The following is a 72,089-nucleotide window of genomic DNA, read 5'->3' on the forward strand; positions in this document are numbered from 1 at the left end:
TGGCGATGGTAGATGGCGTTTTAATGAACGATGGGGAACCTAATGCGAGCGCGCCTGCCCATGCTATTGCCCGCTTCTTCTTCGGCCGTAACAATATTTTTGTTGTTTACACCCATTCGGTCCGCAGATCTACATTAATGAAATGGGACGAGGGTTTGCCTTCCTGAATACCCACTTATTGACTCCTGAGTCATCGGGCGAATAGTGCTCAAAACCGATGAAGCTAAATAGTTGATGCAGGAGGCATTAAAGGCTCACTGGTTAACAATAAAACCACTGCCCTGTATAAAAATATAAGTTTGTTCCTTTGTATTTCAATTGAAATGAAAATTTTCAGCCCGCAGCCCCCAACAGCAGAGAAATAATTGATCAAGTAAGCGGTCAAGCATACCAAGAGCGACCATTGGGTTGTGCGCGGAATAAATAAGGATATTTCTAGGGAATCGCACTCTGGCAACGTTTAACGCTAGAACCCTAGCTAGTGAAGCTAGTTTAGCAGTGCTGTTGGAGGAACTAGAGGGTATGAAATGGGATATCATAGGGCTTAGTGAGGCTAGGAGGCCGAATGAGGTATATACTGTACTGAAGGATAGGCATGTACAGTGTTGTCGAGGTTTACCATAGAGGCGACAACTAGGAGAAGGGTTCTTTGTCAATAAGTATATAGCGGGCAATATAGATTAATTCTATAGTATTAATGAGAGGGTGGTAGGCATCGTAATTAGGCTTAATAAGCGATATAAACTGAAGGTTGTACAGGCCTATGCACCTACATGTAGTTATGATGACCAGGCAGTTGAAAGCTTCTACAAAGATGTAGAATCAGCAATGCGAAAAGTAAAGACGCAGTATACTTTACTAATGGGCGACTTCAATGCCAAGGTAGGGAAAAAGCAGGCAGGAGGCCAGGCAGTAGGTAACTATGGCATTGGTTCTAGGAATAGCAGGGGGGAGTTACTTGTTGAGTTTGCAGAGCGCAATAACTGACGAATCCTGAATACCTTCTTCAGCAAACGCAAGAACCGGAAATGGACATGGAAAAGTCCTAACAGAGAGAGAAATCGACTTCATAATGTGTTCAACCCCCGCCATTATGCAAGAAGTGGAGGTAATCGGGAAAATGCGATGCAGTGACCACAGGATAGTGAGGTCCCGATTAGCCTAGATCTGAAGAAGGAACGCAACAGATTAGTAAGAAAGAAACCCATCAACGAATTAGCGGTGTGGGGGAGGGCAGAGGAATTCAGGATCTCGCTACAGAGTAGATATTCGGCTCTAAACGAGGATAGCGGCATTACCCTGGAAGCAATGAACAATCATTTGAGAGATATCATTACGGAGTGTGCGGTAGAAGTAGGCGGTAGGATAGTTAGAGAGGATACCGGTAAGCTGTCTAAGGACACGAAAGATTTGATTAAGAAACGCCAGAATATGCAAGCTTCCAATCCAAGAGACCAGATCGCATTGGCCGAGATATCAAAGCTAATCAATAAGCGCAAGGTGGCTGATATAAGGAAGTATAACATGGAGAAAATCGAGCATGCTGTAAAGAACGGGGGTAGCCTTAAAGCGGTAAAGAAGAAATTGGGCATAGGCAAAAACTAAATGTATGCGATAAGGGCAAGGCGGGCAACGTCATCTCCAATATCGACAAGATAGTCAAAGTATCCGAGGAGTTCTATACTGATCTCTACAGCAGCCAAAGTAGTCAGGACCGTAATGAGATTGGCGGTAGGGAAACACAGACGTTCCACCAGTGACGAATTACGAGGTCAAGCAAGCACGACATATGAAAAGGGGGAAATCAGCTGGAGAGGATCAAATACCTACAGATTTGCTGAACTACGGGGGGATATCGTGTTAAAAAGCTGGCCACCCTTTATACGCAGTGCCTGGTGTCATCGACAGTAACGGAACCATGGAAGAATGCAAACATTATCCTCATTCATAAGAAAGGGGACTCTAAGAACCTTAAAAATTACAGACCAATCAGTTTACTGTCTGTTACGTATAAGGTATTTACTAAGGTAATCACTAATAGAATCAGGACAACCATAGACTGCCACCAAGCAAAGGATCAAGCAGGTTTTCGGAAACGGTACTCTACTATCGATCATATCCATACCATCAATCAGGTGATATAAAAAATGCTCGCAATATAACCAGCCCTTATACATAGCATTCATTGATTACGAAAAAGCATTTGACTCAGTTGAAAAATCGGCGGTGATGCAGGCATTAAGAAATCATGGGGTAGATGAGCCGTACGTGAATTAGTGCTGGAACATATATATAGTGGCTGCACCGCAACCATAGTTCTGCATAAAAAAATAACAAAATTCCCATAAGGAAAGGTGTCAGGCAAGGAGACACAATCTCCCCCATACTATTCACAGCTTGCTTTGAGGAAGTATTCAGAGACTTGGAATGGGAGCAGTTAGGGATAAGGGTAGTTGGAGAATACCTCAGTAATCTGCGATTTGCTGATGACATTGCCTTGCTAAGCAACTCTGGAGATGAACTGCAAATAATGATTGATGACCTAGACAGGAAAAGTAGAAAGATAGGCTTGAAAATCAATATGCAGAAGACTAAGGTAATGTTTAACAGCCTCGGGAAGGAACAGCAGTTTACATTAGGTAGCGAAGCACTGGAAGTAGTAGGCGATTATGTCTACTTAGGACAGGTAGTAACCGCAGATCCGGACCATGAAAAGGAAATAACAAGAAGAATAAGATTGGGGTGGAGCGCATTTGGCAAGCACTCGCAGATTATGACTAGCAGCTTACCGGTACCCCTCAAGAGGAAAGTATACAACAGTTGCTTGTTACCTGTACTCACCTATGGGGCTGAAACGTGGAGGCTAACCAAGAAAGTTCTACTTATGTTGAGGACAACCCAGAGGGCTGTGGAACGCAAAATGGTAGGGGTAACATTAAGAGATAGGAAGTGTGCAGAGTGGTTCAGAGAAATAACTCAAGTTACCGACATTCTAGTGGAAATCAAGGAGAAGAAATTGGCATGGGCGGGACATGTAGTGCGAAGAGAGGATAACCGATGGTCGCTTAGGGTAACAATCTGGATTACAAGAGAAGGAAAACGTAGCAGGGGGCGGCAGAAAGTTAGGTGGGCGGATGAGGTTAAGAAGTTCGCGGGGGTCAAGTGGATACAGCTAGCACAGAACCGGGTTTAGTGGAGAAATATGGGAGAGGCTTTCCCTGCAGTGGGTATAGTCAGGCTGATGATGATGATGATGATGATGATGATGATGATTTCTAGGCATGGTGTGGTAGCTGATAGCGATGGACAGCATTAGTAATCGTACTTAAGCAAGGCGAAGGGCAAGACACTACGCAAAAACGAGAGACTGCGGAAGGACTCTATCTTGTTTTTCGTGCTAGCTTGCTAGTTTTCGTTTCTTGTTAGGGGTCAAAGGCCCATTAATTTTGTTGGTTTCAGTGTACCTGAAGGTGGTCAAATAAGAGTGCCCCAAATAATTATAATCACTCGGCTCTGTAACATGCTCTGACCGCGCATAATTAAAGGAGGTCTTGCAATTTCTCATGCGGAAACGCCCCGTTCACAACTTGAACTAAACCAGCGCCTACCGGCTCAGTAACTGTGCGACCTAGGCACTGAGCAACAGTAGGGAATTTAAACGAGGCGAGCATGGGTGTTCATTGCAGTTGAGCAATACATTTGGCTATTGCCTATAGTAAACTATTCTCAATGGGAAACAATGTTCACTGATAAATGCTATATAGGGAGTACCATTTCTCTCGGCCAATGGACCTCTCCCGGCCTACGTCACAAATGACGTTTCGGAGGAGGGGCGAAGGAGGCTACCGCCCCTTGGTGGGCAAAACATTCCGTTGCTCGTGGCATGATGCGGAGGATTTAGTCTCGTATGGTGACAACTTGCGGTGTTTTTCGCAACGCCGTCAAGATCCCGCATGGTGTGCTGCGATATTCGATCGCAGATGACCAACTACATATTTCTTCCGTTCTATACGCGGTCCAAATAAGTTTTTCAGCTGTACAAAGAGCCAAGCGACAAACGTCGTGCGCCGGCAGGTCTCGACATTGTTCTCGACCGTAAGGACATTTTTCTGGTATATAAGTGCGTTCGCGTAATTTTGGGAAAAAGAACAAGCCCTTATTAGTTTGCTTTATTGCCCTTCCAAACGAATCGGGCTGAATGCTGGCCAATCACACTCTAAAAGGCCCGGGTGGCATGCGATCAATTGCAGCGCTTTTAGAGATTCTTGCTCGGCATTGAATTTATTCAAGTTCAGCAGGCCATGTTGAAGGAGCTAGCTCTCTCACCAAACGGTCCCCAAGGTCATGCCAGCGGCATGATCGCAGAAGTACAACAGCAGCCCTTGACGGAATCGTTATATAGCTCGTTCAAAAGCTATCGCATAGCTCGTTCAAAAGCTATCGCGTCCCAAGCGAAAAGTGTTTTTACTGAAATCATTCAAGCGCCCTTATGAATATTTGTGCGACTTGCATGAATAGTAATTTGTGGTACAAATCGCGCTTTGTTACTTTCCGTACCACAGGGCTCATTCGCGTGTTATTTCTAGGTTCCTTGTAACACAGTTTTGCTGACAGTACTACACGACTAGGCGGAAATAAATTTTTTTCTTTGTCTGGCCGAACATAACAAAAACTAAAAATGTCTGTACGTGGGATGGAAATCACCAGCCAAGCACGAAGCTCGTGCGTGCGCTGTTGTTTTCACTCATAACTGCCTACGCTTCGTGGGGCTCACAGTCGATTATGTAAAGATTAAAAAAAAAAAAGAATAGAAAATGATGCTTGTAATATGCCTGTATTGACGCGTTTTTCAGCATGCTCACGCCCTGTGAGTTTCAAGCGTTTGGTAGGACGTCAGGTCGTCCGCAAGCGGCCGTGCCAGTTCATTGAACAAAAATAATTGCACGCATGCTTGCCGAGACTGTCATCTTTTTCAAGGCGAAAATTGCTAATAGGTGCGGGTACTAAGAAGTGCCGCATATTATGCCGGCTGCGAATATGGCTATCGCAAGATTTGAGGCAAAAATTGCACCGCAGCGGGCAGCTTCCCGCCGCTCCTTGCAGCGGGGATACTCGGCTGAAAGGAGCGCTTTTGCCCACCAAGCCGGGTGGTCACGTGCCTCCCTGACGTCACATTGTTTGCAAACAAGGAGAGGTCTATTGGAGCGCATATTTTAAGCCAACGATGCTTGTTAAAGGGTAGCATTTAAGATTCAGTGTTTCTTTCAGATTCAGTAACTACCTACGGATTATATGAAGCCCACATAAGCCATGACTATGTTCTTTGAAATGTCCCTTTATTGAGTCATGAAGATCTGATTTCGGAACCAGGTGCATACTCAGTAGCATCTGCCTCAAAGCCACTACATGATCAAAAAAGTAAATTCTATAGTAACTTCTTGGAACGCTGAGGTCTTCAATTGAGAACCTTACGAGAGCGTTAATGCTTAGCTTGTTGGCGTGCTAATTCGGAGCCTCGCTCTCGTACGTGAACTTTGCTCTAAGCATAATCATGAATTGCCTCGATTGTGTTTCAGTTATCATAAATATACTTCTCATCATATACTCATAAGCTATCAGAGTATATGCGATATCCGCGGACATACATACAAAGATCCATTTTAACCACGCCTAATAAACCTGCACTGCATTACGTAGGTGTAGCGTTGAAGTTTTAGGATCCAGCTTATTTTAAAGCGTCACTCAATCCGGCGCCCAATCAGTCTTGTCGCCTGCCTATACCACATGCGTTCTGCACTCCCGTGATTGTTTGCTCACAAAACCAGAAATGAAAGTGCCAACGCCGACACATAATTTTTGCAGCACAAGGCACTTAACACTGTCGCCTTTATATTGTATTTTAATTTGAGCGGCACTTACGTTAACCGGCTGAAAGAATGACAATTTCAATCTAAATGCCTTTATCTCACCTATCTGCAAAGAACTACGGCATCAAGGGGTACTTTCACTACTAAAGAAACGTTTATACTGTCATTTTTTTTACGTCACTGAAATGTAACTGTCCATATGGCAGCAGTGATGACGTAACATGCCCAACATATCTACCGAAACTCGTCACCTGCATGAGGCTGCGAGATTTCCGCGCCGGTCATGTATCTCCTCTTCCACCGTGGCTGTCAGCTGCTTGAAAACGCAGGGGAACTAAATGCGGATGGACCGTTTACTACAGCTGGTGTTATATCGGGTTCCTTGTAATCATTATCTCCTTCAGGTTTCTGACAGTCGGGGCGAGCTCACATACTCCGCCTGCATGACTCCGTCAGTTTGTATCTCTTAAAAATAGCGACGTCAATGTCGTAGAGAGCAGTGGTTTGGAGGTTTTGCGTCAACGAACTCTTGTTTTAATTACCTGCGGGTAGCAAGTACAATGAAGCTTAGCACAGAGTAGCATCTCTCGTTTCTGAGTGCGACAAAGCAGGGCAAAGCATATACGATACGAACGTGTCTACTACCCATAACAGCGACTTGTTCAGGCGACGATACGCCACACGGCGTACAGGGCCAGCTAGGCCGGCATGTTTTGTCTCCTCAAATTGCTTCCATTGGTTAAGCACTGATTGTTTTCCTAGAACAAAGAACTCTTGCCAAGAGTTTTCAAAAATGCATTTCTTTGATATTGGTGCACTTAGTCTACACTTGACGTTTTTAGCACCAAGATACACAGCGACATTAGCTGCATTTTAAAAACCTGAAGGCGTGCTCTGGGTTCTACTGTAACAGCGGATTCAAATACCAAATTTGTTGGCCTCTGGAGACACCAGCATTTTTCTGAAAGTGGGTGGGGGAGTCTCCGTGGGAATCCTTACAGCAACGCGTGTATTTCGAGTCCGCTGATCCGCTTTCTACCCTTCTGCTTTCTCTCTAAATGGCTAGTGCGGCCGCAACTGTTCGTTGTGTCTTAGACGCAGCACCAATTTCTTAGTACATATTATGAAAGAAGTGTCGCCCTAGTTCGTAATGATCGGAATTTCATTATACGTGTGTCTTTCTTTCATAACTGGGCTGCATGCCACCCCTTTCTGCGCTAAATTTCATGGTTTCTTAGCTCGCTCGCGTGCACTTCGTATAGTCGCGGACAGAAGAATATGGACCACGCTCTTGCAGTGAGACTTTGAAGCGTTGTATAATACGCTTGTAATTTCTACTTTTGTGTTTACGCTTGAATGCAGGCAGCAAAGTTATTTTCATTACACTAGGGAGCTGAAATATTTGAATGCGGAAGTTTTGTTCATTTACCTTTGCCCCCGGCTGTACGTGAGTGTACGCGCAAGCATGGGTTACCTGTCTGCGGTAGCGAGCCTCCATACTCACGCCTAGAGCGCATCCAATCGGGATGCGCTCTAGGCGTGAGTATGGAGTATGGACTTCAGGTGAAAAATACAGAGCTACCTTTTATTTCTTAGGTAACTGTGGTATATTGTAACATACAGTTATGCATATGTTGTTGAGAATTGTCCAAGTTTACTGTGCATTCGAAATGCTTGGTTTGAACCTTTTGGCGCCCTTACGCTCAGTTGTTGACGCCGTTAACAAAAGCCAATAAGGCTCAATTTTTAAAGTATTTGTGAGGAAACTGGAATATGCTGAGAAATTTTGTAGCCATAATAATGTAAATGGTTTGGTTTTGTTTACTTTATGTGATTGAACTACCCAAATGTGAATCCCGCTATAAGAGACGCTTTGTGAGGATTCCGGGAATTTCGACTGTCTGGGGTGTTTTAACGGGCACTGATATCGCACAACACACAGGTGACTTGCTTTTAGCGTCTTTCTAAAAACGGCCAGCACAGCAGGCATTCGAACCTGCGTCCTTGGCTGCAATAGCGATCGCCATAACCACTTAGTCACTGCAGCAAGCCTAGTGTAAAAAGCATGGCTTCTGATTGGAACGAAATTTTTTTGTAACTTTGGTCAGTGCATACAGCACGTGATTGATGCTGTCATTAAACACTAATAGAGTTTGCTTTTCTCGTATTCCATTTTATTGCGTTGGTTTCCAGCCATGTTTCTCTCATTAGCTAAAAATACCATCTGTCTCTATAAAACGTTTACTTAAGGCACCACTCTTTATTTCGTGAATATTGCAGGCAGTCAAGGAGATATATCACTATCACCGTGAGCGCTAAAGAAAAAGTCGCCTATGTACAGAAGGAAAACAAAATAGATATACTAGGATTTTCCCAGCATTAGAAATATTCTACGTGCAAACTATAGTTTCCTCCTGCGTTTCCCCTGTTATCAATGGATACTTATTATTCTTGCTGAAGCGAGAGAATCCAATTCCGTCACTCGATTGTTTTCCGCGGTGAAAGACGCAACTGTACACTCACTCACCTCAGCTGTAAAGGATTCGGTACGAGGAAATGGAACACTATATTGTGTGCTAGCTGTCCAGTGTGTCACGTGGAAAAAAAAAATTTTCGCTTTCCTTAGGAAGGCACGAGCCACCCAAAGTGCAGACGAGAACATTGAAAACCTGCGCGGAAACGTGCAATTCTGAACTGGGGTTTCTTTTAAAGCTCCTCGTTGACTCAAACTGGACTCCGAGTGGTGACACTAGGACTTTACTAGTGGTCATTATGGGTGATTGTCTAGAAATGTAGGTCAGAAAGATGTCTTGTGTACACGTTATTTATTCACCTTATTCAACTTGTAAGTGCTGCTATGATGGAGCCATTTCGTGCACAATCCGCAAGTCCAATCTCTCTTGTATCGTGAAAATGCCCCCACATCAACCTCTGCAGCAGTCAGGAAGACAGTGCGCTGCGGACAACTGCAGAAGTGCGCTATGCTTTCGTAGCCTTGCCTAAAGCGACAGACTGCTGCATCCCAATTGAGCAAAGCGAGCGGTGATAAGGAAAAAGCTGGCGTGCTTGAAATGAAGGCCAAAAAGAGAGAAGAGAAAGAGCTGTTTCGAGTCCTCTTGAAAACTGCCAAACTAAAAAAGAAAAAAAACAGAGAGGCGCTTCATTATTAATAAAACACCGAAACTGCAAAGACACTTTGAATGACTGCGCCAAGATTAGGACAGCGGGAAGTTGTTAAATTTATGCGGTTAAAGAGAAAACAACTGCAGCGTTTCATGCAACGACATCCAATTACACAGCGAGCACAGAAATTTAAACTAAGCCGAATTTCGGCATCCCACAGAGCACTGCATAGTTGGCAGAAGTCGTAAATGGCCTCCATAGCTACGAAGGCACAGAATTACTCGTGAATTGAGTAGTCTGGATTCAAACGTTCGAAGCTCCAATAATCGGCAAACTGTCACAGTGCTAGAAAAATTTGATGCTGCATGATCGATATGAAACAAAAGCTTTTATTGCAGAAACGCTCGCACGAGTCGGCTGCTTCTACTGGATTCAACGATGCAATGTTCCAGTACTCTCTGCAATATGCTACACGATTGCATAAATAATCTACTCTTTGTGAGGTTGGCAGAATCGAAGAGCATTTTTGGTACGCGTTTTTGTAATGAACATAATAGTGGAGATAAAACAAGGATATAATTGTATAAGCTCGAAATGTGTTATACGGCTAAACCATTGCTTGGGCTATGCATGGAGCAAACAGAGATAATAAGCTCTGCACAGATATTCAATGCTGTTTGCTTCACTTGGCGATTACCATCTCCGTCAGCTATCGATCTGTGTGGCAGCGATATTATAGACAAAACAAAAAAAAAATATTTTAGCAATTACACTTCTGATGACTCCTCGTTTTGCATGCATCTTCGATTTTAAAACGCGGCGCTCAGCAAAGGTTCCACTAAACAAGAATAAAACCCCACATGAGCAATTATGATTGTTGTCTCGATGCGCCCATTTATCTCACCGGTTGCTCTAATTAGCATATGTGACCGCTTATCTTCGGCTCTCCTTATTCATCCTGCACAAAAAAAAAGCGTTCTTCTAAAACACCCTGCTAAATAATTTCACCTCAAATTCGTAAGCACTATTTAGAGCGACGGGTCGCCGAATGTATGCCGTACCAAATCAATGTTGCTGATGAAACACTTTTCAAATGCCCGGAGAATGGCACAGAAAGGAGACATTTTGCCATAAGACGAAATCAAAAGACCCCTTCGTGTCTGGCACCGATTACTTTGAGTTCTGTTCGAGGTGTTTAAATACGATTTTACTGGAGCAAATACATGCACTTTTATGGCCGCTGAATTGATTACGTACTGCGCTGTAGCGCTTTCAATGTAGTAATATCGAAGGAGACAGACGCGCGTTCTGTTAGCTGCTGTTGCATTTACGAACTGCAGAAAGTTACCCTCAAAGTTTTAAATTTGTTGAATCTTGAGTGGGCACACGCCAAGCAAAGATTTCGTGCGGAAAAAAGAGGGCTGAACTTGACATTTTCCTAAATACTTTTAAAAAACTCAGGACAGAGAACACCGGCGTGACAGAGCCGGCAGGACAACTCAGCGGCGCAGGTGACGAGTTGGAATTCTACCTGCCATTGCTGGTGCCACTCTGGTCGTTCCTCCCGAGGGCGTTGTACTGACCTCTCTTCAAAAATATGAAGCTGCTTCTTTGAGATGGACATGAATGGTTTGTTTTGACAATGTGCTTGAGGTCACATTTTGGTTGGAAACTTCGGTAAAGAACATATAAGTGAACAGAAGTCTTTGTGAAAGTTATTTCAGTTCATTCAAAGGTCGAATTTTCTTTGTAAAATTGAAGAATCAGCCGCTATTGCGTATTGCTTATTGTTTGTGGAACAAGCGGCATAACGCAGAGTTAATTCCGAGCGTTAACTTTAATTTTCTTTAATATGTTGGAGAAGATTTTGATTATGCCAAGAATTGTCTGAAGAGCTTATAAAATATGTATTTCATGAGCGTTCAAGATTTTGTCGCAATATGTACCTCTTGTGAAATATGTGCCCAATTGAGTGATATTCACTTCTTGCAATAGATATATACTGTTTTCCTGATTGTACTGGTAGTCCTTCAGCAGTATTTTCTTAACGATAAACATAAAACATAGCAAGTGTCTTAAATTTAACGCACCGTTTCGCGCAAAACATTCTTGGGTTTGATTCACCATACCGCTGCAACAAAAATGGAGGATGGTATTGTCACTGTAAGTTTTACCTGGCGCTTACTGCTGCTTGCGATGTTGACGGCGACATCTTTCAACGAAAAAGCATTTACATTCAAGGATGAAAAGGAAAATGTTAGTTTTCTTTATTCCATTTTTAATACATGGGATGATGTAGCTCTCATTACGTGCAGAAGGAAATGGGAATCTAGTGACTACTACTGGCTGAAAAAGCTTCTCCGACCTGCAACGGATTGGAGGGTCCATAATGAAGGGTTCCCTGGTCTAGTGCTCTTTGTGACACAAAACACGCACAACTCAGTTAAGACCAACATCCTCGTGCGCAGTCTGGACGAAAGCGCATCCACCTGCCTGAGCCATATTTTCAGGAATCCAATATTTGTTTACCTCGTTGACTGGGTTTTAATTGAAGACAGTCTCGAAGGAAGGACTCTTCTGAGTAGTATTGTGTCACATTCCTCGGTGAGACATTTCACTTGTGATTTGGACATAGGAAGAGCTAATGAAAGCAATTCTACGCGTCTCATTCCTCGTGTCATCCCGTCATATATATTCCCGAGGTTGTCGTCCACATCCTGAATTTAACCCCCCTTCATTCCCCCGATATTCGCTGCTAAGAAACAAGGAAATCCGTGTGGGGTGCAACCTAGTGGCTCGATTGCAAGCAGACTGCAACTCTTGGCGTTCCGATGTGATATGGAATGCACTAACGCTGTACAACGCTACAGTAACTACGACCTTCTACGCCAATCGGAAGAATCTGGCCATCGATCTCGTCTACGGCCATATTGACGTTCATGGGAATCTGGCCGCCTTCGTAAAATACGGCGTCACAGAATACGGAGTACTTCCTCTGTTGGCGTATATGTATGAAACTTTTTATGCCAAAGCAGATCGTTCGATTCCGTTGTCATTTTTCAAAATATTGAAAGACTGTGAGCTGGGATTGCTGCTTCTTATGATAGCGCTCTTTCTGTGTTTTTCTGTTCTGATATTGGCTGAAAAAGTAAGAATGAAAAGGTTTTCTTTCACCTGGATGCTGGACTCCTTTATGTTTCTGCTCGCATCGTTTTATGCAGCATCTTCAGTCATTCCTCGTCTTCGGCTCAGGACCATGGTGCCAAGCGTGATATACAGTTTTTGGCTTATAGGCCTCCTCCCCTTCTCCAATTACTTCAGAGGGGAGTTCATTTCTAGACTTGCCATGCGTACGTTTCCGGATGTGATTGACACGCTCAATAAGCTGGAGGTTGAGCTTGACAAAACCCGAATTTCTCCATGCGTCGTCAAACATACGTACCTGCACGACCGTTTAGAAAACAGCAGTGAATTCGTCGGCGTTCATCAAAAGCTGAGCATAGCGTTCATAAAGAATAAACACCGCAAAAATCTCGTCGTTAACGACTGGTATGAATGCTTACGCTGTGCCCAGCGAGTAGACCGCGTTTGCTTTTCCTACTCCCTTCCTTTGTCGCAGTATAGACCTCGTGATCGTGGGATCGCTGAAGCAAAAGACCGTCTAAGCCTTGTTTTTCTGTCGCTGTCTTTCCGTAAGAGCTATCCCCTAAGCTTCGCGCTGCGTGACTTTGTCAGAAGGCTGATCGAGACGAGTCTTTTGCGTCCACCGGAATCTATTGCACGGCTCGAAATCCAGGACGGATTTCTCGGAATGGATAGTGTAGAACTGGCAGCTCTGCAGTTTGCTGAGCTCAGTTCCGTTTTCCTCCTTCTTATCGCGCTGCTGGCACTGAGCACTTTTGTCTTCTCCTCAGAATTGATTATAAATAACCGAAAGTCATTGCTTAAACCTACCATGATGTGGGCCCATTAGCAACCAAAGGGTGCTTAAAAAGTAATGAAAAGCAGAGTACTCTTTACACAATGGTGTTTTTTTGTGCTTTAATTTTCAAAATTTTTTTAGCCTTTCTAAGCCCCCTTGCGGACAGCTTGACTGATTTGGAGAGATGATTTAAAAAAATAAAGAGAACGCATAGCCTGTGCCTCTAAAGGTCTGATGCGATGGGCTAAAGACTACTGTTTGCCAGCTGTTCTTGTGGATCCATGTTCTCGTGGGTAAAACTTGCTACTCGCCTTATTTCTAAAGATTACATTTTTTCTATACGCACCATCACCATTATCATCATCAGCCATTTTATATCAATTTAGGATGAAAGCCTCGGCCATTTACCTCCCTTAAGCCGGACCTGTGCTAGGCACATCCATCTGAACTCTGGATGGTTTATAACATCACCCGTCTACCTAATATTGTTCGCCCCGTTGCTACGCTTTCCTTCGCTTGAAATGCATTTTGTTACCATTAGCCACCACCGGTTATCCTCTCTTCACAATAGATGCCCTGCCTATGCCCATGTTCTTGATTTAGGCTGAAAGCTTGTTAACTCGAGTCATTTGTCTGACCCACCTGCACGCTGCCAATATCATAACGTTAACAAATGTTTTTCTTATAATGTTTGTAGTAGCGATGACAATTAAGGTGTATACCGTTTGATAATGACAGCAGTGATACTTATGATAATATTAGGAATGATAGAGACGATGTGCTGATTGAAAACAGTCCAGTCAGATAAATGTTATTTTCGCGGTTAAGCAGAGTTATGCGCAGTCCTCTAACTTTTTCGCTCCATAGCTGTCTGCGTTCTCGTCATTTTAGGTGGAAACCTTTTAGTTAGCCTCCATATTTAGGCCCCATAGGTGAGTACGGGCTAAATGCACGTGGAATTCCTCCTAATTTTCGGTTTACCAATACCTGTAATCTGCTAGTCATCCACTGCAAAAACATAGCCAAGGCGCTCCATTCCATATACCCTTATCATCCTAGTTAATTCCCTTGGGTGGCCACATCTGTGTTTTACTGTCCTTCTATTTGTTTTCTATTCACACAAGTAAAATAGCTTATTTGGGGTATATTACCAGGCTTTTTCGTGACCGAAATTTTTGCTTCCAAAATAAGTGAAAAAGGACGACTTTTGGAAAAGTAGCGACGTATACGAGCTGTGTAGAAAACCACGTCTCGGGATGAATGGCAAACTGCAGGCGTTTTAATGCAGTGCTCTGACGCATTAAAAACATTCAGAAATCTTGATATCGCTTGTAATTTTGAGCCATTATAATATGGGTCTCACACAATTTAGAACATCTAGAGACGTCTGGTCAAAGTGTGCAAACCATGTTAACCGCAAAAGTGCAAAAAAATATTTTCGCGTAACATTGTGGGGGCTATGACTGTCGTCGAAATCAACCAGTCGAAAACGAGCACCTGTGATGTTTATCTGGGGTTTTATTCTTTTTGTGCTTTAATTTTTTGTCCTTCAATTACTGTTATAGTAATTTTTCCTCGCGCATTACTGACCTGCCCAATATTGTCAATTACTGGATCCTCCCTCTTTTTGGGCAGCACTATCGGTCACCATATTTCAGGAGCGCATTTTTGTACTACATCTTGCAAAAGATGTTCAGTAATGCTTGTATACATTTTGCTCGAGTGCTGTGCTTTTCGACAGATATGGTTGTGCTCGTTATTTAGCATTATGCTGAAACTGTGAGCTTGCTTTTGACAGCCTTCTTGCATTTGGTGCGCTAGAAAAAGCTAGAGCTGCATCTCGACTCCAGGGTTCAGAAGTAGAACGTACCTGCAAGCTACCGACATGATGCTAAATTCCTGCGTTTCGAGCGTTCATTGCATGCTCATGTCTGTGATGGAAAAGATAAAGTACATTGCAGCAGATGCGTAGATTACGAGGCTCTAAAAGCACTACTTCTCATATTTACAGTACCGACGCATTGTTTTATGGTTGTCAAAGCTTAGATACTTGCCTTACTGAAGGGTATGCTAAATTGTGGCGATTACTATGCCAGAGACCATGTTGTGGCATGCAGAGCCAATCCCTGCAGCATCTTTCCTCACCCACTCTGTTCTGAAGTGGTTTGCTTGCTGCTCCTGCTCGGAAGAGCAAAAGCCGCACGCACTGTGTACCAGCAAAGCAATAGTCACGGGTGCCGAATTGTTCTTATCAGCTGACACAGCGCGAATTTCCGCAATGACATATTTCTGCGGCTCACTAGAGCGTGGTTAACCTTTCTGTTTCAACCCGAAAATGAATGCAAAAGCAATATAGGCAGATCAAGTGACATCAGAGACTGCTATATATCTGCATTTCGTAAATACACTTCCTTCCCATAAACCACTTCTTTCTGCATGTTTCATGAGTTTACTATCATTTTTAACAAGAATAGAAAGCACGCTGAGCGCTTCATAGAAGAATCTTTTGCACCGCACCATATGCATATGTCTGCTGTCTTCGCAGATTGTTCGAAGTATGTATTTTAGGTGTCATATCGTGCGTACAAAAATTATTTTCATTCATGTACCGCTGGTTCTAAGGTATTTCGTTTTTTTTTTTTTTTGAACTCTCAAAACATCTCATCTCTTCGTAGATTTTTGTATATCGCCTATGACTGCTCATTTAATCTGTACCTTTGTACTTTAGAGCCTTATGGCACTACTGTAACAATTCGTATGTGCACGTGTAATATCTATGCGAGAGCTTCTTTTACCTTCCAATTTTTGCGCGCTAACGCGAATGCGTATTCACATCGCGGGTGATTTTTTCAAGCTGACTTGCGTGTTGTGCACTTCTATGATATCTTACGGTGTGGAGCACTTGAAATTAGAATAAAGTAGTTCGTGTTCAGCATTGTATGTTTCTTGCTATTTATCTGCATAACTACTCGACTACCGCCACCCGGTCGTGGGAAATGAGAGTTATGTTTTAAAAAATAAAAACCCAAATTTATAGAAAAATAAACAATGCAATTCGGAAGCCACAAAAGAAAAATTAGAAGCAATCAGATTAAAGAGAAGACCAGGTGGCATTTTCATGGAGGATTTTGAGTTCAATAACTCAGTTTTAAGCACATCCTGCAACGCTGCCGAGGCTGCTGAGCGTAATAAAAATCTTCTTGCCTCAAGAGAAGTAGTGCACATAGATGATCAGGGGAAAAAACTTCAAATAATTTAACGGAGGTAATAATAAATAAATTTTAGTTAGTATTATCTAAACAGACAAAGTCATTCTACGTATACTGCCAGTGTTGAAAGCCTCTTTCCATTAGCACCCGTGTTACTTCGTGCCAGGTTTTAGGCCACCAGATAGATGTCACGAAGCAATTGGCGTTACATGCTTCAGCCGGAGGTGCACCAACTGGTCGCTTCTTTTCGAAGATATGTTCTGCGAACTTCTCAAAGCGATGCAAACTTTTTTCACGATAGTGACCGCAGAGGCACCCGTATGAGCAGTCACATAATCGAGAGAGCTGCCTTCTTTTGTTAGTGAACACTCGCGTGTCGTGTGGGCCACCGGGTGCCTTTGCGACCGTTTCTAGAATCCAGCACTTGCTGCTCACCGCAAGCTGCACGATGATGTAATAGTAGAAGTGCGATTGATGTAGATGTATGCCTCCTTGTGCGGCTCAAGGTCCTAGGTCCTGACACGTGTGCCGTCGATAGCCCCTACAAGCCGGGGAAATATCCAGCAGCATAGAAGTCGCTCATGCAGCCCGCCACCTCATCCTGTGATGGCCGGTTGTAAAGCAGGAAGTCTATTTCACTTATGGCGCGCAACTCAATTGCTCACGGTAGCAGACAAGCACGTGACAGCAGGAACCCGCAATTGAATTCCACGCTGATGATGTAGCGCAGAAAGATTTGTCCTGGAGCCCGTATGATCCTAAACCCATCTAGGTGGGCAATCAGTATCGCAACATTGACACACCAGACCATTGTGTTCGATCAAGGCATTAAACGCTTATGTCCGGATGAAGCGAAAACAATAGCGCTCTTCAAAATTTTCCTTAGCGTTGGCGAACGTCCGCTATGGGCCCTGTACAACACTTTGAGCGTTAAATAAACAGTAATAATAAACGAAGGTAATAAATAAATAAAGATAAGTGAATGCACTTTCTTATATTTTTTCCTTGACTTTATTCGCCGAAAAACATCACAACAGACAAAATGGGTGAAATGACAACGGTGGCTCTTACCGAATCTAGTCTGCGGCGTTCCATTTCAGTAAGAAGGCAACTTTTCTTACTGCTTGACTTGCCATTGACTCATGCACGCCGACCGGGTCGTCAGCCGTTATGACAAAGCCACCGGTAAGAAAACAGTTTTAACCCCTAGACCACTTGCCACAGTGCGGTTAACGCACGACTGCAGTGAGTAGGGCGAGCATGCCGGTGTGCCCCAGCTCTGTTAGCTGAACGATACTAGCCCGGCTGAAGCGGAATTGTCTCTGCTGCTCCTGCTCGCGGTAAATGTTCATGGGATTTGTCCCGTCCCTGAACACACGCTCATAATGCAGATGAAGAACCTTAAGAAGCAACAAGCGGTTCTGATGCTCCGCATCCATTCGAGAAACGTGAAAACGTGAATGAAAGCACACCACGCCAAACAACACAACGCACCATCTCTACAGGTTCATGGACTCCCAAAACATCGCGACGGTTTTTAGTGCAGTTTCAGTTGTTTTGTAAAGCCGCCGAGGAACGGCGCACACATCCTTGTCTAAGTAAACGACGCGTGAAAGTTACGCGATTGGAAACCAAAACGCGTATTTAGCCGCTAAGCCACTACTTCCATGGCATTGCCACCTCACGGTGAAACCTTGGGGAAAGACGCGTTCACTGCTCAGCTCGTTCAAAAGTTACGTGCATGCATTCTAGTTTGTCTCGGTTGGCTGTAGATTTCCCTACGGCTTAAGTCAATTGCACGTAACGTTCAGTGTGCGTTCAAGACTGCGGTCAATTCTGCATTTAAGACTAATGTTAACACAGCTCACAAGCACTCTTAACCGAAACGTCAACAAGAATCAACATCGCTGCAGCGCGCCAGCTACGGCTGGATGCACATGCTGTACAATTTGGAGCGTGAAAAACCTGCAAAAATGTTTTTATCTTTTGTGTTGATGTAGACGTTCATACGCGACCCCTCGGGGCCATTTATGTCGAGGTTGCTCTTTTGACTACCACGTGAATCGCGCTGCCTTCATCACATTGCGGTGAGCGTCATCATTTTCGCCATTATTTTGCACGGGTGCTTTTCTTCAAAACGTGTCACTCGTTCATTGAACGGCGAATGTATTAGAAAATGTGGCCCGTAGTGATGCTCTTCATCACCGCTTTGTTTGTGCGATGTATCTGGGCGATGCAGAATAATTAAAATGGTATGTTTTCGAATAATTTGATCGGCTGTCATTGTGTTTATAACACGCAATTTTTCGTCTTCCCTAGAACAGTGTACTTGCACAGTACAGCCGCCCTGATGTTTAACAATAAAGCGCGAGCATCGACCAAACTGCTGGTCAGCGCCTTACAACGGCGACAGTTCGTGCATGCGGAAGAATGTGGAACGTCGTTTGCTATGCTATTCCGATCGCGAAGACACACACCCTGCCACAATATCTGTTCACAAAAAATAGGAAGAAAAAAGCGGCGTGCACCATGCCACACGTGCTTTGCTTGGCGCCTCTATTGTCGTTTCGCGCCCATTTACGGCTGCTCAAGTCAGAAGGTTCGCGTTTCATGTAATTCCTTCCACGTGCTGCTGTATTTCTTTTCTTTTAATTTTTTTTTTCTTAACTCGGCTTCCCCAGAGCGGGCTCCCAGGAAAAAAATAACAGCGCATGTGCTCTACGGTCCCTCGGGTTTTCATGAACAGATATTTTGGCAGGGCATGTGTCTTTGGGATCGGAACAGCGCAGCTGAAGACGCTCTCTCTTCCTGCGCGTGCGCGAACTCGAGCCGTGTTGCACGCTTATCGCCGCTATAAGGCGCTGAGCAGCAGTTTGGTCGACGCTCGCGCTATATTGTTAAAAATCAGGGCGGCTGTACATCCCACGGCTGGGTTTAGCGGTGGGTCAATGTTTAAACACGGCCCAAGCTTCTGGTTTCAAACCACGCCCCCCCCCCCCCTCCCCCCATGTCCCGTCTCAACTACTAATCACCATAAATAGAGTCCGCAAAAAACAAGACAATGGCAAGGTTCAGCGTTTCCCCAATCATTTTACAAAGAACCCATCTGAACGAAAAGAGGGGAAACACTGTTGCACGCCCATGGCGCCTATTGTAAAAGTAAAGGAATAAAGTACAATTCCGCAACAGAGCCTTTAGTGAAAACTTGCATTTCTTTCATGTGCTTGACTTTTTCTCACATCCACTGCATAAAACCTTTCTTGTTATTTGCACGTGTATATTACTGCAATATATGTCAATAGCAGCGTAAAGGGCTCTGTGAACACAAATAGACAATGTAGTATTGAGCGAGCAAAACAAACATCATCCAATGACGAACGTTAGCGCTGATCACTGCTCGTTTAGAGAGAGTAAAATAGGGGCAGGTTGAGAGCACAGCATTTCATTAAAACGAACAGCAAACTCCGATGACAACAGACCTCTCGCATATAGGCGTGAGATATATATGATCACACGCACAGCTTGTTATGCGACAAGGATATCATCACTTCTCCAAAACAGGCACACGGCAAACAAGACACCAGCGCGCGCACACACGTACGAGCAAACATATACGTCTAATCTAAGGCATTATTGAAGAAAATGTTTAGTTTGGTACGAACGGTGTAGAAATGTATAAGAATACCCTAAAGCCAGTTTTGCTACATACTTAGTGGTAGCATTTACTCGATCCTATATTTCGCGGTCGTTAATAATAGGCCATATAGATATAACAGAGCTCCTATGTGTTTCATTTATGCCAGCGCAACAGTGCAACTTCTGTATAATGTTATTTTGTTAGCAGAAACATAAATTTTGCAAATAATTTTAATCGCCACATATTAACACGTGACTGGCACAAAGACATCAGTGAGTGCACCACTACGCGCACTACTTCAAAATAACCACCCGAAAAAACTAAAGTTAAATTCCGAACATTGAAGGCAGAACACAAGGATGAATAAGTGGACAGGATTTAGTTTGAACCATTTCATTATATGATGGGTGTATTTTCAACCTGATTCAAGTGTACATTGCGTCAAACGCTATATTTATCTTCTATCTACATTTTCGTTGTCTATTGCTGGAGATATTTTACGCCATGAATTTTTTTTTCTACACAGTCGTTTATACTTTCCTGTTTTCAATAATCAAGCACTAGTGATAAATATTTTATCCTCAATGTTCTTCATGAGTCGGACTTATTTAAGACTATTCGAAATAACATTCGAAAAAATTACATAACTCTCTGTCTACTGCATTATTTCCCCATCACGCCCTATCAGTGTAAGGGGCTACATTATTGGGGACACTCAAGATCATTTAAGGGTGACGCGAGTGCGTAAGCTACCAACCTACATATAAAGTCACTCCTAAACCAAGCCGTATTGACGTGTCTGCGTGTCTTAGAGGTAACGAGAATGCAAACGGTCTGACAGGCTGATTCAGATTTCACCCTCCCAATGAAAGGAGCGACCCGAGTTGGCAGCTCCTGCCCGTAGCATAGGTGTAACGTGAATTCAAATGTCATGGCAGGCTGATCTTTTTTAGGAGGAGACCATAGCTACGCCTCTTCACGACGTAGCTGCGGCCACCAGAGGTATTGAAAGCCTGCCGCCATGTTGCTTTCGCTACAATACTTCCGCCCAATTTAACATTTTTGTAAACAATTTAACTCTGCTGGAGCTGCTGCACTCTCCTTCAAACATGGAGGTTCCGCTGCAGATACGTGGAGGCCTCCTTCCGCAACGCTGTCAATTGCAGTTCATTGTCCGCAAGGGGCTCCAGGAAAGCCGGTACAAAGAAAGAATCTGAGCTACTTTCCTTCCGCCATGTACCAATACGTAGAGCCCTCGCAGTACTGTTAAATGCCTTTGAGTGCAGCCCACTGCAAGCTGGCGTCGATGGTATAGTGGTTAGCATAGCTGCCTTCCAAGCAGTTGACCTAGGTTCGATTCCAGGCCGACGCATTGTTTTTCTCTTTTTCTTTCGTTACGTACAGGCTCGTCCACATCCAGCTATAACATGGTCACTGCTTTCAAAGCGCCATTCCATCCGACCCGGCCACGTAATAAAGCCACGTGGCAGCCCATGCAAAGCACCACCTGTTGTACAGGCTCGTCCGCATCTAGCTATAACATGGTCACTGCTTTCAAAGCGCCATTCCATCCGACCCGGCCACTTAATAAAGCCACGTGGCAGGCCATGCAAAGCACCACCTCTGGGTCCCTCTGTGCACGTATCGCTTTGCTTCAATATGAACCTGCTCAATCAATTACAGCTCAGCATATTACAGTTCAGAGCACACAGACCAATCCCGAAAAGCCGGTCTATAAAAAGATGACCTACTTTCTACGTCGTAGAACCCTCGCAGCCCTTCCAAATTCGCTCGCGTATTGAACGTGAAAGGCCGGCGGAAACCAAAGTTGATGGTGAAGAAGAAACCGGGAGAATGGTTAGCCTTTTTACTTCAAGATGCAATGCCGTTGTAAGTCATGCAGTTGGAGCAGCGGCTGGTTGTGTGCTGTTTGTGCGTCAGTGCCTTGGTGTCCCAATTAAAGCTGTCACAACTTGTGCGTATGGCCGCTTCGTTGTTTGCGATCTCGTGCTGTATTCATACGAATGGCGCATGATTTATGTTTATGCACCGAACAGCGTTGGCGAAAGGCGCGATTTCTTTGAAGGTATTCGTCAGTATTGCAACTCTGAAAGGCTAACTGTGATAATGGGAGGCTTCAATTGTGTACTCTCCGCATAAGATAAAACGAGTAGAAGGCCGCATAGTGATGCCAGCACCTGTGTTCTCGCAGAATTGGTAAATGAGTTTAAACTTGTTGATGTGGCTGGATGTCTGGAGGGTGGACAAGCTGCTCAGTTCACTCATTTCCAGGCTTCTAGCCACGCTCGACTCGATAGGATGTACATATCTCTTGATCTGGTGCCTGTATGCCACAAATACCACGTTAAGCCAGTATCGTTCAGCGATCACTGCTTGGTCACCGTCAATATCGCTGGGAACAAAACTAAAAGCCAAGGATTTGACTGGCAAATGTGGAAGTTAAACTCAAAATTATTATCTGATGACAGTTTCCAAGCCGACGTTGAAAGGCATATAGCAAATATGAATGACAAAGGCGTAACAAAGCTAGGGGCTCAATGGGAGGTTTTTAAACAGAATGTCAAAATGACAGCATTGGAAAGATCGAGCGCTATAGCCAGACAAGAAAGGGTCGAAGAAAGGTCCCTTCACGTGAATCTACAGCATCTAATCGATGTGGAAAGCAATAACCCCGGTTTGTTCATAGACGACATACGAGCCCTTAAGGGCAAGCTTGAACTACTCGACGCTGACCGATATCGCGGTGCCCTTGTCAGAGCTAGAGCCGAACGGCTGATAAGGGGGGAAGGTCCGACAAAAAGGCGTTAGGCACAGAGAAGTGGCACGCTCGGAGGAATCAGATAGATGAAATTGAATACCAAGGGACCATTACCAACGAAAAGAAAGAAATCCAGCAAGCTTTCTTCGAGCATTATCGTCAGCAGTTCGCACGGCGTGCAGTTGATATCGAGAGTTTCAAGAGAGTTTATTTACCTTTAATGCCACAACTCGACGAAAAGACGAAACGTGTGCTATAGACCCTCATTACGGAGGACGAAGTGAAATGCGCTATTGGGAATTTAAACCCCGGCAAATCGCCTGGGCCTTATGGACTTAGCGCCGCATTTTATAAAGCTTTCCAGGATTTTCTCTCGCCGGTACTGGAAAAAGTGTATAATGAAGCATATGAGCTTAATGTGCTGCCGCCGTCCTTTGCATCTTCTCATACTGTGCTAATTCCCAAAACGGAGGACCGAGGTCAATTACGCAGTGTTACCTCTTACCGGCCGATTAGTTTAACCAATGTCGACTATAAAATTGACTATAAAATTTTTATGAAAATACTAGCTAAAAGACTGCAAACAGTTATTAAAGATATTGTTGGAGACCACCAAACATGCGGTATTAAAGACAGGTCCATTTTTACCAACATTCACATCGCGAGGGCCATTCTTGAATGTTGCGATGCTGGTGGACTTGGAGTAGCAATGCTCCAAATAGATCTTGAAAAGGCTTTTGATAGAGTGCCCCACGACTTGCTTTTGTGTATATTAGACTATGTCAAGGTCGGATGCGTCATCAGAGAAGGAGTGGCTATGGCTTACAGTGCTTGTACAACTAGGCTAATTGTGAACAAATCTGTCGGTGACAGTATTGCTGTCCAACGCTCAGTTCGTCAAGGTTGCCCCCTTTCACCTCTTCTCTTTTATATCTATCTTGAACCTTTATGTTTAAGCATTATCAAGCATGAGAAAATGCGGGGCTTCAAGCTGCATCAAGCAGAAGTGATGCTTTTGGCTTATGCCGATGATGTCGCGATGTTTTGTGTAAACTACGAAAGCATCGTAGAAGTTGTGAAAACTGTAAAAGATTTTTGCGCTGTAAGCGGCAGGGCTGTTAACTGGGGCAAGTGCCTGGGCTTCTGGCACGGTGACTGGCCAGCGACCCCAGGCATTTTTGCTAACATGAAATTTGTTACCAACCCTGTCAGCTACCTTGGTGCCCCTCTTGAATCGTATCGGGACAGTGACCCATACTGGAAAAACCAAGTCGGTAAATTGAAAGATAGAGTGGACAAATGGAATGGATGGCAGTGGTCGGTGTTTGCTAAGGCCACGATTTGTAATTTGTTTTTAGTGACAAAAGTTTGGTATGTGCTTCAAGTGTTATATTGTTCAAGAGCTAATGTCCAAAAGATGCATCGTATCGTTGCCGTCTTTGTGTGGGGGTCTTCGTGGGAATGGACAAGTCGGACAAATCGCTTCCGCCGGGTGAAGGACGGCGGGCTTGGTTTGGCACATCTGTTTCGGCGCCAGTTAGTCAATCGTTTCATGTTTTTGAGGAATGTGAAAAATCCATTTCTTCGTACGGTCTGTCAGTTACGCCTGGGTCAAGCTCTCCCGGGAATTGTCGTTTCTTCTGACCGCATGTCAGGAGGTGTCCACGGGTATCTAAGGGAAGTGGTCTTGGCGTGCAGGTTCTTGATGGTGCGGTTTACTTTAGACTATTTGTGGAGTGTAAACCGGAAAAAACTGTATAAAGACTTGTGCGATGTGGTGCTTCCAGAACCGTTGTACAGAGCTGTGTACTCGTCCACAGGGGGCAAAAATGTTCTTAAAAGAGTGAAGAGGATGATGGTGCCGGCAGGGGTGAAAACGTTCTTTTTTAAGCTGCACACTGGAACATTGGAGGTAAAGAAATGGAAGGAACAGAAAGGGCTTTTTGTACCCTGGGGTGTCCACTGCATAATATGCAGGAAAGAGGAGACGATTGAACACGTGTTTCTCGAATGCTGGGATGCCGTATTTTTATGGGACGTGCTCCAGAGGACGCTTAAAAAGGAACTACCCATAAGCCCACATGGTATCCGATTCTTGCCAGTAGAAGCGAACAATGATACACCGTTGGATCTTTTGATGCTACTGGCTCTCCACAGCATATGGAAAAGCAGAATGGCTGTAGAGCATGGTGACGTCGATGCACGTTCAGCGAGACAGCTCTTTAGAGAGAGCATACGGGCATATGTGGACGAACAGAAAGCTTTAAAACTAGAGCCAGAATGGTTAGTTAGTTTTGAAGGGTTGTCACATATGAGGGATTTTTAATCCGACAACTTCAGCTAAGGAAGGCTGAAGCTTTAAGTCAATGCTTGATCTTTTATTTTGTCATGTTATTGATGTCACATGTGTCTTTTTACTGTACGTCCTCGGCCAGGAAATAAAGAAAAAAAAAGCGTCGGTGGTATAGTGGTTAGCATAGCTGCCTTCCAAGCAGTTGACCCGGGTTCGATTCCCGCCCGACGCATCGTTTTTCTCTTTTTGTTTCGTTATGTACAGGCTCGTCCACATCTAGCTATGCAATGGTCACTGCTTTCAAAGCGCCATTCCATCTGACCCGGCCACGTAATAAAGCCACGTGGCAGGCCATGCAAAGCACCACCTCTGGGTCCCTCTGTGCACGTATCGCTTTGCTTCAATATGCACCTGGGGCCGTATTACAGACGGCTCACACTCACAATCACACTCACACTCATAATCTTCCTATTGGCCAGCGGCAACACGGCGGGAGGGGCCGTCCTTTACATCATCGACGTCTGCAGTTTACGTCATGAACACACTTGAAGTGATGACGTTGGCTACGGGCCAATTGCGAGCGGGGGTTGTGAGCGACGCGAGCCGCTGACAACTTGTTTGTGAGCGCTCACAAAGGGAAAATGGCGGCGATCTATGCGGCGGCCGGCGTTCTCGTGAGGCGGTAGCGGCGGCGCCCCGACGCGATCATCGGCGAAGGACGGTGTACGAAGACTGTTTGACGTGCTCGGTGAGATGTTTCGACGCTTGTTGCTACTCGAGAAGGATATAGTACAGTGACTGTGCGACGCGATGAACTGAGATAGGTGTGTGCGGCCGAGTGCGCTGTGTGTGCAGCGGCAGATAATGTGTGCACTGCGCTTTTTCCGAACTGATAGTGGCTTCCAAGCCGCTACTGGCAACGAGGCGAACATCGGCTTCGCGCAGCCGACAGTTCGAAAGTGTTTGCGGCGGCGTGCAGCTAGGGCGGCGGCGAAGAAAGGCTTCCTTCGTCGCGGCAGCATACCCGGTGTCGTCGGGTTTGTCGACGGCACATCGGTAGTCTACGAGTAGTCTTGTGATGTCCCTGATTCAGATATGAGATGCCAACATGATTTTGGCCATGAACCTCCCTACGTGGGATCTTGGCATGATGCTTTCTCCTGGCGACACTCTCGGCTGCACACAGGCAAGACACAGGTCGAGGCCGGCCTGCTGCGAGTCGTCGAATTCATGACACTGAGCCGCGCTGCTGTTTGCAAGATAAGTTAACGGTAGGCTCCACATGCCTCACATATGTATTACCGTTCTTGGGCTTTTATAAAAGCTGGGACATAAGACACTAGTACATTGTTGAAATGCCTACGTAAGAAACGAAGATGGGGATGTGTTTGTTTGATGCCTGTATTGAGTAGGAATGGGACATCATTTATACCGATATGAAGTGCAAGGCTGTCCATACAGCATTGTTGCTGAAACGTTCAATCACTCATTGTCTGCACGCCCATGAATGTCATCGTCAGCAAAACCTGGCAATGAGCTACTTGATGCGACTCTTCCACTGTGTCAGTAAGGCTGTTAGTTTATGAGGCTGTTGAGGTCGACAACGACGTGACGAAGAATGTGCTTAACAGCGTGCCATTTTCGGTTATGTTGGTGAGAGGCGCACCTGTTGGAGACATGGCTGCCAGTGCCATGGAATCCCGGTCCGGACTCTCCATAACGGTTATAGAACAAGGTATACACCTCCACAAGGTTAATGGTGGATAACTGCATCGACGTGCTGAAGACCCGCTTCCAGTGCTTGAAAAATACTAGACGTTCCTCTACCAGCCAGAGCATGTAGCATGTGCCTTGTTGCATAACTTCGTTGGATGTCTTCCTGCCTGCCTGCAGACGAGAAGGGTGCTGCTGGCTTGGACAAGAAAGGGTCACATCTGTGCACTGGCTACTTGGAAGTGGGATCACTATTGCCATGCAAACTTCTATTGAAAAGCCATACAGAATCATGTTGTGAGCCTGTTCCACAGAACCTACCACCAGAGGCTGGCACAGCTGCCCATGGTGCGGCAACTGCTTTGGCGTCAATCACAGCACAGCAATCGGCTGTGATATACCACACGAAGCTGACCAACTCATCACAGGCAGCCAAGTACAGCGTCTTCTCGTTTCATGTCTGTGCCAGAAACCTGTTGCGATAAAGATGCATCTTCTCGAACCATGCGTTAAAACACCTCATCTGTCAAGTCAAATTTGTCTTCGTACACCCCCCTTCACTGTTGCTTACAACTGTGTATGTTGGTGTTAGTGTGTGTGTGTGTGTGTGCATGTGTTTGAGTACATAATTAAAGTGTTTCACAACGAGGCAGCAATTGTGATGCCTATCGGAATGGGAAGTCCTCACAGAAGTTTTTTTAGAAGCACCTGTATCCACTGTGCAGCCTTATTTTCCTGCAGCATTTCACACGCTTGAATATGCAGCAGCGAAACCAACTTCCTGCAATAGCATCGGCAGTTATTTGACGTGCTGCACAATTGTGCTACACAGAGAGGACACACAAGAATAATTTTTAGAGCCTGTAAGCTGGCACAGTACTTATCGTAGGTCTGATATACTTCAGAAGCAAGAAATGAAAGTATTGTGCATAAAACTGCCACCAAGAGGCAAAACACAAAATATTAGTTGCTTAATGATTACAGGCTTGCATAGTAGTTGTCATAGGTTTGGCACATTTCAGAAGTAGTAAACAAAGTATGGCAGTTAACAGTGCAGAAACATGACACGAGTAGTGCTATGTACAATGTTTGCATAAGGTAGTCTCCATTAGTGAACCTTCCAGGACTACAGGCCTGCATATACTGTTAGGACGCATAGAAAGCATTTGCTTAATGCTAAACAGTGTAAAGCTGACAAATTGAATGCATAATATTGCGAGTTTTAGTGCTCACAGTGATTGTAGCGTACGCAGAAAATCCCATAGGTATATAAACTGGTGCAAAAACATCACACATGCATCAAGCAAATGGTGTGTGGGCAAAAGGTATCGCTCAAAAACAAAGCAACTCAGTCATGAGAACGAAGAAAAAAAATACAGAGCACACTGCAATGAAAGCTACATCGAAAGCCCTGTCACGGTGGCACTGCAGTGAATGAAGGCTTTGGGTTCAGTCGCGGCAGGGGTGGAAGCATTCCCATGATCATGTTCTTTCCTAAACTATCCAGCTACATACAAACAGATGATCATGCAAGGACAGAGCTTCATTTTGGCCTACACTACATGCTTACAGTCATTTTGTATTTCCTAAAGAGAAACAAATAGAACCACGCAGCCTGCACGTTCCACTTTCAGCACTTTTCTCATCGATACTAGCAGGCGCCGACCGAAAACACCTTCGCAAGTTGTCTTTGTCCATTTCCGTGTCAAGCGCTCCATGAAATTTTATCGCTGCAGGCCCTGAACTTCGACTGCATTCTATTAGATTTTCAGCATGCTTACGGAACCCGCACAGTACTTCGATTACCGACGACGCTAAAAAAAGCAGCACCTTCTCGGGGAATCAGCTGTTTGCTATCAGGCCGCCATGTGCACGCCATGACGCTGCCCGCGCACCCTCGCGGCAACAAAAGTTACCTAATAGCAAGTATAACTACAAAACTAAGAACGCTTCAACTTGAGCTCAATGTTAATAAATACTAAAAATAGTATCTTGCCAAAATAAACCTTTGTTTGTTTTATTTATTGCGTATTAGTTGCGTCGTGTTAGAAAAAGTTAGGAGACGGTCCCTGCTCAGTTTTGTGCCACACTGTGGCACCAACGTTTGCCGAGGATTCGGGACTACTAGGGCGGAGCCACGCTAAAAGTCGCTGGTATATGGACGATTTCGCATACTCGTCACGATTGACGTCTCAAGGCTGCGTCACAGCCTCGTAATTTTGACGTCACGCTCACAAACTTGTGAGCGGAGTCCGTAATTCGGCCCCTGCTCAATCAATTACAGCTTAGCATATTACAGTTCAAAGCACACAGACCAATCCCGAAAAGCCGGTCTAAAAAAAGCTGACCTACTTTCTACGTCGTAGAACCCTCGCAGCCTTTCCAAATTCGCTCGCGTATTGAACGTGAAAGGCCGGCGTCGGTGGTATAGTGGTTAGCATAGCTGCCTTCCAAGCAGCTGACCCGGGTTCGATTCCCGGCCGACGCATCGTTTTTCTCTTTTTGTTTATTTATTTATTTATTTCATAAATACTGCCGACTGCCCTTTGCCGGTCAAGGCAGGAGTGCACAAAGGAAAAAAGAAAAAAAAATTACAAAGTAGTAACAACCAAATAACAGCAACACAGGGCTATTACTGTTTCGTTATGGTACAGGCTCGTCCACATCTAGCTATAACATGGTCACTGCTTTCAAAGCGCCATTCCATCCGACCCGGCCACTTAATAAAGCCACGTGGAAGGCCATGCAAAGCACCACCTCTTGGTCCCTCTGTGCACGTATCGCTTTGCTTCAATATGCACCTGCTCAATCTATTACAGCTCAGCAGATTACAGTTCAGAGCATACAGACCAATCCCGAAAAGCCGGTCTAAATAAAGCTGACCTACTTTCTACGTCGTAGAACCCTCGCAGCCCTTCCAAATTCGCTCGCGTATTGAAAGTGACAGGCCGGCGTCGGTGGTATACAGGTTCTTGATGGTGCGGTTTACTTTAGACTATTTCTGGAGTGTAAACCGGAAAAAACTGTATAAAGACTTGTGCGATGTGGTGCTTCCAGAACCGTTGTACAGAGCTGTGTACTCGTCTACCGGGGGCAAAAATCTTCTTAAAAGAGTGAAGAGGATGATGGTGCCGGCAGGGATGAAAACGTTCTTTTTTAAGCTGCACACTGGAACATTGAAGGTAAAGAAATGGAAGGAACAGAAAGGGCTTTTTGTACCCTGGGGTGTCCACTGCATAATATGCAGGAAAGAGGAGACGATTGAACACGTGTTTCTCGAATGCTGGGACGCCGTATTTTTATGGGACGTGCTCCAGAGGACGCTTAAAAAGGAACTACCCAAAAGCCCACATGGTATTCGATTCTTGCCAGTAGAAGCGAACAATGATACACCGTTGGATCTTTTGATTTTACTGGCTCTCCACAGCATTGGAAAAGCAGAATGGCTGTAGAGCATGGTGACGTCGATGCACGTACAGCGAGACAGCTCTTTAGAGAGAGCATACGGGCATATGTGGATGAACAGAAAGCGTTAAAACTAGAGTCAGAATGGTTGGTTAGTTTTGAAGGGTTGTCACATATGAGGGATTTTTAATCCGACAACTTCAGCTAAGGAAGGCCGAAGCTTTAAGTCAATGCTTGATCTTTTATTTTGTCATGTTATTGATGTCACATGTGTCTTTTTTGTGTACGTCCTCGGTCAGGAAGTAAAGAAAAAAAAAAGCGTCGGTGGTATAGTGGTTAGCATAACTGAATTCCAAGCAGTTGACCCGGGTTCGATTCCCGGCCGACGCATCGTTTTTCTCTTTTTGTTTGTTTCGTTATGGTACAGGCTCGTCCACATCTAGCTATAACATGGTCACTGCTTCCAAAGCGCCATTCCATCCGACCCGGGCACGTAATAAAGCCACGTGGCAGGCCATGCAAAGCACCACCTCTTGGTCCCTCTGTGCACGTATCGCTTTGCTTCAATATGCACCTGCTCAATCTATTACAGCTCAGCAGATTACTGTTCAGAGCACACAGACCAATCCCGAAAAGCCGGTCTAAAGAAAGCTGACCTACTTTCTACTTCGTAGAACCCTCGCAGCCCTTCCAAATTCGCTCGCGTATTGAACGTGAAAGGCCGGCGTCGGTGTTATAGCGGTTAGCATAGCTGCCTTCCAAGCAGTTGACCCGGGTTCGATTCCCGGCCGACGCATCGTTTTTCTCTTTTTGTTTGTTTCGTTATGGTACAGGCTCGTCCACATCTAGCTATAACATGGTCACTGCTTCCAAAGCGCCATTCCATCCGACCCGGGCACGTAATAAAGCCACGTGGCAGGCCATGCAAAGCACCACCTCTTGGTCCATCTGTGTACGTATCGCTTTGCTTCAATATGCACCTGCTCAATCTATTACAGTTCAGAGCACACAGACCAATCCCCAAAAGCCGGTCTAAAGAAAGCTGACTTACTTTCTACGTCGTAGAATCCTCGCAGCCCTTCCAAATTCGCTCGCGTATTGAACGTGAAAGGCCGGCGTCGGTGGTATAGTGTTTTTTTCTGCTTTCGGCCACGCCAGTGAACGGACGCAGTATGCAGGGCTCCTCAGGAGCGGCTTCAGCGGCCATGTCAGGCCGCGGAAACGAGGGTTTTGCATCTGACAAGGAATACCAGGTTATCCTGCCAAGTCTGCCAACCGGGCGAGTTGTTTTGAATTCTATTTTTCTGCACGCTGACATAAGGGCCCGCCCATACAGGGTGGAAGACTTTCGCGATGCGCTAGCCGGAATGTCGCTGCTCCCAGACGTTATCGCTCTGGGGGCGTATCGAATGAGCCATGTATGGGCGGTAACTTTCAAGGATGCGGAAGGTGTGAAGAAGATTTTGAATGCAGGCGAGCTGAAGGTTAAAGAGCATCGGTGCCTTGTTATTGACCCGGTGAACCAATGCGTGCGTATGAAATTGCGCTGGCTTCTTCATGGCGTGACTGACGAAGACGTGAGGCTAGCTTTTGCGCCATACGGAACAGTCAGTGATGTCACGAGAGAGCGATGGCGCGTTCAAGGTGTCGCCGATAAAGGCTCAACTACGAGGTTGGTGTCCCTCAAGCTCAAGCCAGGGATAAAGCTTGACGACCTTCCACACCAAATCATTGTTGCAGGCGAGTTGGCACTTGTGGTTGTATCGGGACGACCGCCACTCTGCCTCCGGTGCCATTCTACTGGTCACATCCGACGGCAGTGTAAAGTACCACGTTGCGGTGCGTGCCGAAGGTATGGACATGAAGAGACCCAATGAACCCGCACATATGCCAGCGCTGCAGGCCCCGTGAGCAGAATGGATACGTCCGATCTGCTCATGGACGAGGTTGAATCTGAAGAGGCAGCAAAAAATGTAACTGATGTGGAAGAAACACAGTCAGCTGCTTCAGGATCTGAGCAGAAGACGACCCCTGAAGTGGACAATTCAACCGAGACTCATCAGACGGTAGCTTCTGCCAACAAAACAACTTCAACAGAAGGAAAGGACAGGCCACTTGCTGAAGATTCATCACACGAGATGCATCAGCAAGGTGAAACCATGGACGTCGCGGAAGATGCAACCGGTAGTCTAGCGGGAAAGCGTCCACGGGATGCAACAAGCGACGCATCGGGGACGCCAGGAAGTAGCATTGGAGATGAACCGCCACCAAAAGCGGCTTCGACCAGACGGCCGAGTTTTAAGCCGCGCCCCAACATCCCGCCTGATACACGGTCAGCGGGAAAACCGCCACCGTAACTATCGTGAATCTGTGCATTGTTGCTGGCTGCGTCGGAAGATGCTGAGGGGACTTTGTGAAGACAGTTTCTGGCTACTGTCTGGTGCAACTATGTGTCTGCATTATGAAGAGCATATGCAACTAAGTTCAGTAAGCCTTTTTTGTTTGTTTGTTTTTTACCAGCAAAGGCCGCCACCATACGTTCAAATATTCAAACTAAATCATGGATCCTAGCAATAAGATAGTGCTACGTATTGCCACATTAAACGTAAGAGGACTGGGAGCAAGAAAAAAACAGTACCAGCTTAAAAGACTTCTCTTGGAAAAAGAACTTGACCTAATAGCTGTCCAAGAAACAAAGATCGAAAGTGTTGAGCAAACAGATCGTATGGTGGCACCCTTTCAGACCCGCTACAACGTATGTGTTTGCCATGCTCTTGGTACATCAGGGGGTTGCGTTCTTTTTATTCGCAACGACATAACAGTTGTCCCTGAATCTGTCGTCATTTGTGAAAATGGGCGTTTTCTTGTCGTAGATTTTTTCTTCCATGCGTGCAACTGGCGAGCAGTTTGTGTTTATGCGCCAAACGTTGAGGCTGACCGCGCAGTGTTTTTTGATAATCTTTATCAGTATCTTTCATGCGACAAGAAAGTAATCCTGTTAGGAGACTTTAACTGTGTCTGTAGCGTTGCTGATCGTTTAAAAAAGCTGCCTCTTAGGGACAAGAGTGCGTTAGCGCTTAATCAGATTGTACAAGAATGCAATTTGGAAGATGTGGGGGCAGCTCTAAGAGATGGTATGCGTCCACTATTTACGCATTTTCAGAATGAAAGTCATGCAAGACTTGACAGAATATATGTTTCTCTAGAGCTTTTGCCGCTGTGTACCAAATATGAGGTCGTACCTGTACAGTTTAGTGATCATTGCCTAGTAATTGCAACTGTCGGAACAAGGAAGGAAAAACCGAAATTTAGCTGGGATCTATGGAAGCAGAATGACAAGCTTTTAGAAGACGAAGAATTTATTAACTACGTAGATGAACAAATAAAATATATTATTCAGGCTAATTCGGCAAACGCTGTTGCCGAATGGGATGAATTCAAGCAGCGCGTAAAAATAAAAGCTATTGAGAGAAGCTGCATCAATAAGTTCAGGCGCAACAATGAAGAAAAGCAATTACATGAACGTCTTGAATTTCTTTTGGCCATTGAAAGCGACAAGCCAGGAAGCTGTTCGAAGGAAATGAGAGAAGTAAAGAGCCGCTTGCAACAGATTGACACGAACGAGTACAAAGCGGCGGTGATAAGAGCGCGAGCTCAAAAGCTGTGGGCAGGCGAAACGCCAACAAAACGCGCCTTATTGGACGAGAAAAGGTACGCGTGCCGGAAAAAAATTAAACAGATACGATACCAAGGCGAGGTAATTTCAGACAGTAAAATCATAGAGCAAGCTTTTGTTGAATATTTCAGCGAGTTGTTAGGCCGTGAAAGAGATGTCCAAGACGGGTTTGAAAAAGAGTTTTTACCGCTTATGCCATCGCTTGATGATGAGACAAAAGCGCGACTTGAAGAACCAATTACTATTAGCGAAATTGAAAGTGCAATCGATGGCTTACAATCTGGTAAAGCCCTTGGACCGGATGGGTAACAGCAAATTTTTACAAGGTGTTTAGAACACCAGTGGCCCTTCTGTTACACCGTGTGATCTCGGAAGCGTATGAAAAGCAAAGAGTGCCACTGTCCTTTGGGGCTTCCCATATTACTTTGATACCCAAAACTGATGATCCCGAGCAGCGGTTGTTGGTGGGGTCGTACCGTCCAATTAGCCTTACCAACACAGACTACAAAATCTACACTAAAGTCTTAGCAAACCGACTACAAACCGTAATAAAGCTTTTGGTAGGTCCACACCAAACATGTGGCATCAAAGGCCGCACAATAGCTACAAATATTCATGTCGCCCGTAATGTTCTGGAATGTTGCGATGTTTGTGAAGGCCGTGTTGCTATGCTGCAACTCGATTTAGCAAAAGCTTTTGACCGCGTATCGCACGTGGTTTTACTTAGTATTCTTGAGCACACCAACGTCGGTCGAGTCATACTAGAAGGCGTTAAGATGTCATACGCATGTTGCACGACACGTGTGATTGTAAATGGTACTCTTACTGAAAGCGTGCCAGTGCGCTCGTCGGTAAGACAGGGCTGCCCGCTGTCGCCCCTGCTATTTGGAATGTACCTCGAGCCAATGTGTTTAGCTTTGCTTCACAGCAATAAGGTGATCGGTTTTAAGCTTTACGACGCTCGTGTTAAGGTCCTAGCTTATGCGGATGATATTGCCGTCTTCTGTTCAGATAAAGACAGCGTTCGGGAAGTTGTTACCATTACGGGGAAATATTGCAAACAGACAGGCTGCCAAATTAATTGGGAAAAAAGCTCAGGCTTTTGGCACGGACAATGGGATAATAAACCCGAGTATTTCGCTTTCATGAAGTGGGCGGAATTACCTACAAAGTACCTTGGCGTGCCGCTTTGCTGTTATCGTGACACTGAGCGACAGTGGGCAGAGGAAACCAACCGAGTACGGGAAAAAGTGGAAGGATGGCAAGGAAGGGATTTATCTATGTTCGCGCGGGCTAGCATCTGTAATGTTTTCTTGCTTTCCAAAATATGGTATATAATGAATGTCTTATCTATGTCACGGGTCCATGTACAAAAAGTGCATCGCATTTTTTCTGTGTTTATTTGGTCCTCCACATGGGAAAGAATGAGCCGCACAAATTTGTTTCGGCCTGTTAGATACGGAGGCCTTGGTCTCGTTCATTTGTTTTTACGCCAGATAGTATCTCGGTTTCTATATCTTCGAGACCAGCAAGACCCGTTTTTGCGAACTGTTTTACAAATAAGAATGTGCAATATGCTACCACAATTCATTGTCACGTCATTTTTAGATCCCTGTACCACGGTCTCTGGTTACTTACGTGAGGTTGTTCTTGCATTCAGAATGCTGAGTGTCCGATTTTCAATGGAATATCTTTCTTCAGTTTCAAGGCGCAAACTGTATACAGACCTTATAGACATTATGCTACCTGTGCCTGTGTACCGTTCTGTATACTATGGAGGCCCAGGACAGGACGTCTTGAAGAGAGTAAAGAGGATGCCAGTTAAGCCTACGACAAAGTCGTTTTTCTTCAAATTACATACCGGGACGCTTCCAGTCAAAGTTTGGCTGGAAAAAAAAGGAATATTTGTCCCGTGGACAACCAATTGCCTCCTCTGCAAGAAACCCGAAACAATTGAGCATGTCTTTATAGACTGCTGGGACCCGATATTTCATTGGGATGTTCTTCAAAGAACAATAAAAAAAGAACTCCCAATAGATCCCTACGGTATACGCTTCCTGCCAGTTGAAAATCAAGAAACCCCATACGATATGATAATGCTCCTTAGCCTCCATAGTATATGGAAGACTAGAATGCAAGTGCGTCATGCGGACGTCAATACGCGACCTGTTAGAGAAAATTTCGTGGAGAGCGTGGCGTATATCCGAGATGTGTACAAAAGCGAGCCTGATCCACCGGAATGGATGAATATACTTGACCAGTTGGTTGGCATCAAGCAATTTTAAATCACATGTGTCAGCCGAAGGATTGGCGACTCTTTTATCATTGATTTTGTGTTTTGTACTTGTCATAAGCCTGGTAATAAAGAAAAAAAAAAAAAGCGTCGGTGGTATAGTGGTTAGCATAGCTGCCTTCCAAGCAGTTGACCCGGGTTCGATTCCCGGCCGACGCATCGGTTTTCTCTTTTTGTTTGTTTCGTTATGGTACAGGCTCGTCCACATCTAGCTATAACATGGTCACTGCTTTCAAAGCGCCATTCCATCCGACCCGGGCACTTAATAAAGCCACGTGGAAGGCCATGCAAAGCACCACCTCTTGGTCCCTCTGTGCACGTATCGCTTTGCTTCAATATGCACCTGCTCAATCTATTACAGCTCAGCAGATTACAGTTCAGAGCATACAGACCAATCCCGAAAAGCCGGTCTAAATAAAGCTGACCTACTTTCTACGTCGCAGAACCCTCGCAGCCCTTCCAAATTCGCTCGCGTATTGAAAGTGACAGGCCGGCGTCGGTGGTATACAGGTTCTTGATGGTGCGGTTTACTTTAGACTATTTGTGGAGTGTAAACCGGAAAAAACTGTATAAAGACTTGTGCGATGTGGTGCTTCCAGAACCGTTGTACAGAGCTGTGTACTCGTCTACCGGGGGCAAAAATGTTCTTAAAAGAGTGAAGAGGATGATGGTGCCGGCAGGGATGAAAACGTTCTTTTTTAAGCTGCACACTGGAACATTGGAGGTAAAGAAATGGAAGGAACAGAAAGGGCTTTTTGTATCCTGGGGTGTCCACTGCATAATATGCAGGAAAGAGGAGACGATTGAACACGTGTTTCTCGAATGCTGGGACGCCGTATTTTTATGGGACGTGCTCCAGAGGACGCTTAAAAAGGAACTACCCATAAGCCCACATGGTATTCGATTCTTGCCAGTAGAAGCGAACAATGATACACCGTTGGATCTTTTGATTGTACTGGCTCTCCACAGCATTGGAAAAGCAGAATGGCTGTAGAGCATGGTGACGTCGATGCACGTACAGCGAGACAGCTCTTTAGAGAGAGCATACGGGCATATGTGGATGAACAGAAAGCGTTAAAACTAGAGTCAGAATGGTTGGTTAGTTTTGAAGGGTTGTCACATATGAGGGATTTTTAATCCGACAACTTCAGCTAAGGAAGGCCGAAGCTTTAAGTCAATGCTTGATCTTTTATTTTGTCATGTTATTGATGTCACATGTGTCTTTTTTGTGTACATCCTTGGTCAGGAAATAAAGAAAAAAAAAGCGTCGGTGGTATAGTGGTTAGCATAGCTGAATTCCAAGCAGTTGACCCGGGTTCGATTCCCGGCCGACGCATCGTTTTTCTCTTTTTGTTTGTTTCGTTATGGTACAGGCTCGTCCACATCTAGCTATAACATGGTCACTGCTTCCAAAGCGCCATTCCATCCGACCCGGGCACGTAATAAAGCCACGTGGCAGGCCATGCAAAGCACCACCTCTTGGTCCCTCTGTGCACGTATCGCTTTGCTTCAATATGCACCTGCTCAATCTATTACAGCTCAGCAGATTACTGTTCAGAGCACACAGACCAATCCCGAAAAGCCGGTCTAAAGAAAGCTGACCTACTTTCTACTTCGTAGAACCCTCGCAGCCCTTCCAAATTCGCTCGCGTATTGAACGTGAAAGGCCGGCGTCGGTGGTATAGCGGTTAGCATAGCTGCCTTCCAAGCAGTTGACCCGGGTTCGATTCCCGGCCGACGCATCGTTTTTCTCTTTTTGTTTGTTTCGTTATGGTACAGGCTCGTCCACATCTAGCTATAACATGGTCACTGCTTCCAAAGCGCCATTCCATCCGACCCGGGCATGTAATAAAGCCACGTGGCAGGCCATGCAAAGCACCACCTCTTGGTCCCTCTGTGCACGTATCGCTTTGCTTCAATATGCACCTGCTCAATCTATTACAGCTCAGCATATTACAGTTCAGAGCACACTGACCAATCCCGAAAAGCTGGCCTAAAGAAAGCTGACCTACTTTCTACGTTGTAGAACCCTCGCAGCCCTTCCAAATTCGCTCGCGTATTGAACGTGAAAGGCCGGCGTCGGTGGTATAGTGGTTAGCATAGCTGCCTTCCAAGCAGTTGACCCGGGTTCGATTCCCGGCCGACGCATCGGTTTTCTCTTTTTGTTTGTTTCGTTATGGTACAGGCTCGTCCACATCTAGGTATAACATGGTCACTGCTTTCAAAGCGCCATTCCATCCGACCCGGGCACTTAATAAAGCCACGTGGAAGGCCATGCAAAGCACCACCTCTTGGTCCCTCTGTGCACGTATCGCATTGCTTCAATATGCACCTGCTCAATCTATTACAGCTCAGCATATTACAGTTCAGAGCACACTGACCAATCCCGAAAAGCTGGTCTAAAGAAAGCTGACCTACTTTCTACGTCGTAGAACCCTCGCAGCCCTTCCAAATTCGCTCGCGTATTGAACGTGAAAGGCCGGCGTCGGTGGTATAGTGGTTAGCATAGCTGCCTTCCAAGCAGTTGACCCGGGTTCGATTCCCGGCCGACGCATCGGTTTTCTCTTTTTGTTTGTTTCGTTATGGTACAGGCTCGTCCACATCTAGCTATAACATGGTCACTGCTTTCAAAGCGCCATTCCATCCGACCCGGGCACTTAATAAAGCCACGTGGAAGGCCATGCAAAGCACCACCTCTTGGTCCCTCTGTGCACGTATCGCATTGCTTCAATATGCACCTGCTCAATCTATTACAGCTCAGCATATTACAGTTCAGAGCACACTGACCAATCCCGAAAAGCTGGTCTAAAGAAAGCTGACCTACTTTCTACGTCGTAGAACCCTCGCAGCCCTTCCAAATTCGCTCGCGTATTGAACGTGAAAGGCCGGTGTCGGTGGTATAGTGGTTAGCATAGCTGCCTTCCAAGCAGTTGACCCGGGTTCGATTCCCGGTTGACGCACTGACGTTTTTTATTCCGATGATTTTTATATTTCACATAATGTACAAGTCTCACACCACTTTCAAGTGTGTTCGGGGTAGCAAGTGGGTGGCCGGTGATGAATTTTATTGTCTTATAATTACAGATATTGCATGTAAACCGACTCCTTTTTGCATGTTGAAAATCAAACTAGCGCACTTCAAAACAAGGACACAGAGAGAGAACGACAACACAGCGCTGTGTTGTCGTTCTCTCTCTGTGTCCTTGTTTTGAAGTGCGCTAGTTTGATTTTCAACATGAATTACCAACTAGCCCGTTCTTCCACCCTTGCAAGTCCTTTTTGCATAATCCACCTGCATGTACTGTTTGTAGAGTAAAGGCAATAAAAACAAAAAAGCTTGGTGACCAACACTGCTTTAAAGGTGCGTACTACTCGGACGTCATGCAGAGATGAATTAAAGATATTTCTGTCGACCCCCATTTAATAGGCTTTGTTTCATTAGAAAATGACGAGGTAGTGCCTTATGATACACTAATCCTTATTGACCTCCGAACGTATTTGACCTTCGAGAATGACTTGATATCATTGCGAACGAGGTGCAAGTCCAGACCGAATCTACTTCCGCGAAATCATGCACTAGTTCGTGGAAATAAAGAGAAGAGCTGATCCAGTTCTTGAACGGATGTCGAAGGTAGAGCATCTGTTGTCCCTGGTTGATTTGAATATGACGAAGCTAATTGCAACTGATTTGTTATAAACTCCCACATGCAAAGGGACAATTTTAAATGTTATTTTGTCTTCCGTGTAATGTGTCGAAGACAGGCATAAAGAAAGAAAGCGCGAGTGATTCGAAAGATGCCCGTTAGGCCGACGACCTTCAAATCATTTTTCTTCAAACTTCACTCTGACTCTTCCCGTAAAGATGTGGTCTAATGGTAAAGGTAAATATTAAGGTAAATTTGTTCCTTCGACCCTCAACTGCACAATCTGTAAAAAGAAAAAGGGAAATCAGGTTTTTATAGGCTGCCAGGATTCTGTTTTTCGCTTGGATACAAAGAACGTTAAAGAAAGAACTACCCAATAATCATTGCGGCAGCTCGTTTCTAACCGTACAAAATGGCGAGGTCCCGTACGACATATTCATAATTATGGTGCTGGGCGTCCAAAGCATTTGGAAAACGCTGATGGCATTTAGGCACGCAGAAGGAAATGCCCGATCTGTCACGGACAGCTTCATTGTCGGAGATGTTCTTCATAGTCGGCCTGAACAGCCTCAGTTGAGAGAGAGAGAGAGAGACCCTTAAAAAAATAAAGAATTCTGCCGGCGTTTAGATTTCGCTGGCTTCCTACTCTGTGTAGAAAGGAGAATTGGGAGGGAAGATTGAAAAAGAATGGTGAGGAAAATAAATGAAGGGGGAGATAAAATTCGGCCAATAAATACGCTTCGTGGAGTAATGGTATAAAACGAAATGATGAAATGCATAATCTGACGAATTATGCTTATGGAGTTCACAGCTTGAACAGTGCTTGAGGGCAACATGCAAGTTGAATTTAGAGTTTTCTTGAGGAGTCCAATGTCTTTCAAATACGTAAATAAAAAGTTCATTGCGAGTCTCTGTTGCCTAGGGCAGGCTAAGGGACCGAAAACACTGCTCATTATTAAAGGCACTAGGGGGTTCTTCTCCATGCTGTGTTCATAGTACGCACACTCGTCAGCGTACGCAGGGTACTCAAGTAGGATATGTTGCACAGTTTCAAACAAGCGACTGTTGTGACAATGCGGACTGTTCATTTCACCGAAACGGTAGCGCAAGCCAGGCTTAACCGCGATAGACCGCCGCAATTTTTTGTTGTAATTCGGCCGCTAAGGGTAGACATATAGTTTAAAGGATTTGTTTTACTTTCATAGTTTTCACGTGTTTTATTTGACAGCAGTATGTGACATATTTTAAGAAAAAGGTCCGAAATACGCTTTCTGAACCCCTGATAAATCATCTTTTGCGCTGTTCATGCCCGAAAACTATGGCCGTTAGCAATGCAATGAACTCCTCTCTCATTAAACACATTCGAATTAAATGGTAACGCCTCTGTAAGCAAGTTCTTTTAATTGCCTTAGCGAGGTATTCTGTTTTAAAAAATGTGTATAAAGGATTTTCCAATTATTCGCGTCGTTTTTCAAGTGGGCAAAATATATTACCACGTGTTAGTGACGATCCTGAAACCACACTTTAAAGATAAACAAGTCCAAAGAGGAGCATAAATGGTTGACGTCGCCTTTAATACTCCTTACTGCTAAATTTTAGACTCCTTATAAGAAGTAAAGGTGATTACATCCTGTTTTTCACTACTGTCTCAAAATTAAGAAGTAAAATTGCGTCTTGACATGATTATGCTCCTTCTACAAACAGGAGTTTGTCGGTATGAGTATTTCTCCAGACCATAAAGGGTTTTAAAAACTCCCTCCTCGGATTCTTGACGCTCAGCCGCCGTCTGGCGGCAGCTAACTCTTCGCCGCGCTAGAAGATGAACACAACTTCATCACTGGTGGCTCGTTTGTCCCATCTGCTTGTGTTTCTTTACGCGTGTTTACCGGCATACAAGACAGCGGATTACCAACGTATTCTGGAAAATATTGTTGCGCAGATAGCCTCTGAAAACGGCAGCAAGTTCACAAAACGCTTCGTGCTGCTTCTCCGGCACTATGGAGGAAGGAAAAGTCCGGCACCGCCGACCCGAGAACGGTCTATAGGCAGGCCTAGCATCGCCGAGCCAACATGGCGGTGTGCGACGCCCCGGAATTCATGATCACTGCCACCACCTGTTATGCGGCTGTTCTTTATGTTGCTGCGCGCTTGCCGCGATTAAAAAAAGTTCCATATACCAGCGCAACAACGTTATCCAAGAAACTGTGTGCTGAAGCAACCCCTGAAGATATGTATGTCTCCGTAACAGACAAATGTTGACTGCTGCCGCTTCCTGGGTTGAAATGGCCATGGGCGGGTGGCGCATGTATCCTCGGTGCCGATGGCCCCTTGCTCGTTCGCTGCTACTTTACGTGCAGCAGCCGAGATAACCAGCATCACCAGCGTTTTAATTAAACTGAAAAGTCAAATAAAATGCTCGTTATGCTCTGTTTAGGCCATTTACGCATATACAATCATGCCAGTTCTTATTTCCTGTTCAACGACAGGCTGCGATTTCTGCAAGGAATGTGGTGGTGCCGAGGTGCAATGATTTTGTCGTCGCCTCCCGGGGTCAACTAATCCAGTGGTTTCTAAAGTAAGTACCTTGGAAATTTACTTTTACTTTCCGTAGAAGGAATCCAATAGCAGTGCAGTCATGCCTCGTTGCGTTATTATATGTGCAGCTGTAAATATCAACAGTTCTCCTCGAAAGTAAGCTTTATCATTGTTATTGAAGTCCTACTGATACGGTGACGCTGCCCAGACTATGATCGCGGTGAAAATTTAGAAACCTATCGGGCATTGTGTACTTTGATAAAGTTATGAACGGCAGCAAGGAAACTATTACCTATATTAAGGGGTGATTACTTCCGTGTTCTAAAAAGACCCAGCGCGACACAACTGAAACATGCATTGATTATCTCCTGTATTATTCGTAGCATGGTAAGAGGCGATCTCCTAACGAAGTGATACATTTTAGTGTCAGGCTATAAAACTCTTTCTTTCTGCTTGGTGGTGTCGTAACGCAGCGTGGAGTTTCGGCAGCGGACATTAGCTGGAAAAGCAAAGAATATGTGGTTCCTTTTTGGTTGGTTGGGCATCCTGTTCGAAAATGTGTCAGCTTTGAATGTTATAAGGTTCTTGCGTCAAAAAAGTGCACAAAATAGGGCTTTCCTTTTCCTTTGTTCGTTTAAAGTTTGCGTGGTCTTTCGTGCTGCTATTCGTGACTACCAACACCGAGAAGACAACAAATAAAAAGATAAAGCAACTCCACAGACTCCGGCATCGAATTCTAGGACTGGAGCAGAATAGGAGGCGGGCTGGAATTGAGGATGTGGAGGCAGTTGTGGACACGAAATGGATTACAAATGGATCAAGCTGCCCCTACTGTCTTTCCCGCGACGCCTACGCGGAATGACGACACCCTACCAATGCGCTGCTGCTGGTTAGCCAATCTTCCACTGCATCTGCTCAAGACGTGGGTCTTCAGTTCACATACTATAATTTCAGTTAAAATTTAAATGTTCGTATAGATCGCATGAAGAACTCATTTTTGTAATCAGTTGCAATGCAAAAACAGTCACATTGATTTTTTCTGTGTAGTGAACCAGCAAAAAGCAATGCGATGGTACCAGTGTGCCTGTACCAATTTTTGTTTTCACTTTTATTCTTCACAAGTAAAATGTCCGCAAGCTACGCGTGCTTCAATCTGCCGCATCACATAAATGGCCATCAAATAGACTTTGAAGCTCCTATAATCCTGAATGACGTGTTAAGCAGCTCACAGCCTACAAGGACCGGGTAAATTTTGGTCGACACATTAGTTATTAATACAGGTATTTAGTACTGGCGCTAATCACTGATAGTAAAAAAAATGATAATAAAAAGTATGAAAAATTCGTATTTTTCTTTAACTGCGAAGTTTCTGAGAAAGCTGTATAGCTTTCCTTTGTAGCCGTTGGCTGCGCTTGGGTGGATGTAATGAGTAATTACTCCCTTATTACAAATCTACTCCACCTTGGGGGATTCCCCTAAGTATTGGACCAACACCATTCCCACTTCGATTTATAGATCAATTCGCTCTCGCCCTACCGTCTGCTCTACTGACCGTCCTGGTTAGCTCAGTTGGTAGAGCGACTGCCCCGGAAAGGCGGTGGTGCCGGGTTCGATTCCCGGATCAGGACGAGCTTTTCTTTAACTACGAAGTTTCTGAGAAAGCTGTATAGCTTTCCTTTGTAGCCGTTGGCTGCGCTTGGGTGGATGCAATGAGTAATTACTCCCCTATTACAAATCTACTCCACCTTGGGGGATTCCCCTAAATATTTGACCATCTGCTAATAATTGTCTTAGTCGCAAAATAGAGCAATTTGATGCTTAAGATGTTTGAGTGCCACTAACGGGTGAGTAAGAAAGCATTTTAGAAATATGCGTGTTCGCCATCAGAAAATAGAAGCCGCATCTACCGCCAGCAATTTTCTGGCTGCAGTGCTTATACAGAAGTGTCACCCCACTAGGCGCATTTCTGGTGCATTCGGGTGTATGTGCTAGGCTCAATGGACTGCGTGCAACTCGACAACTGGTTGGGTAAGGAGGGCGCTCTCGGTATGATGAATGTATTCAGCTTTTTTGCAGTTAAATAATGCGCTTTTCCTAGAGAGAGGTTGTAGCTTGTAGAAGAGCGGTCACTAGCCCCTACCACAATTACAATATTGTAGCTTCATACGAAGCCTTGCAACAGGCGGAGAATGCGAATTTTAAAATATTGAAGTGCAGTTTGACATTAAACAGCTGAATAAATTCGCATTGAAAATTCATGCTGAATGGTTTTATAATAAGAATACAATAGCATACAGTCGCCCGGAATAAGGAGGGCGAAAAGCCTGAAGGTTGACATTTTCATGTTTAAAGTGCACGAGCTGTGCAACAGAATATACATTATTACGCACTTGCAATCAATGCTTTCCGTGCCAACTGGGAAAAAATGTGGGCATTTTTTATATTATCAGCTGACCACTGAACTGATCGCAACAAACGCGAGAAAGTGGTCGAAGCTGTGGGCTGACCTCTTTTTATAGGGAAGCACCTTTAATGCGCTGCGCTGAGCTCGCTTGTTAATGTCTTCCCCACCAATGAAACCTCACAATCACAAGACACGTCATGACCACCCCTGGCAAAGGAATTAGATTGCAAAACATTATTTAGTCAGAGAAGGCAGAATGCAGATTACCGGTGCTAGGTGGCTTACAGCGACCTGAGTAGCCGATTTAATAACCGGGGTTTCAACTCACAGGTCTGAGCTGCCTTCTATTGGTCGAGAGTAGAAACTTGTATTTGAGATTCCGGGGCGGCTCGTCTTTACAGTTCCTTAATATGTGATCATAAGTGGCTGTTTCACCACACAGTGTACATTCCGGGTCGTAATCACCGGGGTAGAATTTTGACAACAAGTGAGGAGTCAAAGGATCGCGTCTGGAGTCGCCTCCAGGTGGCCTCCTGCTTCTCATCTAAGGCTTTGTCTGGAGGGGGGAATATTCTTCTTTCAAGCTTAAAATGAATACTAATGTTGTGAAATGATGCTAGGCCATCCTTCGAGAAACTCACAGTAACTACCGCGTCCCCTGCTCGGCTTTCGAATCCTCGATCTTTGATGTGTGCCAATTCGTTACCAGGGTTCCACAAGTGAGCTGGAATCCATATCAATTGAGTGATTCTAAGTGCTTTATTTGACCCAATATGCTCATTGCTGCTTTAGAAATTCTGCCGCTCGCATAATTTCGTATGGCGAATTTAGAGTCACTGAGTATAGTAGTTGCTTTAAGGTAAATATGTTTCGTGGCTGCGAAGCAGTATAGATAAGACCATAGAAGAAAAAATTGCTTGACGTCGCATGCTCAGCCTCTGCTATCCATCATCTTCTCATACCACTTCCTTCTCCCTCCAACGGCAGTTTTGCGCACTGCATCTTGGGATTCAGCCTACATTTTTGTCGGAATGCAAATAAGTTTCATTTGCGGTAGCTTGAAAAAGCGCATACAATGCGCATTGCTTGTAACGACGTGCACGCTACAGGGCAGACAAGACAGCATCTCTTCGGCGGCTTCGGCAAAATTACAAATGAGACTGCCTGAAGTTTCAACGAACTACAGACAAGGATTGTCCAGCACACGTGGCGCTTCGCATAAATGGGGAAAAAAATAGGCCGTATACTGCCTGCCGCTGCATTGTCACGCGAGAAAACTTTTCAGTGGTGTTTTCAATTTTAATTTTCCTTGTAGGCTTCAGAAATGCCATGTGACGCACTTTCTAGCCTTTCTTTTTTTTATCCAACCTGAACAGGAGTGTGCGTCTTTGCGGATTCGAGCAGCCCAGGAATATCGAGCTACTCGGAACTGAATCCGTATGTTCGCGTCGTTTGAGAGCAGCTGTTTGGGAGGCTAGCAGATGTTTTAGCTCGGTCGCAGAGAAGTGGAAGCTGTCACCGACGCTGCTCAGTTGTCGTTACAAGCATTTGGCAATGCGCATTGTGTACGCCTTTTTACGCTACCATACACCGCTAACGCAGAAACAATCGAATGTAGTTGGGAAGCTTTTTTCCCGCACCTTAGCACGCGTTCAAGTCGCTACATAAGATATATATCAGATCAATTTATGCAAAGCAGAAAGTTTATTTTGACCTAAGTGCACCCGCTTACACATGGGTCTAGACCACTGTGGAAGGCTATGCTATTTACAGAGCTGTAGTTTACCGTGATCCGTCACCGCGAATTCTACTGCATCCCCTCGACGCCGATAGCTGGCGCCACATCTGGCGGCACATTAGGCCCGCCGCGTCAGCGCCAGTCAGCAGTCAGCCACGCGCAGCAGAGGGCCACAGTGGCGGATCGCTAATCACTGTAAACTAAATCTCTCTATTAATAACATATTAGTCCACCATGTCTAACTGTTCAGAGTTCACACCGTGAGGCACACCTGAGCCACTTACGAATAAGATCAAGGTCTTATTGCACCTGCATTTCTAGTATGTTATTTTGACCGCATGTATTTAAACGCTATATCGAGCGCGCCAGGTAACTGTCAGTATGGTAAATGCACAGAACACCCCTCAGTTCAAATATTTGAGGCAAAGATGTGGCTACTGTAAAACATAAGTTTATTTATCAGAAAAAAAAACCCAAGGTGTACTTAGTCGGGCACGTCGGCGCAATTACCGCTGCTCTCATTGCAAAATTGATGTCATTTGCATGTTCTAATCGTCACGGACCGCAAACATACAAAACTGAACAGGCGCAAATAAATTCTTTTGTGACGTTGCCGAGTTTAAGCACCGTTTACGTGGTCTTGCATTCAAGATAACAATGTGATATTCATCTTGAAGCCCATATTTTAAACGTCTTCGTGTTGAAAGTGGACGCTGTCCATCAAGTAGATAATATAACTACCTCAATGTGCCAGTTTTTTTGCCTAATAGAACCTTACCCACGCAAAGAAAGTTCTTAACACCATGTGCAGTAGCCATAAAGGCTGGGAAAATATTATTTATCCCCAGTTTTGCCAAGTACTTATTCAGAGGTGGGATTCCATCTTGTATTTGGAGGTTCCAGTTGAGACACCACAGTGTCCTAACAGCTATCCCACGTTTTCCATATGTGCAAGTGTCGCTATGCTGCACCTTCATAAAGGCACTCTGTTTGAGCAAACAAAAGCTTTGGCAATAGTTTTAACTCGTACCGAATTGTCAAGTGACTTGTAGAAGATAATACTCAGTGCACAACTTCGCATAAATGTAAATAAACCACACAAATTCATCAAAATTACAGCCTGCCATCACTTAAATCCAGAAGATAAAGATAAATATATTGGTTGTCACAGCAAAAATGGGTGAAGAATAAAAAGAATTCAAAGCGTACTTTCCAACTAAAGTAAAAGGACTGTTGCTAGGACTCAAGAAAAGCGTCCGTTGCATTTTTTACCTTTCATCTACTATAAGGGGGTACCCAAGAGAAACCGAACTTATTTTCTTTTGAACCTATTTATTCACATTTGAAGCCAAAACCTTCAATCTCCTTCAAAGTACCCTCCACTTTCACTAATACAATTGTTTAAACTTTCATTCCACTTTTCAAAGAATTGTTTAAATTAATCTTTTGTGATGCTTGACAGCGCCTGCGTCGTTTTTTTTCTTTGCCTCTGCAACATCAGCAAAACGCTTTGCTTTTATATATTTTTTTCATTCTGGGAAACAAAAAAAGTCCCACCGGGCAAGGCCCGTTGAGTATGGTGGCTGAGGAACAAGGGTTGTACCATTTTTTTTGTCAAATATTGGTGATTGCACGTATTTTTTCAACATTTTCATGTGTTCGGGCTGTGGAAGGACGCCCAGAATGAAGTTGATCATGAGTTGACATTTCACCCATTTTGAAACGGGAGAACCACTCAAACTGTTGAGTTTTCCCGATAGCATCATCCTTGTATGCCGTTGTTAACATTTTAAGAGTTTCTGTTCCATTTTTTTGTTTCGATCAGAAAGCACATTTCACCGCCACACGCTGTTCACGAAAATCAGCCATTGCAAAAACAACGCTCACAGAAAACAGTTGTCACTATAAACTCTGCCGAAGCTAGTACGTCTGACCTTCAGCAACACCACTCGGCTGACTGACTCTGGATGGCTGGATGGAATATAGGAGCGTCCCCTTTGAAACGGAGTGGTAGCAGTAGCTATCATGCTCATTTTTCTCCCTCTATCTTAATTATTGATTTATATTGGTTAACTAAACATTATTTTATTTATTATATTTTTGTTTCTACATTACTAACATTATGCCACTTCTCTGCATTTAAACCACCAATCTTCCAGTCGTTTTTTGCTAGTTTCCACCGCCGGTTTATTCATCCGGCCACTGGTATCTCTAAACCACAGAACTTCAGGAACTGCGCCTGCATCAACTTCCGGGTGGATACAATTACATTCGAGTATAATATGGTCAATTGTTTCACTGGAGTTACCACATACAGCACATGCGTCATCTTCATTGTTAAATTTCTTTTTGTAGCTGCGTGTTCTAAGGCACCCTGATCTAGCTTCAAAACGTAGGGCACTGCCTCTTGAGTTATCAAAGAAAGCTTCCTTCCTGATCTGCATTTTCCGGTTTCGGTATAATTCCACACTCTGTTTTTTCTCCATCCAATTTATCCAATTTTTACCTTCTGTGTTTTCTACCTGTTGCTTAAAGCTCTTTATTTCTCCGTCCTTGGGACTAGCATACTTACTAGTTAGTTTCCTAGTTCTTTTCCTCCATTTTGAGTCAACGATTTTTAAGTACAGGTATTTAACTACTTTAGCTGCCCATCTGTTACTGTCCTATTTCCTGAAGTGTTCCTCATATAATATTTTACTCTGAGCGTCCCGTACTTCGAAAGATGCCCAGTCTATATCTCCCTGTACCGCCTCATTTGTGGTTTTGCCGTGGTCACCTAGTACTAATCGTCCAACGGCTCTCTGATTTATTTCTAATGTCGACTGTACCTCTGATTTTAGGCACAAAACCGCATTTCCGAAAGTAAGTACGGGCACCATAATTCCTTTCCAAATACCCCTCAAAACCTCATACCTGCTGTATCCCCACAATACCCTATGCTTCATTATCCCGGCATTCCTTCGCCCTTTGGCCTTAAGTGATTGCTCATGCTTTCCAATATATGCCAATCCTTCGTTTACCCATACCCCCAGATATTCATATTCTGCTACTCTGGGTATTTCATGGCCTTGTATTTTAAGACCCTGATCAGTTGAGCCGTTGCAAATGATCAGACCCGACTTAACTGCGCTAAAACTGAAGCCTAGAGCGTCCCCTTCTTCTCCGCAGTACTTAAATAGAGCTCGCAATTCTTCCAGACTTTCAGCTAGCAGCACAATATCGTCGCATACATCAAACCGGGGAGGCGCTGCTCTACCGTCTTTCCACCTAATCTATATGACAAGTCAAAACCTAGGTTACTGCCTTGAATCATCCGTTCTAGGTTTATCATGTAAAGCATGAACAGAAGCGGTGATAGAGGACAGCCTTGTCTGAATCCTTTGCATACATTGACATCTTCCGTACTTCTTATCCCTTCCCATGTAATTTCTACTTTGTTATCCCGGTATATTTCCTTTAGGAACTCTATTATCTCATAACCGATACCTTCTTCTTTTAACATGTTCCACAGGAGTTCCCTGTTTACGTTGTCGTATGCCCTGTTTATGTCAAGGAAGGCCAAATACAAAGGTGTATTTTCCACTCTAGATATTTCGATGCATTGCGTAAGCACGAACAGGCTATCATCTATACGCCTACCATTTCTAAAGCCGTTGTGAAGTTCTCCGAGCATCTTGTTACTTTCTACCCATGCTTGCACCTTTAATTTCACCGCCTGCATGGCCAACCTGTACATAACAAATGTTATGGTAATCGACCGGTAGGATTTTATGTGCATCCTTTCTCCTTTTCCTTTATAAATCAAATTCATTTTACTCTGCCACCAGCTGTCCGGAATTTGCTTATTCGTTATGACTGTTTCCAGAGCTTTTAACAACGTTTCCTTACTTTTTGACAAGTTCGTTAATCAGCTTGATCGGAATTCCATCCATTCCTGTAGATGCGTTTTAGGAATATTTTTTTCTGCCTTTTTCCGGTTTAGATTGGTCAGTTCTAAGCTGCTTTGTATTCTGCTACCTTGTGTTGCTTCCTGATTTGCGGAGATTACCCTGCCGTCACTCTTAAATGACTCGGCTATAACTGATGTAATGCAGTTCACTGCGTTGTCTCCCTTTAAACAATTTCCCTCGTTATCTTGAATCCGATCTTGCTTTATTTGATTCTTCTTCCCTAGCCAGCTTATATGGTTCCAGAATTTTCTTGCTCCGCCTCTAGAGGCATCGTGTATGTCAGCCATCCAGCGATCGGTGGACTGTTTTATTTTACTTTGGACGAGGGCCTGTACCTCAAGTTTCTTTTGTCGATATGATTCCCGTTTTTGGTCGACTTCCTCATGAGATACCTGTGCTTTCTTTGCCATTCGGTGTTCCCTTGAAGCAGCCCGTCGTTGTTCAATAGCTTCCCTGATTTCCTTATTCCACCAGCTGCGTGGCTTCCTCTTTCTATTCCAGCGTTTTGCTACATTAACCTCCTTAATTTTCCTCCTTATGAGTAGTACTGTACCTGTTCATTATCACAGTTTTCCAAGGGGCTTTTCTCTATTGCGTCCTCTATCTCTGCTGCTATCTGCGCTATTTGATCGTCATTTAATTTTGTGTTTACTTTTTGTCTATGTTCCGTTTCTCTTTTCATCAAGGGCCCCATCTGCAGACTAATACGTTTATGATCACTTCCCAGACTACACTTTCCTTCTTCGTCTATTTCCATTTTTGTGACCTTGCTATAAATTTCCTGCGACATTAGACAGTAGTCAATGGTCATCTGCCTTTTGCGGAATTCCCACGTGATTTGGCCTTCACATTTTGTTTCTCTATTTACTGTAACTAGATCGTGTCGCTCACAAAAATCTAGCATTAGCTTCCCGTTACAATTATCCATCCAGATCGTCTGCGTGGCCGTTCATGTCCCCCAGCAAAATAATATTGGCCCCGTCTCCAAACTGGCTTACATCGTCACTGAGACATTCAACAAGATCCTTGTTTTCTTGCCTACATTGGTGTCCTGCTCCTAAATAAACTATCCCTAGCCATGTCCTTATGCCGGCAATTGTTCCTGATACCCAGATATGTTCTTTACAAGTCGATTTAATTCTTTGCCAATTTTCTCCCTGGTGTATCAACATACCTACCCCTCCACCCTTTTTTTCGTTCTCGTTCTGTTGCACCCTTCCCAGACGTAGCCTTCTATAAACGGCGGATCTTCTAGATCCCTGAGATGAGTCTCGCAAAGAGCGTACACACCTATTTTGTCATCCTTCAACTGCTGTTCTATCTCTAGCCATTTCGGTCTTTTTCTACCGCCTTGCATGTTTATGTAGCTGATCCTAGTGTTAAATTTTTTTGTACTTTTCTTTCTCGACCTCCTCCTTGCCATTTTTGGAAGCTCAGCCTCTGTTATTACACTTTCTTCTTCTTCACTTCTAACTACCTCTGTGCACGGAGTCCTCACGGACCCCCTAAAAAAGCTGCAGCCCTGCCTGCCAGGCGCCAGCCGATCGCTGGTCCCACCCTTCTGTTAAAATGAATGTCATCTCGCTGAAAAGCCCTACCAAAACCTGCTTTATGCACCATGCACCTCCCTGTTTACCTCAACCACTTCGAAACGCTTCTCCAGGCTTAACTTTCTTATGTCCTGATTGACTGTCACCACGTCCTTTTCCAGCTTTCCGTTCAATCCTAGAACCTCCGGTACTGTACATACAACTATCTGCGCTTGCTGTGCTATCTCCCCGAAATCGTCAACTCCCTTAGCTAAACTCTCCACCACTCCTGCAGCGTCACCATTTAGGACATCGTTTAGCCCCGCGGCTACTATCACCATACTGCGCTCTGCGGAATTTTTTGACAGCCTATTTTTACTCTCTTTCAGCAATGCCCTCATTGTGCTCCCTGGGAAGGCTCCAACTAACACTCGCTCATCACGTTCCAACATATCTCCAAGATATCTCGCTTGCACCTGCTCATGTTAGAACCTCCGGCGATAAGCACCTGGGCCTTCTCTCTCCCTCTCCCACCTGTTGGCTCCTGCTTTCGGTTCTCTGTGTCCTTCTCTCTGGGATTTTCATTCTTCCTTACTTCTTTCTTTTTTTCCGGCTCTTAATAGCTGCTTCTAAATAGCTCTGTCGGTTCGGATCCGCCTGACCTACTTTTCTTATGCCTTCCATGCCAGTGCTAGTCCCAGCCACGTCGCCCGGGCTGGAATGTTTGTCCTCGTTGTTTCCAAGGGCAAAATCCGCCTGGATGGATGGATGGATGGATGGATGGATGGATGGATGGATGGATGGATGGATGGATGGATGGATGGATGGATGGATGGATGGATGGATGGATGGATGGATGGATGGATGGATGGATGGATGGATGGATGGATGGATGGATGGATGGATGGATGGATGGATGGATGGATGGATGGATGGATGGATGGATGGATGGATGGATGGATGGATGGATGGATGGATGGATGGATGGATGGATGGATGGATGGATGGATGGATGGATGGATGGATGGATGGATGGATGGATGGATGGATGGATGGATGGATGGATGGATGGATGGATGGATGGATGGAATATAGGAGCGTCCCCTTTCAAACGGGGTGGTAGCAGTAGCTATCATGCTCATTTTTCTCCCTATATCTTAATTATTGATTTAGAATGGTTAACTCAACCATCATTCTATTTATTAAATTTTGTTCCTACATTACTAACATTATGTCACTTCTCTGCTTTTAAGCCACCAATCTTCCAGTCGTTTTTTGCTAGTTTCCACAGCTGGTTTATTCACCCGGCCACTGGTATCTCTAAACCCCAGAGATTCAGGAACAGTGCTTGCGCCTGCACCAACTTCCGGATGGATACCATTACATTCGAGTATAATATGGGCAATTGTTTCACTGGAGTTTCCACATACAGCACATGCGTCATCTCCATTGTTAAATTTCTTTTTGTAGCTGCGTGTTCTAAGGCACCCTGATCTATAGCTTCAAAAAGAAGGGCACTGCCTCTTGAGTTATCAAAGAAATCTTCCTTCCTGATCTGCATTTTCCACTTTCGGTATAATTCCACACTCTGTTGGTTTTCCATCGAATGTATCCAATTTTTACCTTCTGTGTTTTTCACCTGTTACTTAATGCTCTTTATTTCTCCGTCCTTGTTACTAGCATACTTACTAGGTAGTTTCCTAGTTCTTTTCCTCCATTGTGAGTCAACGCTGTTTAGGTACAGGTATTTAAATACTTTAGCTGTCCATCTTTTACTGTCCAATTTCCTCAGGCGTTCCTCATATAATATTTTACTCTGAGCTTCCCGCACTTCGAAAGAAGCCCAGCCCATATCTCCTGTACCGCCTCATTTGTAGTTTTGCCGTGGGCACCTAGTGCTAATCGTCCAACGGATCTATGATTTGTTTCTAATGTCGACTGTACCTCTGATTTTAGGCACAAAACCGCATTTCCGAAAGTAAGTCCGGGCATCATAATTCCTGGAATGCTCACTCTATGCGCTCCTAGCGGCAAAACACGCAACTACGAAAGCGGTGCCCACCAAAAAATTAGTTCGGTTTCTTTTGGGTACCCCCTCGTATCATTTACTCGCCATTAACTAATAGCATTTTATACAAGGTTGTAAATGCTCACGCGTGAACCGGAAAGTAGTGGAGCGCAACGAAACTTCTCCAAACGAGGTGTATTCCACGCGATATCCTTCGCATATAATGCTTTAAATTCCCGCAAAGTTTTGAATTTGCCGCATGACAGCGCGCTGCGCGCAATTACAGTGTTCAGTGGACACACGCGTTACACTCCTCACATATGCGATTTCATAAAGCACTACCTGATTTACGCCTTTTAACGATCTCCACGCATAGCCTTGCGTTTCTGCTCGCTTTAAGAAGCAGTAATAGTAGTTGTAGTAGTAGTAGTAGACTTTATTGAAACGCAACACTTAGGCGCCTAATAAATCGATGGCCTGCTGGACGAGGCGCTATTCTTCCTCACCCTCAGCACCAAGCCAGTCCACCAAGGTCCAGACAGTATGGGAAGACATGGGAAAGAAACCCGATTGCAATGCAACTGGGCATGAAAATAGGCAGTGGGAGAGGTTGGCATAATTGGAAGGGCAATTGGGGCATGAAGGATCGCGGCGGAATTTGTACAGATGTAGCCGTGAAGGGGTTATGAGAGTATTCAACTGTATCTGCTGAAGGACGTGAGCCTCCTGAATGGAGAGATTACGATGAGGGTCGGGGTAGAGCTTGGGGTCTAAGCGAGCAGCATTTTAATATTCGCTAATGGTGGCACGAAGAGATAGTCTCGACCCGCCCTCCAAGGACCTGGGCCAGGGGCCACTCGAAGATACACGCTACCGGCGTTAGCCGTCGCTCTGAGCACGCGCTGTCCTTGACCCTTACATCAAGACCGGAACCAAAGCTAAGCCTCTGATGAGCAATATAAGAAAGGGCGAAGTGATCAACATTTTGCCAGAGCGCTGTAACGACGCATACAGGCGCACGGAAAGCTATGCGACGTGGTAAGCTTAATCTTCGCCTGTTTCACTTTTGCAAATTAAAAAGGCCTAACTAGACTATACCACGCTGAAACTATCTGAGGGGTTGGAATATTTCTGCCGCGTTCGACTGCATTTCAACCGGCAAATGTAAGTTTAGCGCAGTATTTAAAAAGCTTTTTGTTAATGTCCACTAGTCGTTCAATTGTTCAAGTAGGCGGAAATGCAGTTACCATTTGCTGCTTTACATACCTCTGTCAGCACTCGCTTGATTTCAGTTGGTAAGAACGATTTTCTTTTTTATCTAGAACCATCTTAGCTTGGGCAACATTTATTTAAAGGGCATAAACGAACACTTTTAGACAAACAATATCATATATGGGATAGAATAAAATATGTCGACTGGTCAAGTAATTTGCATTTTAGTAAACCCTATATTTGCCACCTTTCTATGTTTTCTTTTTCTGCATAAAACACTTCGGCTGAAGGTTATTTCCCCGCCTATACTTTTTTGTTGCCTACGATGTAGTTTTCACGTTTCCTGTTTTGCCACATAACGTATTCGATGTCAAATTTTTAACTACCATATTTTACGCCACCAAAAAAAAACTCAAAAACATTGCAACTACGTCACGGTTAAGTTACCTAAGCTGCAGTTTACTTAATGAGAGTTGTGTAGCGGTGACACAAGGGCACTTCTCTTCACCAATATTGAAATAATTGTTGATGCTAAAGTTCAAGTTGTGCTCTTTAGAAAGAGTTGCTCAGACATTGTCTCCAAAGATAGGGATTTAAATGAGCCCGATTCATAAACAAAGAAATATTTATCTTTGGTTGGTCAGAGAGTATTTCAATACATTTCGCGTAAGAAATCTCGCAAATGAATGTTTTTCTGGTAATGCAATAAACATTGTAACAGCGATCACACACTTCAGGAATAGTGCGTGACTGGCGAATCTGCTTAGTACACGCATAGGCCTCCATCGGTTATTCCGCCTATTACAGTTCAATGCCCCCAGACGCCTCCCGGAAAGCTGGTCCAAAGAAATAATCTGACCCACTTTCTATTACGTTTGCGGAGCCCTTGCCGCAATGTCAAATGGCTTCGCCTGAAGCGCTCGAAAGCAGGCGTCGGTGGTATAGTGGTTAGCATAGCTGCCTTCCAAGCAGTTGACCCGGGTTCGATTCCCGGCCGACGCAATCATATTTCCTTTGCGTACATATATCAGTAGCTACGTATTGGTTTGTTTGCTTGTAGGGTTTTTTTTTTCTTTATTGCCAAATTTATAACAGATTTTACACATAGAGAACATTACTCCACAAACACACAACATATGGGTTAAAACCACGCGATTTCGGGCTGCGTGATCCATTACAAATAAGACATGTGCAGCAACATTTCCATTCTCGGAAGGCACTCAAGTACTTCGTATTGTGTCTTAAAAAGATCAGTAACACTCGCCGGCATGCAACATTGATGCGAGGAAAATATGGCAGTATTTTCTCGCGCGGTTCAACATCCCAAAGCGACTCAGGTTGTGAGAAACGCCGTAGTCGAGGACTCCGGAAATTTCGACCACCTGGGGTTCTTTAACGTGCACTGACATCGCACAGCACGCGGGCGCCTTGCTTTTCGCCGCCATCGAAAAGAGGCAGCCACAGCCGGGACTCGATCCCGCATCTTTGAGCACGGTAGCCGAGCGCCGTAACCAATAAATCACCACGCTGATTGTGTTCAGCTTGGCATTGTTTGTTTCCATTAGATTCCCTTTGAACTGCTGTAAAAGCTACCAATTTATTTTTCACCGCATTACCGCTTAACAAAACCCTCCCACACGTCCCCCCCCCCCCCCTCCCACTCCCGCCTCTTGAAATTAAGTGACTTTTTTATTTTCAGTTTGCGCTTAACCACAGTGTGCAAACTTCGAATTTGATTTAGGTAAAAACGGTGCGAGCGTAAGCATAGCCAAAACATTCATAGATGTAGGAGAGGCAGCTATGTTAATCATGGTTTTGCATGTTTTAGCATGGTCGGACAAGGTTTGGCATTAATACTACCTTTTCATTGAGCGATTGTTTTAAGTTTTTTGTCTAACATTGGTTTAGCGAAAAGGCAGGCGCACGATCTTTGTTACTTCTTGGTGGACAAATTTCAAGGTTGTTCGATCTCAGCGATGCGAACTGAGAAGTAGCCCCCCAAGTATAACCTCGTGCTCGAAAGCATGAGCTTAAACCTGCTTTCGGTGTCTGGATAAATTTGTGGCAGACCAATATAATAAAGCGCAAACGGGACAAAGAAAGATGGTGAATGCTTCAACTTTCCAGAATTTTTTTATTGCCATTCCTTTCGGGGGTGAGCTAATATTCACTCTAATGTTTACTTTTATGAGTCCGAGGCCGCCTATCACAGCGTTCCTTGAAATAAATGCCAGTTCATGTACGAGTTATGCTGATATTATGAATTAGAAATGTGCACTTCATCTCAGAGAGAACACAGTTGTGGCTGAACAAATCTCCTATAATCAAAGTGGCGGTGCACTACATTCACTCCACAACCAAGCCAAAACCAGCCTTCGACATTAGCAAACAACACTGGTGCTGTTATCCGCTGGCTCCCAAACGGGAAGTGCAACTTTACCATGTTGGCAATGTTTCAAACGGAAGGTTTCAAATGCAAATTTTTCATTACATAGGATATTGAGATGTAGTCTCGTAAAATGCGTAATAAATGCATCATAGAGGAGATTTTGAAAGTATGAAACATTACATCAAAGCTGGAATATTTTAAGATAATGAGAAATGTTTGGGCTATGAGTCGGCAGAAGCATACTCAGAAACACATGCAAACAAAACTTACCCACTTGTTGCTCTCGTTTCATAATTCAGAATTGGGTGTAGCAGTTCATAGCAAATCGGCACATGCTTCGAAGAAGTGCATTCAGAAGCACGCGAGGTCATTTTAAAGACAATGTATACGAAAAATGTCTCGAAAAATTTATTTTGTGAAGCTGGATGTTCCCACAAATGCTCCTCATCCATTGCTTCTCCGAAGAGCGAAAACTTATTGGGTTGTCCTACATGCTATTGCGCACGTGCATTACTTGGTAAAAACAATAATTTGAGGCTAAAACAGTTTTTATTTGGTAGCTCTAACAGCAGATTAAACAATAAGGGAAACGTGCATGGTAGCTAACGAAAAACATGGAGTGAACAAGAGGCGGCAGTGTTAGCGGACGCCGCAAACGGAGTCAGTCATTGAGGTTGTCTGCTTCGTTGCCTGCTGCAGCCCGAAATTCTATCTCATTCTCTTGATGTTGTGCTTGAGAACTCCTTTCAGAACTCACCAATGTCTAGGCTGCGTGGTTTGAGCAAAATAAGTGAAAGCTACTTTGGAACAAGCGACATCCTCTGAGAACGCATTAGAAGCTGGCGTAATTCAGAGCAGCACCCAACTGCTAGCGAACCTCTAAAGTACATCCCGCTTCAGAAAGCCCATTATTGTGGATTTGAAAATAGATTGCCATTTAAATGACAAGCCTACTTTGCCCGCAACTTTAAAACGCTCGACAACTTCAACCACCAGCGGACTCGCAATAGTAATCTCTATAGTTCGGTGGACGTTTTGGGGATTTAGCTGCATTAGTTTTTATGAGTCGCGCACTCAACTTCAATATGAATATCTTTTTCGGTGTTTCAAAGTATTCGCCTTTTGCATAATCGATATTGTTTAATGATTTAGGCTAAGATTTTCGTGATTTCATTCCATCAAAAAATTGCATCACAGGTTCACTGCGAATTAGAAAAATATTTCAAATCATTTATTGCACGCCTTCCTGGGGACGTTAAGACTACTTTTCATCTTCACTGTGCTGCAGCGGCTGCGAGAACACGCTTTGTCTGCAAACACATGGCCACCCACTGGCAGTGCCCTCTTGTAGAAAGGTAGGAGACTGAGGAGCGCCTTTCAGGTTACTTTATTTCATGTCCATTAAATGTATAACCCCATACAACAATTGAACAGCGGTTGTTTCCAGATCCGGCGACGTGAACGATTGTTGCAATCGTCTCGATCGCAGTCACCGAGTACATCAAGTCCATACTTCAGGGCTACTTTTAAGACAAAGCTTGAGCGTTTAACACACCTTTCGCTTGTATCACTAGGCTCAACTCATGCTTAAAGCTCCCATTTTTTTTTTAAAGCTTTGAACGTCCGTGCGGAGTCTAGCACTGCTCCCGAACGATGGTCTGGTGAGATACAATAGAGCAGAAGACTCCCGAGACGAGCCTTTTCTCTTCGGCCTTTACAATAGAACGAGGCAGCACAAACTAGCCAGTATACATAATGCACTTAAGTAGTGTGTTGGTGATCTGTTAACGAATGCGGCTCAATATGCGAATACCGCTCGTTCGACCGGAAATACAATATTTTCCTAAAAATCTTTGTGGAACAGCTCTAAAATCTGCACGCTAACCTGTAATCCTGATTTATATTTTTGTATGTCTTCCTTAAAGCTTTCTTTACACGATGTCACGTATAAGCAAGCTTAGGCAGACAGTTTAGCCTTGTATATTGTTACGTGGCAGCAATATTTATTTCTTGTGAAATGTTGCATTCATCAATGGCGGAACCTGTTTGATTGAGATTTACATCAGCCACCTGTCCTGTGATACCTTTTCCGCACGACTGTCCTCCGCATGCGTCGTAATACGCATTTAGCTTGTTGCTACTTGATTAATTTATTTGAATCAATATTTCATCAATAAAAAAAAAGTACATGAACTGAAATTCCGCTCCCTGCAAAATTAAAGAGGCAACGATGCTAAATATATTGGAAGGTGATGTGGCCACTCTATGCAAAACTTTTATTCTGCCTGGGGCTCCCAAGAATGCATTTATCATCTAATCTTGCTCTCTTACGCACACATAACGCATAGTCATACTGTTAGGCGGCGAATTGTTTGTGTTTCAAGGCGAAAGCCTTTAATGGCTGATGTTGTCGTGGACAAAATGCGTCCCGCTTTTGCAGCAGCTCTGATTGGCCGAGGCGACATGGCGTCATAGAGCTCTCGACCAATCACAGAGCACCACGACAGTATACGCGAATGCATACCTTATATGGCCATATGCAAATCAATGATCAATTACTAATTATTGACGAATTAAGTGATAGAATAATATATAACTGATGACTAATTAAGTAATTCATTCAATAGCTAATAATTGAGTAATCAATTACCTACTCAATGACGAATTATTCAAAAAAATATTTAGTTATAATTTAAATATTTATTATATATTACTCAGTGCCAGTTGCGTAACAAAATGCGGCACTCAGGCTTTCGCCTTTCACTACTTCAGTCGCTAAAGTCCCACTTAATTTGTTACACAATTTGGGTTAGTTCTGAGGGTGTTTAATTGGCATAGGTCGCACCCTAAAAACATTTCCGCCTCTGAGACTGAGGATAGCAGCAAGCAAGTAATAATCGAAGGATGAAAGACACACAAAAAAGCATTCGTGGGGCCATTCCATCTGCAAATTGTTAAAAACAAACCTTGTCTGCCTTTGTTAGTGCTGTTTACTTAGATCTGTATCTTTGTCAAAGAAATGTAGCATATATAACTATTTCTGCATTTTAGCATTAATAGTTCAAAGTTATCCCTATGTGTGGTGAAAGTGCAACTTGCCTTAATTTTTTATTGCAGGCAACTTGGAAAAGCCAAATATTTCAGCTAGTGTCCAATTGCGATGTCAGGTCGTTTTAAACTTGGTCCTATGACATCGTGAAAAGGCTATGTTTAAGCTTGGACGACTGAGGAGTTCGTTTCTAGCAACGTGCAGTTTCTGGCTGAGCCAGTTTCCCCTATGGCGGCGACTGACCTATTTCGGTTCGCTCGCTTTCTATGAAAAGCCGCCGTAAACACCGTACGAGCAGCGGGCGTCGGTGGTATAACATGACAAAATAAAGATCAAGCAATAAAAGACTTAAAGCTTCGGCCTGTGTCTTTTTGTGTACGTCCTCGGTCAGGAAATAAAGAAAAAAAAAAGCGTTGGTGGTATAGTGGTTAGCATAGCTGCCTTCCAAGCAGTTGACCCGGGTTCGATTCCCGGCCGACGCAGTTTTTTTTATTAGAATGTCGCCAGGGGTCACAGATGTCGCAGATGTCGCATTACGCACCAATCATTGAGCTTGTCAGAGCTTGGAGAAGTATTCAAAGCATGGTGTAATCCTATTGGTTGAGCAACCAATTTGGCCCGTCGGAGTACGTCAACTCAGACGCCGATTGGTCAGGCTTTTATTCTGTGCTCAGTGCGCGCTTTAAAGCGGTTAAAAAAATCGGAAGGGTGCCGAGCTGGCAAAGACGCTCTGCAGCCTTTAGCCTTCATTTCGCTTTTTCCTGCATAGGAAGAAAAACAAAATTAGTTGCCATACTGTCAAATTCAGCTGTTTCGTCTTGTCACGGTGTTTGCTACACCCTCAGGCCATAGAATGTCTTGACGGTAAGATTGCTTTCCATCTAAATTCCTGAACGTTTTTGTCGCTCAGTGGTTCCTATACAGGTCCTCAGGGAGCAGCGCTGCGCCACTCCGACATAGCATGAACATTCAACAATCTATACTTAATTATAGAAATGCTTAAAAGGACATTTCAGGTGCTCGCTACTTTGCTCAGAGTGCACTCAACACTAGCACAGCGGAAGTGGGACAAGGAAAATTTTCCGGCCGGAGAGAAGGCGTTAGCCATCCCTCTTGTCCTGTAGAAACGTCTATATATGGTTAACAAATTAGGCTTGAAAGCTGCTTCATCTGTGACAGATCTTAAACATACTAAGCCTCTTGGTATGTTTCGAAAATTGTATTCAGTATATATAAATACTGAATACACTTTGACTTGTGTATTGAAAATTATCTCACGAATTTGTAAATATTCGACAGAAATTTTAAACTCTGAGATCCTTTGCTTGATTCAGGGTTTTACGTGGGGTTTGTTTTTATCATAATGTCATCTAATGTATTGCTTTTATGTGTTTCCTTTCAATCTGCCGTTTTCCCTTGTTCCCACATCACAGTGTCTCAAAGTTGAACCGTTTATTTTCGCTCAATTTATATCACGACATATGCTGAATTGGCATAATATTTAAATTTTCAAACTATGATTTTAAAAATGCAATAGCCTAGTTTCACTTGCATGAGTCCCTCGTAATGCTGGCTATTCTGGCATCCAGACCACAAGGTTTCTTGTCGGATACTTGAGTATAGATTAGGCTGAAATATGGGCTCAATTTGAGAAAAACTTCGTTTAGCCGTAATAGTCGAGCTTACATTCGATCACTGTGAGTCCCACATCAGCCGAAAGGGGGGGGGGGGGGGGGGGAGGGAGTATTGGATAGCGGTGCACTTATGTCTCCTTGAGTGAGGAAATGCGATATCATTGCGAGTTCTGTGCCTATTTCCCACATGAGCTCGCTTTGCGTTTCGTTACTTTTCAGTAGTATACAACATACTTCTCTTTATCAACTTTTGTTCTTTTAGTCGTAATTAATGCATAAGCATTACATGGCTATGTGGGCAGGTTTAGCGGCGCTCGACATTGCCGACGCTCAAAAAGGTGAACTAATTTGTATATCCGGGAAAAGAATAGTATTTAATAGATTGTCCAGGAAAGCTATACAGGTGGTAAAATGGCTGTTGTGGTCTAATTAGGTAATTAAATAGAGCCAATAACAATAATAACTGGTTCACAGAAAAGGAAAAGCGTGGTGTCTGGCACACTTATTTTTGTGTTTCTGTATTTTTATTCTTTTTATATTCTGTTTTAATTTGTTCATATATTTCTATTATTTTACATCACATGCCGTTTTTCTCCTTCTTATCGTTCCACTTCGGTGTGCTTCCGCTAGACAACAATTACGGACAGGCTCACAGGATGGCGCGTACAGTAGTTCTTTGCGCGCTCAGCAGTGCAACGGAAGGATGGTGGTGAGAGTCCTGGAGTGGAAACAATTTAATTATTTTTCCTTTTACGTTACCATGAGGACACCACGGGGACGAAGTGTGCCGACCACTCGTGATGAAACAAATGGTTTTGCGTTAAATGTTTTGATATAGCCTGCTTTTCAATAGAAAGGCTAAGTTAATAGGCCTTTTTATTTAAGCTTCGTTAGAGGTTCACGAAAGGCGTCAGGATAACTAAGCTGTTTCGTTGCGAAGAGGCACGAACACGTGTATTAGAAAAGCTTTCTTTGGAATTCATAAAAGAAATTCGTATTGAATCATGGGCGAAATAATGCGCAAACTACCTCACCTTTGTTATCCGGTTGACTAAAGTCGTATATACGTGGCCCTCATTCTGTTCTTAATTGATTCAGAAAATGCCTACACACGGCTTCATATTGAACTGTGTAAACTCTGTGAATTAGAAAGCTCGCCACTCTAATACTGAGCTAACGAAATTACTTAATCTAATGCATGTCGTCGATGCTTGAAAACTATTCCTACGTTCTTTTCAGACCACTGAATGCGTCAAAAAGCAAGACGTATTTAACATAACCATCTGCTCAAGGCTTGGTTCGTATCGTGATAATATGAGATACTTTAACTTTCGGTGTGTACTCTAAACTTCGTATATTGTTCACAGGCTCAATTTTAGCTGGACACATTACTGCGATTGCAGTTGAAGTCCCCCTTCGTAAGTGTGTCATCCTTATCTCTATGGAAAAAGAAATTCTCTTTATGAACCCTGTTTGCTGAGGCCTTTAACTTCGAGAGGCTATCCCATTATTCAGAAGTGCAACTCTATCCCCCAGAAGAAATAACCACCACCAACCCCACGCCCCACCCTCCACAATTCGCACGCCAGCAGTGAAGTACACGCAGCAAAGGAACAAAAACAAAAAGTAAAACTGATATCTAGAGAATCAAAGCGAAGCCTAGATGTCTTTCGGAGTAAAAAATCCAGCTACATATACGCAAAGCCCAACCCACCGCCTGCCTACCAGTAGAAGTCGTTAGGAAGGAAATCCATCAAAGCATTTATTGAGACTAAATTAAACTACTATCGGGATTTTTTTTGCAGAATATTTCATGCTCGCGCTGTGAACAATATTTCTTAAATAATTGGTGTCCCAGCGTATTTTTTTTTTTTTTTGGTGTCAGCTTTTGACATGCTTCAGGTGCACTCACTGCGATATGTTGTGTTTAATGACATTACGCAACTTAGCCTGAAATTCACCAATTCGTCTGATTGAGGACTGAGGGCGCTCTTTCGATCATGTATTTCTTAAGTTCTCTTAATTGGAAATAATGCAGTTTTCCCGCATAATAATTCTCGCTTTAAAAGTGGCAGCTGCTTACTATTCCCAATAGCTGCGTAAGTACTTTTTCCAGCTTGGAGAAAATGCGAATGAGATATCAATACCGCAGAGTATGCCATAAAGAGTCGCCTGTGGACATCCATGTTCTGTTGTGCTATAATAAAAATATAAGAAATAACTATCTTGATTAGAGAGTACCGAAAGCTTGACTATCAAAATTTTGACATGCATACCACGTGAACCGAGCTGGGCGCTTAAGAAGTGGCGACACAATGGAGGCGACAGAACGGAAGGAGAGTTAGGCCGTCTCGACTGCGGCATTTGGGCAACGCGCGCATCGAGGTACCCTTGCGAAGTGTAACGGCTCTTGATACGTATCAGATAGGCATCAGGAAGAGGTAACAGCAGTGAAGGTGAACTCTATCTTAGGGAGCTCATTTTGGATGCGATTTTGCTCATGTAGAGTGACAACTTCGTACCTTTGAATGAAACGTCACCATCGCATGACAACATCATGGTCATCATGACCAAGGTTGCAGTAAGTAAAGGCATGTGGAGCCTATGAAACATCGTTGCTGCAACGATGGAGGAAAAATTGTCACTTATGTATATCCCTGCTCCACAGATTATAATATGGAAGCACGGGAAGATGCAATCTCGGTTACACATGAAAATTGGCAGACGTTTACCCGCGGCCTCCGCGATAAGCTCCGGCGCAACGGCACCCTTGATTGTGGAGGCCACTGTTTTGTGGCGCCATCTGGATGTGGCCGTGTCGAATGGCAGATGTTTCACCGTACTTAAACCTATTTATAACAAAATTAAAAAGCCGTCGCGGTGGTTCTAGGGTTAAGAGCAGCGCCTACTGAACCCGAGTACCTGGGTTCGAGCCCGACTTGCAATGCAAGTTCATCACTATGGTAGGCTTTCCAACTCGCGTTTATGAGCATATTGTAGTAGGCAGTTTCGTACTGTCTATATATTATTTATATTTATGCTGAAAATAACGACTATCCAGTAGCTACTTGGTAACAAAAAACTGCTTAGAAGCAGTAAAAGGAAAATTTACGTCAGCGCACACAGCTAGTTCGGCTGGGAAGCCGTCGCTGCAGCTCAGGTCTGGCTGAGGCCTAGTAGGGAGTTATCAGAATTGTTTCGAGGGACGGAACAAATATGGGTCTCAGTAGTTGATTGAGAAATGTCAGGAATGATTGGGAAGTGTGATGAGGTGATTGGCAGTTAATACTAAATCCGCAATAGATTAATAAACTGTCGATTAATAAAAACACAAGCATAATCAATGCAAATAAAATAAACTTTTTGAAATAGGATAAAAGTTAACATAAAAATATTATTAAAGCAGACAAAAATAACGAGTGCCGAGTAATCGTGTAGCAGTCCGTCGTAGCTAAAAATTTCACAAAACAACAGTGCTCGTTGTCGCGTCTGCTCTAGGGGCGAGGCTAATGCACTCCTCCTCATTTGTTTTCTATCAAGGTCATTCATTGCGAACTGTGCCAGATTCTAAACCAACCTCCGCCATTTTTTCTAAAAAAGAATGTTCGAGGGTTGGCAAATGTGTACTAAAAGATATTTCGTAAAGACATTTCTCTTGAGCGAACATTTTGCGAACCTAAGCGGTCTTCGAATATTCGTGAAAGAAAGAGTTGGTATTATAAAAACTTTTAAATCATGCGCTAAACCAAGTGCAATGACAAATATTATCTTAGAATATTTATCTTCTTTTGCGTTTCAGTGAATACATTACTGGAACATTAAGGAATGCTTCGCATATGCTTAGGAATTCAAAATTCAAGGATTATAGCGTGTGAGAAAATACTTGGAATAATGTGAATAATGTTTAAGCCAAAGCAATGTTTTTGCGATTTTCCACGATGCTGTACTTCAGGTTAAAAGGGTTCAATTATGGAAGCAGTTCTTAAAGACATTTATTCCAAACTAGGCAAAATGTACCTTTTTTTTCATATTCAGACCTCTACGAGGAACTTTGGCGCTCAAAAACAGAAAGAAACCCCACTCCAGATTGATCAGTATAGGCATCAGTACTTTATTTTTATTCTGTAAGGTTTTGTGCAAATTTATTTTGTTTGAAGGAAGAAATTTTGAACTCCATTACCAGCCACAGCAGCAGCCACTGCTGAACTGCGACTTCGCGGCAAACATGTCCATGTCACCGCTTATTAGAGCGGTTCGCATATGCAGTCTGGGTGTAGTTCTTGCAGGTCATGAGTAGGAAGATAAAGAAGAATGCTCCGCTTCTTTAAACAATTTCATATGTTCTGTATGTTAGTATATGTTCACATTTAAAAGAGCGCAGTACCCGATGACTAAAGAAAACAGCTGCCTCAAATGTATGTATATATATATATATATATATATATATATATATATATATATATATATATATATATATATATATATATATATATATTATATATATATATATATATATATATATATATATATATATATATATATATATATATATATATTTCATATATATGTAATGCGAGATGATTTAACGTACTTGGCTGCTTAAAAAATTATAGCTGGAAGTGTACGCTTCATTTGAAGAGACGTTTTATTTTACTCGACGTTTCAACCACAAGCTGATGAAGGCCAGCTTTTGGTCAAAACGTCGAGCCCAATAATATGTTTCTTTAAATGAAGCGTACACTTCTCTCTCTCTCTTTATATATATATATATATATATATATATATTAAAATGTGTCTCTTTCAACATACTACCTTTAATCAGTTACCTTGAAAACGTTTGATATATTCGGTAGAAGAAGGTGGAAGAAGGAGCTGAATCAGGACCGCGGGAAACAGGAAAGGGCGGGCACTTCAACCTCCTCTACTTCGTCCCATTTCGCTCCTCCTTCTTCTAGCGCTAATGCACGTATCAATATATATATATATATATATATATATATATATATATATATATATATATATGTGTATGTATACATACATACATACATACATACATACATACATACATACATACATACATACATACATACATACATACATACATACATACATACATACATACATACATACATACATACATACATACATACAATGATAGCCACAGTTGCTTATGCGCCATAAAACTCCATATAACATACATACATACATACATACATACATACATACATACATACATACATACATACATACATACATACATACATACATACATACATACATACATACATACATACATACATATAGTGTGTTTTTGACCAATGCACCAGTGGAATTCAAACAGCATATTACACAACTTTCCCTATTATGCTAATTTATTCAAACAGTTTCGGACGGTGCACCATCCTTCTTCAGGGTAGAATTCGCAATTCGGATGGGCCCACCATCCGAAGCTGTTAGAATAAAATAGGATATTCGGGAAAGTTGTGGGACATTATTTATTTATATACGTATATTCCGGTTTTATTCAAAACGAAGAGCAAAATTAACTCCTTCAATCTCTTTTATCATAGAGAAAACCATATTTTTTTCTTGAAATAAATTTCTTCTTTGCATCTAAGCAAAAAGCACTGGATGACGTCACCGGTCAAAACAGCAAGCTCGAAGAGGTATTATTATTGCGCTAGTACACCACGCAGAACTGCGTTTTCTTTAGTCAGAGATAAAATAATTACTGCAATGTGCCTACCTAAACCCATAATACAAGCAAACAGACAAAACTATTCGCAAACTTTCTGCTTCTTGTTTGCCGCGCTTGTTTCATGCGCACCCTTCTAATGTTGTCTGATAACATACAATTGAATCCAGGTCCTAGCAACACGCCTTGCGAATGCTCTTCTCTGCTTGAAATGTGTAAAAGTGTAGAAGAACGCCAAATGCCGACAATACGTAAATTTGAGTAGCTATAGCACTGGCAAGTATACGTTGATTCACCGCAAGTTATGCACCACAAGCATAAATGATTCGTCTCATTTATTGCGCTGCAAAATTACTGGATTGGCCGCTTTAAGCGGCAAGGATAACAAGGTGATAAAAGTAAATCATCAAACGCTTTGCTCTTTTATTCATTTTGCAACTAGCAGTAAGATTCAAAAGTGATATAAAGATATTATAAACAAATAAAAATTTACATCTTGTGTTTCTCTAAAGATAATATAAGTGAGTGACGAAAACCTCTTGGTCTAGTTAGGACAAATCTGTTTAGGGTGTGCATGCGAGGAAAGTACCCAGGGCCGCCTCAACAAAGTGGTATACAATGATCCAGTTTTCAGTCTATTACAAAAGGATATACCTGTCCCTTCACATCTCCTTATTGTAGGGATGACTGTTGGCCCCGTAAGCTCTGTGTAGTGTTTGCACAGAATGCTAAGTATGACAAACAGATGCCATAACTTTGTTTTATAATCCCGTGAAAATCCTGAACCTATTTGGCCCCCTTTATAAGAACTGACAGAATTTTCTACCTCATCGTTAACCGGCTCGGAAGATATAAAACAAGTAATTCTTCTTTATGCATAAACTGCATATTTCTCAACGAGCGATTTTTATACTGTAAGATCATAACCAATTGCACACATTCACAATTACTTAACTTCAAGCACTGTAGAGCTACCTATCGTTCATCCTACTACGCACAGCAGATATAGAGAGCGGGGACCAGAACTGATTAAGAAACAGATAATGATAATGCCGCATGCTCCAAGCCAAAAGAGGAAAAAAATATATATATAGAGAGAGAGAAACACAACCTCCACTTCAAGGACCTACGCGATAGTGACAATCTCTTATCTGTGTGTTTTTCTGCATTGAGAAATCGACGTAGATGCACAGCTGACATTGCGAAAGCCGCTCTGATAATGCCGACTCGCAAGCCAAAAAGCAACGCTAGAACATTTGTTTTCTGGCGCCATCTATCCTGATACTAGTGTATCAGGTATCAAATGAGTCATAGTGGCCGCTGGAAGAGGGCGCAACATGGTCACGACAAGTTGAGAACTCAGTGTATGCGTAACTGTGTAACTCTTCGCACTCTGGCCGGATACTGTGTGAGTGTCCACCCGCTTCAAAGGGCATGGCCACCAGTTCATCATCATCATCAAGCAACGTCGCAGCTAAGCTGCATCTGCTAAGTTGGTATAATGTTGGCGCTCCAAACCATGTGCATTTTCGCTCCGACTGACTGATAAACCCGTTTTTTTAGTAGTAAAGAAGTTCGCCTACTGATCAGGATACCAGGGTTTGAACCCGACCGCGAAGACTGTATTTAAATGGAGACGGCACCCAAAAGACATCCTTGTACTGTCGGTGTAAGCGCAGGTAAAAGACACCCAGATGGTCTAAATTACTGAGCAGCCTTAGTCAAAGTCAGTTCTCCTCCTCCTCCTTCATCTCCGATTTTCATTCTTCCTTCACGGTGCGATTTGTGTGTCGCAGAGAATTGCGAGAAAGATTGCGCCCTTCGTTCTTCAAAAAAAATAAAATGGAAAGTAAATGGGTCCAATCAAATTAACCCTTTATAAGTAGAGTCAGACTAATAATCAAAAGCCTGTAGTTACCCTTGCATGTGGCACACACATGACACAACAGCGTAACGCATTACCTAAGTCTTCCTTTAACACGCTTAATTACGCTATCGCGGTTTACACGTAGCACGCCAGTATCGAATAAGGGCCTTCGTTCAGCATCCAACAACCCCCTTATCGACACTGCATTTTTTTTATTGAAAGATCTTCATATTATTTATTCTTTTTGCAGAGAGCTTCACAAAAATTTAGTTCATTTCAGTCGTTCAGTCGTGTCCGACTCTTCCTGACCCTATGGACCATGTCACGCCACGCTTTCCGGTCTCTCACTATCTTCCTAACATCACATAACTTCATCTGCAGTGCCTCGAGGATGCCATCTAACCATCGCTGCTTACCCCTTCTCCGGCGACCCTCAACCTTTCCCAACATCAAATCTTTCTCCAGTGACTCCTCTCTTCTCATCAAATGACCAAAGTAGCTGAGCTTTAAATTTACAATTTGACCCTTCAATGAGCAGTCAGGGTTTATAGTCGGCAATACCGACTGATTTGATCTTCTAGCAGTCCAAGGACCTCTCAAGAGTCTTCGCCAGCACCAAAATTCAAACGCGTCAATTCTTCGGCGGTCAGCCTTTATCACAGAGTCCAACTCTCGCATCCACACATCACAACTGAAAAGACCATAGCACGAATTATACTGATCTTGGTTGGCAGACTAATGTCTCTGCTCTTTACTAGGCGGTCAAGGCTAATCACTGCTCTCTTTCCCAGAAGCAGGCGTCTCCTAATTTCATGGCTGCAGTCTCCTTCCGAGGTAATCTTGGAGCCCAAGAAGAGAAAATCTGTCACAGCTTCCACTTCTTGTCCCTTGATGCTTCAGGACTTGATAGGGCAAGACGCCATGATCTTCGTCTTTTTAATATTAAGTTTAAGCCCAAACTTCTCACTCTGTTCTTGTACGCGCATCAGAAGTCTCTTGAGTTCCACTTCACTTTCTGCCATTAAAGTCGTATCATCTGCATATCTAAGGTTGTTGATACGTTTTCCAGCAATCTTCACTCCAACTGAAGACTCGTCCAGACCGGCCTTCCTCATGATGCACTCTGCATATAGGTTAAATAGGCAGGGCGACAGTATGCAGCCTTGCATCACTCCTTTCTCAATCGGACACCAATCAGTAAGACAATACCCAGTTCTGACTGTGGCCTCTTGCCCTTCATAAAGGTTCCGGAGGAGACAGATGAGGTGAATTGGAACTCCCATCTCTTGGAGAGCTTGCCATAATCTGCTGTTTTCTACACAGTCACACGCTTTCGCATAATCAATAAAGCAGAAGTAGATGGATTTCTGGAACTCTCTTGCTTTTTCCATGATCCAGCGAAGGTTGGTAATTTGGTCTCTAATTCCTCTGCCCTTGCGAAACCCAGCTTGCACGTCCGGAAGCTCCCGATCCATATACTGATGCAGCCTACCTTGGAGGATTTTCAACATCACCTTGGTAGCATGCGAAATAAGCGCGATCGTGTGATAGTTGGAACAATCTTTGGCACTGCCTTTCTTTGGAATAGGGATGTAAACTGACCTCCTCCAATCCTGTGGCCACTGCAAGGTTGTTCAAATCTTCTGACATAATGTGTGCAGAATGTTAACAGCGTCATGGTTGAGGTTTTGAAGCAACTCAGCTGGAATGCCATCAAATCCGCTGGCTTTGTTCTTAGTAAGGCTGGCTAAGGCCCATTCAACTTCACTATTCAGGATGCCCGGCTCGAGATCAGTAATCACAACCGTTTATGCTGGGTTTGCACATTCGGGTCCTTCTTGTACAGTTCTTCTGTGTATTCCTACCACCTCTTCTTTATCTCTGAGGCTTCAGTGAGGTCCTTGCCTCGTTTGTCCTTTATCACGCCCAGCTTAGTACAGAAGCTTCCTTTGATATCTTTGATTGTCTTATACAGAGCTCTTGTGTTCCTTAATTGGCTGTTGTCCTCATCTGCTTGGCACTCTATGTTCAGCGAGGCATTCTTATCACTCCTTGCTATTTTCTAAAAATCCGCATTGAGAACCTTGTATCTTTCTCTTTCCCCCATAACTTTTGCCATCCTCCTTTCCTCAGCTATTTGCAAAGCCTCTTCAGATAACCAGTTTGCTTTCTTGCATTTCTTCTGCTTTGGAACTACCTTAGTAGCAACTTCTTGTATTATATCACGAACATCAGTCCACATCTCTTCGGGCTCTCTTTCTTCTAGATGTAATTCTTGAAATCGATTCCTCACTTTCACAGCATATTCTAATGGAATTTGATCCAGATCATACCTGAAAGGCCTTCTGGTTTTCTGCGTTTTCCTCAATCGAAGCTTAATTTTGGTAACAAGAAGCTGATGATCGGTGCCACAATCGGCCCCAGGCCTTGTTTTTACTGCTTGTATAACGCTTCTCCATCTCTGCTGGCAAAGAATATAATCGATCTGATTCCTGAACAGACCGTCCGGTGAAGTCCA

General features: G+C 43.8%; 13 non-coding genes across 13 annotated transcripts; all 13 read left to right on the top strand.

Annotated features, from left to right (window-relative positions):
- The first annotated feature begins 24,990 nt into the window (after positions 1–24,990).
- TRNAG-UCC (transfer RNA glycine (anticodon UCC)) lies at positions 24,991–25,062 on the top strand. Its single transcript has one exon. It is a non-coding gene; the product is annotated as a tRNA-Gly (tRNA).
- A 3,897-nt stretch (positions 25,063–28,959) lies between these two features.
- Positions 28,960–29,031, top strand: TRNAG-UCC (transfer RNA glycine (anticodon UCC)). Its single transcript has one exon. It is a non-coding gene; the product is annotated as a tRNA-Gly (tRNA).
- Positions 29,032–30,266: 1,235 nt separating this feature from the next.
- TRNAG-UCC (transfer RNA glycine (anticodon UCC)) lies at positions 30,267–30,338 on the top strand. The gene has a single exon. It is a non-coding gene; the product is annotated as a tRNA-Gly (tRNA).
- A 334-nt stretch (positions 30,339–30,672) lies between these two features.
- On the top strand, positions 30,673–30,744 carry TRNAG-UCC (transfer RNA glycine (anticodon UCC)). The gene has a single exon. It is a non-coding gene; the product is annotated as a tRNA-Gly (tRNA).
- Positions 30,745–36,004: 5,260 nt separating this feature from the next.
- Positions 36,005–36,076, top strand: TRNAG-UCC (transfer RNA glycine (anticodon UCC)). Its single transcript has one exon. It is a non-coding gene; the product is annotated as a tRNA-Gly (tRNA).
- A 1,105-nt stretch (positions 36,077–37,181) lies between these two features.
- On the top strand, positions 37,182–37,253 carry TRNAG-UCC (transfer RNA glycine (anticodon UCC)). The gene has a single exon. It is a non-coding gene; the product is annotated as a tRNA-Gly (tRNA).
- Positions 37,254–37,587: 334 nt separating this feature from the next.
- Positions 37,588–37,659, top strand: TRNAG-UCC (transfer RNA glycine (anticodon UCC)). Its single transcript has one exon. It is a non-coding gene; the product is annotated as a tRNA-Gly (tRNA).
- Positions 37,660–37,993: 334 nt separating this feature from the next.
- Positions 37,994–38,065, top strand: TRNAG-UCC (transfer RNA glycine (anticodon UCC)). Its single transcript has one exon. It is a non-coding gene; the product is annotated as a tRNA-Gly (tRNA).
- Positions 38,066–38,399: 334 nt separating this feature from the next.
- TRNAG-UCC (transfer RNA glycine (anticodon UCC)) lies at positions 38,400–38,471 on the top strand. Its single transcript has one exon. It is a non-coding gene; the product is annotated as a tRNA-Gly (tRNA).
- A 334-nt stretch (positions 38,472–38,805) lies between these two features.
- Positions 38,806–38,877, top strand: TRNAG-UCC (transfer RNA glycine (anticodon UCC)). Its single transcript has one exon. It is a non-coding gene; the product is annotated as a tRNA-Gly (tRNA).
- A 4,773-nt stretch (positions 38,878–43,650) lies between these two features.
- On the top strand, positions 43,651–43,724 carry TRNAS-GGA (transfer RNA serine (anticodon GGA)). Its single transcript has one exon. It is a non-coding gene; the product is annotated as a tRNA-Ser (tRNA).
- Positions 43,725–55,867: 12,143 nt separating this feature from the next.
- On the top strand, positions 55,868–55,939 carry TRNAG-UCC (transfer RNA glycine (anticodon UCC)). The gene has a single exon. It is a non-coding gene; the product is annotated as a tRNA-Gly (tRNA).
- Positions 55,940–60,785: 4,846 nt separating this feature from the next.
- Positions 60,786–60,857, top strand: TRNAG-UCC (transfer RNA glycine (anticodon UCC)). The gene has a single exon. It is a non-coding gene; the product is annotated as a tRNA-Gly (tRNA).
- Positions 60,858–72,089: the final 11,232 nt, after the last annotated feature.

The sequence above is a fragment of the Amblyomma maculatum genome, chromosome 11, assembly GCF_055883805.1.
Source record: "Amblyomma maculatum isolate TAMU_Amacu chromosome 11, ASM5588380v1, whole genome shotgun sequence".
In the NCBI taxonomy this organism is placed as follows: Eukaryota; Metazoa; Arthropoda; class Arachnida; order Ixodida; family Ixodidae; genus Amblyomma; species Amblyomma maculatum.